The sequence below is a fragment of the Nicotiana tomentosiformis genome, chromosome 5 (assembly GCF_000390325.3).
Source record: "Nicotiana tomentosiformis chromosome 5, ASM39032v3, whole genome shotgun sequence".
In the NCBI taxonomy this organism is placed as follows: Eukaryota; Viridiplantae; Streptophyta; class Magnoliopsida; order Solanales; family Solanaceae; genus Nicotiana; species Nicotiana tomentosiformis.
In genome coordinates, this window is record NC_090816.1 from 123592071 (window position 1) to 123662979 (window position 70909).

General features: G+C 36.0%; 8 protein-coding genes across 8 annotated transcripts; all 8 read left to right on the forward strand.

Annotated features, from left to right (window-relative positions):
* The first annotated feature begins 7974 nt into the window (after positions 1 to 7974).
* Positions 7975 to 17652, forward strand: LOC104113313 (acyl-CoA-binding domain-containing protein 4). The gene is made up of 14 exons (XM_070175284.1): positions 7975 to 8114; positions 9352 to 9479; positions 9709 to 9786; positions 9915 to 9995; positions 10193 to 10259; positions 10345 to 10406; positions 10609 to 10748; positions 10817 to 10943; positions 11087 to 11201; positions 11314 to 11402; positions 15854 to 15937; positions 16228 to 16548; positions 16631 to 16690; positions 17197 to 17652. The coding sequence occupies exons 2-14, from the start codon at positions 9384 to 9386 to the stop codon at positions 17359 to 17361; spliced, it is 1485 nt and encodes a 494-aa protein (XP_070031385.1). The 5' UTR covers positions 7975 to 8114; positions 9352 to 9383; the 3' UTR covers positions 17362 to 17652.
* Positions 17653 to 23620: 5968 nt separating this feature from the next.
* LOC138891639 (5-epi-aristolochene synthase) lies at positions 23621 to 26223 on the forward strand. The gene is made up of 7 exons (XM_070175286.1): positions 23621 to 23794; positions 23922 to 24186; positions 24274 to 24649; positions 24726 to 24944; positions 25076 to 25214; positions 25370 to 25615; positions 25720 to 26223. Exons 1-7 carry the CDS (start codon positions 23684 to 23686, stop codon positions 26014 to 26016), a joined length of 1653 nt encoding a protein of 550 aa, XP_070031387.1. The 5' UTR covers positions 23621 to 23683; the 3' UTR covers positions 26017 to 26223.
* A 5295-nt stretch (positions 26224 to 31518) lies between these two features.
* LOC138891640 (5-epi-aristolochene synthase) lies at positions 31519 to 34121 on the forward strand. The gene is made up of 7 exons (XM_070175287.1): positions 31519 to 31692; positions 31820 to 32084; positions 32172 to 32547; positions 32624 to 32842; positions 32974 to 33112; positions 33268 to 33513; positions 33618 to 34121. Exons 1-7 carry the CDS (start codon positions 31582 to 31584, stop codon positions 33912 to 33914), a joined length of 1653 nt encoding a protein of 550 aa, XP_070031388.1. The 5' UTR covers positions 31519 to 31581; the 3' UTR covers positions 33915 to 34121.
* A 5203-nt stretch (positions 34122 to 39324) lies between these two features.
* LOC138891641 (5-epi-aristolochene synthase) lies at positions 39325 to 41927 on the forward strand. The gene is made up of 7 exons (XM_070175288.1): positions 39325 to 39498; positions 39626 to 39890; positions 39978 to 40353; positions 40430 to 40648; positions 40780 to 40918; positions 41074 to 41319; positions 41424 to 41927. Exons 1-7 carry the CDS (start codon positions 39388 to 39390, stop codon positions 41718 to 41720), a joined length of 1653 nt encoding a protein of 550 aa, XP_070031389.1. The 5' UTR covers positions 39325 to 39387; the 3' UTR covers positions 41721 to 41927.
* Positions 41928 to 47151: 5224 nt separating this feature from the next.
* Positions 47152 to 49756, forward strand: LOC138891642 (5-epi-aristolochene synthase-like). Its single transcript, XM_070175289.1, is given in 8 exon segments — positions 47152 to 47326; positions 47454 to 47718; positions 47806 to 48181; positions 48258 to 48476; positions 48608 to 48695; positions 48697 to 48747; positions 48903 to 49148; positions 49253 to 49756. Coding segments are annotated over 8 exon segments (1653 nt in total). The 5' UTR covers positions 47152 to 47215; the 3' UTR covers positions 49550 to 49756.
* A 2842-nt stretch (positions 49757 to 52598) lies between these two features.
* On the forward strand, positions 52599 to 55201 carry LOC138891643 (5-epi-aristolochene synthase). The gene is made up of 7 exons (XM_070175290.1): positions 52599 to 52772; positions 52900 to 53164; positions 53252 to 53627; positions 53704 to 53922; positions 54054 to 54192; positions 54348 to 54593; positions 54698 to 55201. Exons 1-7 carry the CDS (start codon positions 52662 to 52664, stop codon positions 54992 to 54994), a joined length of 1653 nt encoding a protein of 550 aa, XP_070031391.1. The 5' UTR covers positions 52599 to 52661; the 3' UTR covers positions 54995 to 55201.
* A 5200-nt stretch (positions 55202 to 60401) lies between these two features.
* LOC138891644 (5-epi-aristolochene synthase) lies at positions 60402 to 63004 on the forward strand. Its single transcript, XM_070175291.1, has 7 exons — positions 60402 to 60575; positions 60703 to 60967; positions 61055 to 61430; positions 61507 to 61725; positions 61857 to 61995; positions 62151 to 62396; positions 62501 to 63004. Exons 1-7 carry the CDS (start codon positions 60465 to 60467, stop codon positions 62795 to 62797), a joined length of 1653 nt encoding a protein of 550 aa, XP_070031392.1. The 5' UTR covers positions 60402 to 60464; the 3' UTR covers positions 62798 to 63004.
* A 5202-nt stretch (positions 63005 to 68206) lies between these two features.
* Positions 68207 to 70809, forward strand: LOC138891646 (5-epi-aristolochene synthase). Its single transcript, XM_070175293.1, has 7 exons — positions 68207 to 68380; positions 68508 to 68772; positions 68860 to 69235; positions 69312 to 69530; positions 69662 to 69800; positions 69956 to 70201; positions 70306 to 70809. The coding sequence occupies exons 1-7, from the start codon at positions 68270 to 68272 to the stop codon at positions 70600 to 70602; spliced, it is 1653 nt and encodes a 550-aa protein (XP_070031394.1). The 5' UTR covers positions 68207 to 68269; the 3' UTR covers positions 70603 to 70809.
* The last annotated feature ends 100 nt before the right edge of the window (positions 70810 to 70909 follow it).

A 70909-nucleotide genomic window follows, 5' to 3' on the forward strand; every position in this document is an offset into this window, starting at 1 on the left:
GTCTCAACTAGGTACCTGTCCTAAAACAAAACTCGGCCCATGAGTCGACCACTATTAAGTCAAATGCACATGATGCAAATAAAGCGCAACCTACTAGGGGTATTCATTGCTTGTGGCTTGTTCTTCTAAATTTGTAAATCCTAAAGGAGATGGTATCTAGACCTGGCTTACTCAGGCGGACAACCCGAGCCGAGGAGCGTCAAGCATCACCAGTAGTAGAACAGCACTGGCTAGCTAACGGCTCTCCCGCCTAAACATGTGTGACTAAATCCTTCACCAGAAGCTGGTAGGCTAACTGGCTTTATCTCAAGACAGAAACTTTGTGATGCTGGTAGGCAAACACAACATAACTAATTATCAGAAGACTCAGTGGGATGCGAGAGAGGATACAATCTATATGTACAGTTCAACAATATCAAGGCAGTAAAAAGTGGACAAGGAGCACATTAGTCGCAAATAAATCACAATATATACAAAAATTAATAAAGCCAAATAAGGTCAATGTACAAGCTCGAATTCTTGAAGTCCCCAGCAGAGTCGCCAGAGCTGTCACACCCCTTTTCTACCCCCACAAGATGGTAAAATGTGTTATTGATTGTGGATGGTGGGTTAAAGAGTTTCTCCAATTTGAATAGGGATTATTTTATTTACAGAGTCGCCACTTGGAATTGCTTTTTTGGGTGTTCCAAGTCACCTTTTGTTTGAATCCCTAGTCAAAGGAAGGTTTGACTCTATTATTATCGGTCTGCAAAACAAAGTCCGGGTAAGGAATTCCGTTGATCGGGGAGAAGGTGTAAGGCATTCCCCGAGTCCCGTGGTTTTAGCACGGTCGCTTCATTGACTACAACTTGGCTTAATTATCTGATTTAATACATATTTGAGACCTATTGCATTTTTACCTTTTAAAGCCGCTTTTAATAATTTAACTCAATCGCTTTTATTTTTAGTATTTGTGATGTGGAAAAAGGATAAAATTGATTACTAAAATTATTAACACGGTTCATTACTACTAAGTTATGAGATGTGAATGCCACATATTAAATTATCAATATTCTAACATTAAATACCCAATAATCAAACCAAAGAAGCTAAAATGTCAACTAATCCTCTAAACAAAGACGATGGCCGAGAAAAGTCATAATTACATTTCAACACCATATGAAAATTAGCAAGAAATTACAACGTAAAGATATCGCATGAATTCTTCTCAAATACGTACAACCCATTTATCAGCCTTGACAAAGTTAGGCCCAAAACCACACGTAGCAAGTCATATTGACCCATTTGACTTAGTGAGATTTCTTACAGCTTTCTTCTCCAAGTTTTCACAAAATAAACTAATGATAAAAAATAGTATTTAACTCCATGACACATGTTCAAAATAGAAATACTGCAAATGCAAGTGACATGGACATAAACTACAAATAATGAAGCAAATATCTAGAATATGAATTAGCGAATTAAGACGACAAACAAAGGCATGCTAATACAAGATATCAATTAAGTGACAAAACTTTTACTTAAACCAACAAAAGCAAAAATGAAAGAATTAATTAAAGGGGGAAGGAGACCTTATGTGAACCTTTTCAAATATGTGTATTGATATAAAACTCCAAATGTATACAACAAAGTGGGACTCCGATTGTCAAACTCGCTCGGAGAAACGGACAACAACAAAACCTCGGACTGGAGCTTTCGAACCTCAAGTGACTCGAACATCGACTTCAAACAAGGAGCCCGAACTCGCCGGTAGCCTCTATTTTGACATAGGAATAGTGGCTGTTTCGGGGTGGGTTGGTGCTGGATTTTTTGGCTGAAAAAATGGCTTTTTCTTGCTGATTTTCGTCACCCTTTTTTGGCTATTTTTGCAGCGAATTTTGCTGGAAAAGGGCTATTTTTCAGGTATTTTTGGAGTGATTTTAGGCTATTTTTTCGGACTTTTTGCAGCTGTCTTTGAGATGGTTTAAGGGCTGGTTTATGGACGGTTTTCAATTTTTTTTTTTTGGGCTGTTTTTAACAGCGTTTTTGGCTATTTTTGCAGAGAATTTTTGCTGAAAAAAGGGCTATTTTTCAGGTATTTTTGGAGTGATTTTCGGCTCTTTTCTTTTTTCATTTTCGGACTGAAATCTGGTCTATTTAAGGTTGTTTGGACATATTGTGGGGGGGACAAGCACGGGGGCACAAGGTCTGGTGGGGAGGGGACAAACGTGGGGGGACAAGGTCTGGTGGGGGGACAAGGTCTGGTGGGGGAGGGGACAAACGTGGGGGACAAGGTCTGGTGGGGGAGGGGACAAACGTGGGGGACAAGGTCTGGTGGGGGAGGGGACAAGCGTGGGGGACAAGGTCTGGTGGGGGAGGGGACAAGCGTGGGGGGACAAGGTCTGGTGGGGACCCGCGCAAAAGACGGGAGCGGAAAATATTCAAACACGGTAAAAAATTAGGTGCTCACAATTACTAGATAATCCTTAACTAGGTAACATACTTTACTTTCCCTCAGGAATTTATGCTATCGTGTGAAGGACTATCTAACAATCCTCTAGTGGTTTGCGCTCGTCAACGGTCAAGTAACCTTTGCTCATAGCAAACTTAACTTCCGGTGGGAATTTGTTATAGAACAAAATATTATCTAACCGTCCCCGAGTGGATCTTTGCTTGTGTGCCTTGCTATTAAAGGTCTTATTGATGTTGTCTTTATAGTATGCTTTCTGTTACTACCTTATTAAAAACCTTGCCAGAAAAACCCAATTGGGACAAAAATCGAATGAAGGGAAAAAGAGTGCAACACATACTTTCCGTTCGGATAATGTTTATCAGCAATAATATCTTTTGAGGTGCATCACGTTCCAGTTGATGGGCAATTTTTCACCATTTTGGTTCTCCAATTCATATGAACCTTTTCTGGTGACAATTAAAACCCAGTAGGGGTCTTCCTACATTGGGCCTAACTTTCATGCGTTGGTCTCCCATGTGTTTTGAGTTACTTTTCTTAGGAGAAGGTCTCCTACTTTGAAATAATGGAGGTTGGCTTTTCGATTATAATACCGCTCCATTTTCTGCTTTTAGGTTGCCATTCTTATATAAGCCAAGTCCCTGCGCTCATCTAGTAGCTCCAAGTTGACTGACATTGCTTTGTTGTTTGATTCTTCTTCTGCTTGGAAATATCTCAAGGTGGATTCCCTTACTTCTACTGGGATTAAAGCTTCTGCACCGTACACAAGGGAAAAGGGCGTTTCTCCTGTGCTCGATTTGGCTGTTGTTCGGTATGCCCATAGAACTCCAGATAATTCCTCGGGCCAATTACCTTTTGCTGCCTCCAACCTTTTCTTGAGGTTTTTAATAATTACTTTGTTCGTTGACTCCGCTTGACCGTTTGAGCTCGGATGATAGGGTGTAGATGTGATCCTTTTTATTTTAAATCTTCGAGGAACTTTGTAACTATTGCACTGATAAATTGAGGACCATTATCTCATGCTATCTCTTTTTGTATTCCGAACATGCAAATTATATTTTCCCTCAAGACATCCACTACTTCACACTCGCCGTTCTGATAAGGACTTGCTTTCACCCACTTAGAAAAATAGTCAGTCAAAATTAAAAGAAATCTTACCTTTCCGGGAGCCGGCGGTAGTGGTCCGACGATGTACATCCCCTATTTCATGAACGCCCATGGGTACATAATCGAATGTAAGGGTTCTGCCGGTCGATACACCAGCGGTGCGTAATGTTGGCACTTATCACATTTTTGTACTAAGTCTTTGGCATGTTGTTCTATGCGAGGCCAATAATATCATTCCCTTACCAACTTTAACACTAAGGAACCTGTGCCCAAATGGTTGTCGCATATCCCTTCGTGAACCTCTTTCATGACATAGTTAGCTTCGGATGCCCCTAGGCATCGGGCCAGCAGGACTTGAAAATTTTTTCTATACAATTGACCTCTCTTAAAGCTATATTGCGTTGCTTTGGCTCACAACGCACGAGATTCTTTGGGGTCTTTGGGTAGCTTTCCATGCTCGAGATAATCGATCATTTCATTTCTCTAGTCCCAGACCAAATTAGTCTCATTTGTCTCATAGTAACCATCTGTATCCAGGATTGAGTTCATCAGTTGTACTACCATCCCGGATTTCGATCCCTTTATTCCCGTTGATGATCCAAGGTTAGCCAACGCGTTTGCTTCTGCGTTTTCTTCCTTCGGGATATGAGTAATCGACCACTCCCGAAATAACGCCAACAAAGCATATATCTTTACCACATATTGTTGTATGCGCTCCTATTTGGTTTCAAAGATCCCGTAGACTTGATTTACCACCAGTTATGAGTCGCATTTGATTTCGATGACCTCAGAGTCAAGTATTTGGGCCAATTCGAGCCCTGCAATCAAAGCTTCATACTCTGCTTAATTGTTAGTTAAATAGACCATTGTACTGGATTGTCTTAGGGTTTTCCCCGAAGGTGTGATTAAGACTATACCAAGACTAGACCCTTTTATGTTGGAAGCTTCATACGTAAGTAAGGTCCAAACCCCTAATGTTGATTCTGACACCATTATTGCCTCCTTGGTTGCTAGAGGCAGTAATCCTGGACTGAAATCGGCCACGAAGTCAGCCAAGACTTGCGACTTAATTTCAGTCCTTGGTTTTATATTTTGTGTTGAACTCACTCATTTCGTTGGCCCATTTGGACAATCTACCCAAAAGCTCAAGTTTATGGAAGATATTCCGCAAAGGGAAAGTGTAAACCACGACTTTTGGGTGGCATTGGAAGTAGGGCCTCAACTTCCGAGCGACGACTGTGAGAGCTAAGGACAATTTTTCCAAATATGGGTAATGATTTTATGCTCCCATTAAAATTTTACTAACATAATAAGTGGGAGATTACATACCTTTGTCCTCACGGACTAAAATCGCACTTACCGCGACTTCCGAGACCGCGAGGTAGACTAACAACATTTCACCTTCTTTTGGTTTTGAAAGCAATGAAGGACTTGGCAAGTACTTTTTCAAATCCCTCAAAGTCTGCTGGCACTCCGGGGTCCATTCGAAATTATTTTTCTTTTTGAGCAGTGCAAACAAACGATGACAATTTTTTGATGACCGGGAAATAAACTTGCTCAAAACTGCCAATCTCCTGTGAGCCTATGGACTTCCTTCACATTTGACAGTTGGTCCGGGATGTCTTCTATGGCCTTAATCTTATCGGGGTTTACCTCAATTCCCCTTTTACTATACCATAAATCTCAAAAACTTATCAGAGCTGACCTCGAACACGCATTTCTCGGTGTTAAATTTCATATTATGCTTCCTTAAAATGTCAAAAGTTTCTTACATATGCTTAAGGTGATCACATGCATTCAAAGACTTAACGAGCATATCGTCTATATAAAATTCCATAGTTTTCCCTATTTTATTTTCAGACATCTTGTTCACGAGCCGTTGATTATTGGCTTTGGCTTTTTTCAACCCGAACGACATTATATTGTAGCAATATGTACCTAAATTTGTTATAAATGAAGTTTTTTCCTGATCCTTCCGAGTTCATCTTAATTTGGTTGTACCCGGAATAAGCATGGAGGAAACTCATTAACTCGTTCTCGGCTGTGGCATCAATCATTTTATCAATGTTTAGCAGTGGGAACGAGTCCTTAGGGCATGCCTTCTTAAGATCTTTATAATCTACACACATGCAAAAATTATTCTTCTTCTTAGGAACTACTACTACATTGGCTAACCAGTCTGGATATTTTACCTCTCGGATAACTAATATTAAGTAAGTGGGTTACCTCTTCTTTGACGAATTTATTCCTGGCTTCGATAATAGGGCGTTTCTTTTGTCTTACCGGAGGTATGGTGGGATCCAAGCTTAACTTGTGTACGACTACCTCTGTCGGGATACCTGTCATATCCTCATGCGACCATGCAAAACAATCGGCATTAGATTTAAGGAATTTAATAAAGTCAGACTTGAGCTCCGGGTGTAGTCCTGTCCCCAAGTGGAACTTCCTTTCTAGGAATTCTTCGAACAATGCAACTTGCTCAATCTCTTATGTTGTGGATTTCGTTGCATTCATCTCTTATGGAACCTGAAAATATCTCGACACCTGATAATATTCCGACGCCTATGCCCTCGGGCTAACTTCATCTAGTTCGGGAGCAAGTGCTGGTTCCTGTAATTGCTATGTCGCACATTCCTTTCCTTTGCCACTGGAGACCGAAATTGCATTCATCTCCCTTGACGCCGGTTGGTCACCCTTTATCTGCTTAATTCCTTCAGGTGTTGGAAACTTCAACAATTGATGATATGTTGATGATACAACTTTCATCTCGTGCAACCATGGCCTTCCCACCATCTACCACTTCGAAGAGAGTTATTTTCATTACTTCTTCGGCATTTGTGAGAAATAAAATTTCTCATTGGGTTGTCACGCTCGTGAGGTTGAATCCGACGAGGAGCTTTGTGGCCGGAATAATGCTTCCGATGAGTTTAGCGTGCTCTAATACTCTCCATTGTATGATATTAGCTGAACTTCCTGGATCCACTAGAACACGTTTAATCTTAACATCTAGCACATTTAAAGAAATTACGAGTGCGACATTATATATTAGCAGCAATCCATCAGCGTCTTCCTCCGTAAGAGTGATATCGTCTTCCCCAAGCCTTTTGCTATGAGTTATTAATACTTTCGTCTTTTTTGCTGCCGAAAAGGTAACCCCGTTGATCTCATTTTCTCTAAAGATCATATTGTTCGTTTGGCACGGGGGATCTTCTCCTTATTTCGAGGGTTCCGCATCATCCCAGTTACGACCATAATTGTTCTTAGCTAGGTTACTTAAGAATTTTCCGAGGTGACCATTCTTCAATAATGTTGCCACTTCTTCCCTGAGGTGTCGACAACCCCCTGTCCGGTGGCCATTCGTCCCATGGTATTCACACGATAAGTTGGGATCCCTTTGGCTGGGATAACATCTCATTGGTTTTGGGAATCGTGCTTCTTTGATGTTTTTCATAGCTGACACTAACTCCACTGTACTAATGTTGAAGTTGTATTCCAATAACTTGGGGTAAGAAGGATCCCATGATCCTCACGCTTCTTTATCTTGCAGTGATTTATTATTTCGATCGCGATCAATCCTTCTGTCCACGACGAACTTGTCCACTGTCCGGAAGCCTCTGCTGTGACTTTCGGTCTGTTCGTAGGGCAAAACTGGCCCCTCGAAGTCCGTCCGTCCATGTCGTAATCATCTTTTGATTTTTCTTTGTTCTTCTCCCATCCTTTGGCCGACGATGGAAAACCAACCTGATCATCTTCGATCTTTATCTTTGACTCGTACCAGTTGTGGATATCTGCCCAAGTCGTTGCTTGAAACTCAAGTAGGCTTTCCTTTAGTTTCCGGGAAACGTCTGAACTTCTCGTATTCAATCCCTTGGTGAATGCTTCAGCAACCCATTCATCCGGGATAGTTGGGAGCAACATTCTCTCCTTCTGGAAACGGGTAACGAATTCTCGTAGTAACTCGGGCTCTTCTTGCGCAATCCTGAATATGTTAGCCTTTCGGGCCTGCACTTTTTTGGCCCCGGCATGAGCCTTGATGAAAGAGTCCGCGAGCATCTCAAAGGAGTCTATGGAATGCTCGTTTAACAGTGAATACCGCATCAAGGCTCCCCTCATGAGAGTTTCTCCAAATTTCTTCAGCAAAACAGATTCAATTTCGTGAGGATCTTAATCATTTCCCTTCACCGCCATTGTGTAAGTGGTAACGTGCTCCTAAGAGTCTGAAGTTCCGTCATACTTGGCACATCGGACATTTTGAACCGCTTCGGGATTAATTCTGGTGCCGCACATGACTTGTATGACAATTGAGTATACTTCTTTGAGTTTGGCCTTTCACATAATATTTTATGTGAACAACAAGTTAGATTTATTTTATTAAAATTGTTTTAGTACGTTTTTATACTCCATCTAATTTTAGTAACCAAATAAAAAGGAACTTGAGACCATCCCAAGATCTCATTCCGTTACCTTTAGTCCGTTCACTCCCATTGTTCCTCCGGAGATCGGACGATTCCCGCCGTCCGATCTCAGCTCATTTTCAGATCCGTATCCGCAATTTGCTGTAAGTTTCTTTTATTCTGTTTAAATCATTTTTCTGTCCAATTATGTTGATTTGTCAATGAATTTTATATGTGAAAAATTACTGTATTCATATAATTCTGATATGCTTGACGATTTTCCCAAATGGATTGATGCGAAAATCAGCATTTTTGATAACCCTTTTTTTTTTTTTTGTTGTATTTTTTTTTGGTAAAATTGTGTATTTTTTCAATGCAATTTATGATAGAAAATAATCGAAATGAGAGATTACTAAATTGTAGATTTGACCTAAATGATCTGCTGCATGTAATTGTTAGTTGAGATTCACACATGTATAGGTTTTTAGAGTATACAAGATTTGTGGCGGAATTATTCAGTTAGCTAAGAGACATTTGTGGGTTCTTTTTTCCAGCAATACTGATGAAGCTGAGATTAATTAAATTGTCATTTATAAAGTTATGTTGCTTGGTTCATATAATTCTCTTTGTTTTGTTTGATCTTGCTAAAAATCCAGTCTTTTGATTGTTTTCAGTTGCCAGCATTATTTTTTTGGTTGTTAATTCCAGTGATTTGGTACATTTTATAGCATTAAGTTTGACAGATCTTAATATCTCACCTAGTTTTGATTGATCTTTAACTGATTCTTTTCTTTAGAAACGGAATATCATGCTTTGATTAACTTGTGTATGCACCTGACTGTGTTTTTATGATGTAAGCTATTGACGTAAATTCTCATTTCAAGTTGAGTTTTCCTAGCATCTGATTTTCAGTTCTTGTTTTGCACTGTATTGGGGAATTTTGTTTTGAAGTGTTATTTTAAGATTTATTTAAAATATAGTACATTATGCGTTGAAATATATTTATATATACACAATAATTAGTAAGTTTTGAAAACTTAACAACTTAAATTTTAGGTTACTATTTGTGTTACTTTCTACTCAATTAAGCAAACATTGTTCATTAGAAAAAATCCAATTTTTAACCAAATTCAGTTCCATAATTGGTTGTAAAAATTGATGGATAACTGGTTAGCGGGATTTCCTATAAGCTGCTCCCGCTCAAGCAAAGGGTTGGCTCAGCTCTTGATAAACAGCCCACCCTTTACCCCAAAAATTCTCACTCTCTTTATGAGGAACAGAATTCATTATTCTTTACTATCATCAAACTCTGGTTCTATATTTCGATTTCATAACGCGTAATGTATGATGTTATGTGCTCTGCTATACCTGTAACTGATTTCTTTGGTGCTGTCCAAACAGACAAGTTTGCTTGAGATCAAAATTAAGCTGCTATGGGATCTGATGGTCAAAATTGGTATTTCGATTTAACCTATGACCAATGGACTCCTCTGTCTGTGTCTGGTCCGAGACCAGCTGCACGCTACAAGGTTTCCCTACTTCTATGTTTTATATTAACCTACATGATCACATTGTGCAAGATCTTGTATTGGTTATGCCATTTTTGACTTCTTTGTTTCTTCCATTGAAGCTTTATAACAGTGTTGTCATGCATATTCTGATTCTTTTCTTTATCCCAATATGGTACTTTTATTTCGTGGGTCTTCTGATTATATCTTGGGCTGTTACTTCTTATACGACTTTCTTATTGCACTGTAGCATGCAGCTGCTACAGTTGATGGAAAATTATACATCATTGGTGGAAGTCGTAATGGACGATACCTGTCTGACATTCAGGTATTTGGTCGATCTTATGATCAATTTTTCTTGTTTGACAATTCCAAGTATTTTTCCAGTTTTATAACAGTTTTTGATTTCACGTACACTGATGTTCTTTTCTTTCTTTATTTAATTCCATTCCAAAGGTTTTTGATCTAAAGAGTTTGACATGGTCCGTTATAAAGTTGAATTCTGGAGTTCTTCCAGCTACCTCTGGCCACAATATGGTGAGAATTGACCTAATATTATTATGTTTCACCTGTTAATTGCTTTATTTGCTGTATCTGCTTTTTTTTTTTCTCCTTCAATTTTATATGTTTGTTTAGTCAGGTAATTTCCATTTCACTCGCTCTAGCTAATAACCAATGATGTATGATTTCTCTTCTCTTCTTGTTCCGGTGCTGCTCTTTGACATTGTTGGCAGATTAAGTGGGAAAATAAACTTCTATTTCTTGCTGGTCACTCAAAGGATGTTTCTGATACAGTAACAGGTTTGTTGTCCTTTGGAGCCTTTTAAAACTAGGAACCGATGCTTATTCATCTTAAATTCAAATCTTCTTGGTGTATCTTTTGCAGTTCGGTTCATCGATCTTCAATCATATGAATGTGGTGTCATAGAGACCTTTGGAAAACTTCCGGTAAGTAACCATCCTCCTCTAAGGTTTCACTCTTTCCCTTTCATAGCCTTCTTTTTGGGCAATTCTAGAACTTTTTGGAACTACACGAGTCTCGCTCTCACTTCATGGTGTATCTGCTGGTCACCTTACTACTGATTGCCGTTATGTTGCTTCTTTCTAGTTGAGAGCTGTAATGTTGCTTCTTGTCTATTGTGTCTTCCAGGTAGCCCGAGGTGGGCAATCTGTTACCATTTTTGGATCTAAACTCATAATGTTTGGTGGAGAAGACCGGAATAGGTTTCTGCTAAATGATGTTAATGTTCTTGATCTAGAGACAATGACTTGGAGTACTGTTGAGACCACGTAAGTATCTGACTAAATTTATTTCTTCACTAATTATGTGTCTGCATTAATTCATTGTGCTTTGATAGGCAGACATCCCCAGCTCCCAGATTCGATCATACAGCTGCACTCCATGCCGATCGCTACCTTCTGATTCTGGGTGGATGTTCTCATTCAGTATTTTTCAACGATCTTCATGTCCTTGACTTGGAAACGGTATAGTTTACCTGTTTGGATGCAGCCATTTTAGTACTCACGATGCAGCCATTTTGTCCTTTGAATGATCTCCAATAAAAGTACTATTAATAATTGTAGTCAGTTGGATTGTAAAATTAAGAAAACCTCCTCTTCATTGGCAGATGGAATGGTCGCGACCACAACTTCAGGGGGATCTGGTTAGTCCAAGAGCTGGTCATGCTGGTGTTACTCTAGGTGACAACTGGTATATCGTTGGTGGTGGAGATAACAGAAGCGGTAAGTAAAACATTTAAGCAGCCTCTTCAATCATACCCTCTGTGCATTCTGACTTATGATGCACAGATCTTTTTATTTCTATTTTTATGTTTAAATGTTATTCTTTTTGCAGGTGTGCCAGAAACTCTTGTGTTAAATATGTCGAAGCTTGTAGTTTCAGTATTAGCAACTGTAAAGGGGAGAGATCCGCTCACAAGTGAGGTTATCATCTGCTAACTATCTCCCCCAGCGTTATATTTTCTGCAATGGACCTTCTTCCTGGAAATTAGATATCCCCTTTTTTAAGGAAGAATATCTTTCCCTTAACGCAGTGGTATCTGTTGGACTGACATCATGTTGGTATATCTAAGGTTTCTTTACTGAAAACTTCTAGTAACCTTAGATATGGCAATTTTGGGGGGGGGTTGCGGGGCGGGTACAGCCTTAACCCACATAAAGTTCAACCCGCCCTGCCCCGCATAGCAAAATATTACCTCGCGAATCGGCCTCCGAACGACTCGAATCTAGCCACAAACAACTTAATACAATCAATACAATCTATATGATTTTCATTTTAACGAGTAGTTTCTCTTTGAATTTTTTTTCCAAAAAAATTAACGATAACCTATGACCTTCTTTTCTCTTTTTCTCGGTAGTTCCAGCTATGTCAATAATGTATTCCATGTGCTACTGTATGTCTACTCCTAATCTTGTTAGAAAATATCTTTTAGCATATTACTCCATAACAAAGTAGTAATTTGATTAGTGAGTTAGTTATAATAATCAATTTTAAATATATCTTCTTAAAACTAGTATGCTACATTAGATAAATTTGTCGAAGAGCGCTAGTCAGATATGGTCCTTATAGAACAGTTTAAGAAAATTAAGGAAAACAAAAAAGAAGAAAAAGAGCTTGAATTATTGGTAATATCTGAATATGTTCAGATTTATAGCTAGAATATATTGTATGACCCACACCTTTAAGTTTAAAGGAGCAAGAAAAGAGGAGATTAATGAACTAACAAAATTTAAAATAAAAATAAAATATAAAGACGAGCAAGGGAAAATTTATAAAACAGATTACAATTGAGAAAGCAGATAACATCTTTACGAAAACATTTGAATCTTCTTCGACGAAAAGCATCAAATGCGCGATGCAGGTATTAAACAAATGCATAACCCGCAACCGTAGTTAAATTAAAAAAAATACTTGAACCAGTCCCGCCCCCGCCCTGCACCGCATAAACTTAAACCCGCCCCGTCCCGCTTCGTTTGCCATCCCTAAGTAACCTGCCACGCCTCGCACCTGGGCCTGGACGTAATACGGTACCCGGTGCCTGACTACATGCGACCGAGTGAACCAACTGACTAGCTGAATCAACATCTGATATCATAACATACTGAATGCGGAAGATAAGCTAACACATGCTGATATGCTGAAAGTCTGAATGATATAAATTAAAATGCGAAAGCACTAATATAAGTTTGAAAACATATTTGTAGCCAACATTGCTTAACATGAAAAGCCTGTGACTGTCTAATTATTACTCTAGTCTATGAAGTAGTGTTATCAAAGGCGAAAAGCGCAAAAAAACTTTAAGGTCCATTGGGGCTTTAGGCGCAAAGCGCAAATAAAACGTGGGCTTTAATGAAAAAAGGCGCAACGGGAGAAAAAGTAAAAATATGCATGTAGTCCAAGACTAATCATTATATGCATGAATAACAAATATATGGGCAAAAAAATTGAAAAACAATTCACGATAAAGTGAAATATCAATTGTTTAAGGTCGCATGTTCAGGATTACACTCATTGACAATGAAAAGTATGCCTTAGAGTTTTGATGCGACACTAAAGCACCCACAAAGCGAGGCGAAGCACTCAATGTGTTTTGAGTCTCGCTTCAGGGCTTAAGCGCGCCTTTGACAACACTGTTATGAAGCCTCTGATGAAGTATTGAAAACACTGACCTGTTTGTAAATACGTAAAGACTGTAAAGTAATGATAATGCCCCGAAAGAACTGGGGCCCACCAAATAGCTGGTAGGAGAATCCTAGCGCTCTGAATCGTCAACCTGTAAATCATTACCTGTATCGTGAGATGCAAGTCCCGGGTGAAAGGGACGTCAGTACATTTGAATTGCACTAGTATGTAAAACAGCTGAAAGAGAACTGTAAATGCTGAAACTGAAACTGAGCTGATAACTGAGAACTGATAACCGATAGCTGAAATGATATTTGTTGAAACTGAAACTGAAATGATAACACTGATGAAATGGCAACTATAACTGATAATTGATAACTGAACAAAGGAAGTAAGGATATGGATACTCCCTCTTCTGAATGATGAACTACTTGTTTATCTAAATAAACTACGGCCTCAGGCACAATATATATATGCACAAGCTACTGCCTCGGGCCCAAGTATACGTATACATAACTACGGCCTCAGGCCCAAAGATGCATAAAGCATAAACTAAGACCTGAGGCCCAAACATGCATAAACTACGGCCTCAGGCCCAAATACAAGTGTTCAACATTCAGGGATTTAAAATTAGGATCTGAGTGTAATACATGATATTGAAATACTGAATCATACCGAGTTACATGATACTGGAATGCGGAATAGAACTAGACTGAAATATGTATTCATGAACTGATTATGAGAACTGAAGCTTCAACTGTTTATGACATGATGAGTAATCTAGACCGAGACTCATGGGCATCAAACACAACTCTATATTGATTACGCACTGAGCTCACAACGCTAGGAATAAAAGTCATGAACGAATTACGAAGCTAGAGAATAGAAGCCCTGCAACTATTCAAGGAACTAAGCTTTTCTAAGGCAATTAGTAATGTTGTAGAAGAAACGTTGTGTAGGGAGAATCCTTAACAGTCCCACACATAGAGAGTTAGCCTCACACACCTTAACTTCTCGCTCTTGAGCGTAATACAACATTCGCCAACTGTTTCAATTTTAATCTATAGCAATACAAGTCAAAAGGATCCCATATTAGCAATAATACTCATGTTTTGGTCACTTGGTGGGCATAAAGCTCCATAGCCCTTATTAATAGTGTTTCTACGGCCAACAACCCATTCTCTTGCTCTATGTTGATAATTCTAAAATCTCAAATTGTTATTATCAATATCATTCTTCATCACCCATAATATAGACAACACCCTTAATCAATATTCAGCAATCAACAACCCAAACCAATAATCGTTCATGCTTTTCTATCAAACCCATCAACTCATATCTCATGAACTTAGAGTCTACAATCACGAATCCAATGCTATAATCATTTAGAGGTGAAGATATTACTTTTTTTGACGTTCAATCCTCGTGAATTCGATTTCTAGGGTTTCTTTTCCCACCAATGATGTCTCAATCGAATATCTAATGATTTGGAGGGTTTACCCATGTTAATAAGGTGTTTGAGAATTAAAATTAACTTAGAATCATCATTGGAACTTACCTTGGATGTTGGAGGGACCTTGGAGGAAGTTATGTTCTTGAGAGCTTCCCTTTCTAGATCAAGTTTTCGTGTTTTGGGGTGTGGAGGACGAAGTAGGGCTTTTAAAACGACCCCCGGGGTACGCTCCCACGCAGCTGAAGGCCCAAACGCGTAGCAAGGGCAGTAGTAGCATTGCCACAAGTGCGCTGCCGCGGGTGCGCACCTTGGCGCGCATACTGCGCATTGTTCAGTAAAACGCGCATAACTTTTTGCACAAACATCCGTTAGGACTCCACAATATATCATTGGAAAGGTATTTCAAAGAGCTACAACTTTGATGTTTTAAGTTTTCCCAACTTCTCAGCATATTTTTACTAAATCCTGCTAGAAGACAGACCTTACATAAACTTAGTCGATTTTATCGAATCTTATGCACCTCACTCTCCGTCTTGATTCCAAAACAACTATTTCCACCCATACTCATCCCGATAGGATTTCACATGTCTAAACTATCAAATTAATACTCATTTAACACATCCACACCTAGTCCGAATTTACGGAGTGTTACATAACCTATCCAAAAAAAGACCTTTTAGTAAGCTATGGGACTATGTCCTTCACTCCTTGGTTAGAATTGTGTCGGGACACAGTTGAGCAGGTATTTGTAATATGTCGACACTGATGAACCAGCTCTACTCTTTCTATTTCAGTGGAGGAAATTATTCTTTCAACAAACTGAAGGAAAAAAATCTGAAATTGTGCCATGAAAAATAGTTAATGCGGAAAGAGAAAAATAATATTGATATGGGGAAATTTTTCACTTTACTTTGCTTCCCAGAATCAAATTGATTTTTCTACCAGAGAATCAAGGCTGTTCCTTCAATTGAAGTTAACTGTACAAATATGTTTAAAATCTCTTTTGTAATCTTAAAAAAATTTAAAGAGAGTGTGGTTGTAGTACACTTATCTAGAACTTGTAGATTTTGAGGAAACACTTGCTTAATTCTTGTAAACTCCATAACCCATAAGGGAAAAAATATTCTGGTAAACTCCATTAGCTTAAGATACTCTGTTCAATATGTTTATTTAGTAGCCATTGCCTAAGACAATATGATTTCCCAGTATTCATAAACTTCGTTGAGGTTGTGTATTTCTTTTTCTAAATTGGTCTTTAGGTTTTGTTGACGATTCTGTCTGATATGGCATTTGAAACAGGGACTGAGTGTGTCTTCAGCATTACTTGATGGTGAGAAATTCTTGGTTGCTTTTGGTGGCTACAATGGGAAGTACAATAACGAGGTATCTGCTAAATCCTTGATATTCGCTTTTCTTCAACAGCCTTAGAGTTTCTTGTGGGGAGATAAATGGATTACAGAAGCATTGGGTCATGTCTTCCTCTTTTGCTTCTCCATACATTTGATAAGCACCAAATCCAATTCATTGTCTCATATAACTATTACTTGACTGGGAAGGAGGGATTATTCATCATATGTTCGTTAGTTCTAGTCTGAGAGGAAATGGTATTAAGACTAAACGGTTTTGTGCTACGAAGCCTTCTTTCCTAAATTACTGCATTTCATTTGGCCTAGGTATATGTTATGAGGCCTAAACCAAGGGATGTATTACATCCCAAGATACTTCAGTCACCAGCGGCCGAAGCAGCAGCAGCTTCTGTTAGAGCTGCATATGCCTTAACTAAACCTGAAAAGTTGGATTTATCTGAAAGAGAAGATTCCAATTTTAAGGAAGTCCATGTTGATAACACTCAGCAAAAGCTTTCAGCCCAAATTAGTGCAATTGGACAACAAAAAAAGGCGTTGGAGTCATTGCTTGCAGACGTCCAAGCAGAAAATGCTAATCTCAAGGCCAAGATTGAAGAAGTCAATAACACTCATGCTGACTTGTCCAAGGTACTCTCATTAGAGTGATATGCTCTATAGGAATTGATAATCACGTACTTATCAATTCTTTACGTTCATTGCTTCATTACAGGAGCTTCAGTCAGTTCAAGGTCAACTTATATCTGAGAGATCAACATGTGCTAAACTGGAGGTTATACTTCTGACACTTCTTTCCTTTCTGAACTTAAAGTCTAATTCTCCCCTCCGTATCCTCTATTAGTGTTGTCAAAGGCTCATTTAAGGCGCGCTTAAGCCCTGAAGCTTACACAAGCTCAGGGAGGGCGCTTCGCGTCACTTAAGCTGCGCTTCAGTGTAGGCAAGGCACCAAGATATGCCCCTTATTGCCCATGAGTTCTATCTTGAATAGAGCAATGCTAGACTACAAATATAATCGGCAAATAAGTATATTAGCTGTTAAGAAAACAATATAAATGAATTTGTTACTTTTCTCTTGAATTACATGTATATTTTTATTTTTTTTCTTGCATTGCGCCTTTTTAAACTAAAGCCCACACTTAAATTGCGCTTTGAGCTTAAAGCCCCAATTGACCTAGAGTGCTTTTTAGAGCTTTTCACCTTTGACAATACTGTCCTATATCAGAGCAATCAAATCAAATATGTCTCAATTCAAAACATGAGCTTTTATATCATCCTCAGGCACAAATAGCGGAGCTACAAAAGATGCTCGAATCCATGCAGTCTATAGAGGAGGAAGTTCAAGCTCTACGAAAAGAGAAATCTGAATTGGAACGTGACATGGAGCGTGCTGCATCTGTCCAGAAACAGGGCTCGGGCGGTGCTTGGAAGTGGATTACTGGATGAGCATGAAAATCAATTTGCGCATTTGCAACCTCAGTTTTTTTCCCCATTACTGCCAGCTTGCAAAAGAAATTCTTGTAATGCTGTTTTGTTAGAGGACGTGCGACTTTGGAATTTTTGTTGAACATATATGGTTGTGTGTGAAGATTAGGAAATGATTGAAAAAACACATGTAGCATTCTTTTCACTTGCTTTCTTTATGTCATCTGTGGCACTTGCATTTTGTAATCGCAATTTTTAATTGTAGCAAATTCATTGTTTTTCAGTGTCATATATACCTCATTCATTTGTAAACTCTGTATGCTGTTCAGTATTATAAAGTTAGTAACATTGACCTCGGATTCTTAAGGACGTATAACAGTATTTTTACAAAATTGGTCAAGAATAGGAATTTCCAAATTGCTGTACAAGCCCATCATCTAGCTTTACCAATTAGATGTAAAAAGAAAGTTTTAAAAGACAGTAAACTACTTATATATTACCAAAGTAAACTACTTATATATTACCAAAGCTTTACGAATTAGATGTAAAAAGACGTAATCTACTTATATATTACCAAAGTAACTTGAAAGTTTTATATTTCAATTAGAACTATAGTAGGATAAAACTGTCTATTTAAAATCAGTATTTTAAAAGGTGTGGGTGAAAGATGAGGCGTTTTATCTAACACGAAGCGAGGTGTAAGCCCCATGGGTGTTTTATTTTTATATTTTATAAATTTATAAAATCATTATATAAATCAGAAAAATACACTAAAATTGTGAAAAGTTAAAGAAAATTATAGAATTAATATATATATATATATATATATATAAAAATGTGTGTGTGTGTGTATGTATGCGCATGCGCGCGCGACCATGCAACTTTTTTTACTTGAAAAAATAAAAGGCATAAAGATACATTATACCTATGTCATCAAAACAATATAAAAACTAGAGCGATACCAAAAGAAATTTTAAATTCAAAAACTAACTTGAAATTAATATATTTAAAATTTCATTTTTTTTTGTGTGGAGAAAACAAAGCATAACACTTTGCTTTGTAACACTTTGCCTAGGTGAATGTCAGGGCTTATGCTCCACGATACTTATGCCCTGCCAGTACACCTCGCGGTGGGACTCGCTCAAAAAACGTCTTTGTTGTGAGAAATTGCAATTTTGGACCTTTACAATTTCGACAAAACCTTGGTTCGTGAAAACTGTTTGATTAACTTTTAGACCATCCAGTCAATTTAACTCTAAACTGACCTAAATAAATACTACGTACACTAGTCTTTAAGTTCATCAAAGTGGACTCTGCATTAATAATTGAAATTTATGCCGCAACAATGACATTAGGTTTTATAAATAAAGTAATAGGAATTTGATAGTTCCAGGAAACAACTCTACAGTACTCCCTTATTTTGTGCCTTTTTAAATAATATTATTCAGTTGACGAAACAAATAAATAAAATATTTGGGAAACTGGATCAATAGACCCCAGACGCCAACAATGAATCAAAAGGCTGCTAGCTAGTGTAAAGTCTAGTAAGGCAACTGGGAAATTAAATGATTAGGTGCTTTTGATCAATTACATTAACTAGTCTCTCACCACTATATATACTTGTCCCTTCTCTTCCATTTAAGTAGAGTTCCTTTCTTTCTTCCTTAAAACTTAAAAGAACAAGTAAAAATACACTCATCTTTAATTAGCAATGGCCTCAGCAGCAGTTGCAAACTATGAAGAAGAGATTGTTCGCCCCGTCGCCGACTTCTCCCCTAGTCTCTGGGGTGATCAGTTCCTTTCATTCTCCATTGATAATCAGGTAATTTAACTAATACTAGTATTCTTTATTTATATTTATAGTTTGTTCTCCATTGATAATCAGGTAGTTTATTTATGTTGAACAACATTAATTTTGCTAATTTCAGTTTAATGTACATTACATATAGGTTGCGGAAAAGTATATATAAGTGCGGAGTATAGTATGAGTACAACCGACCCCATGTACCCAGTAAGTGTCGAGCCTAACCTCGACGAAGTAGTGACGAGGCTAAGACATGTCACTTACATTAACCTATACGCAATAATAATAATAACAACAATAATAGAAATAAATCAGGTAACTCATTTTAATAGTTGAATCCAACTCGGCAGTCATAACCAATTATTATTTCAATCAATTTCCGTTGCGGCGTGCAACCCGTCCCAACAATATAATTCCTCAATAAATTTTCGTTGCGGCGTGCAACCCGCTCCATCAATATAAACTTAAAATACAATCCGTTTCGGCGTGCAACCCGATCCCCCAATATATTCAGTTTTATTTCCTCAATCAATTTCCGTTGCGGTGGCAACCCTCTCCAACAATACAAACTAAAAATATAATCCGTTGCGGCGTGCAACCCGATCCCCTAATATATTAATTTTTATTTTCGTTGCGGCGTGCAACCCGCTCCAATAATATAATTTAACAACTCTTAAATATAATAAAATACTCCAATAAATACCACATTCAGTAAGAAGTTATTAGGCAACAATGCACACAATATTTATAGATTATTTAGGGACAAGTAATGACAAGTAGCAATTAATTGTGAAAATCAAGGAGAAAATAGACAATTTAATTTCTAATATACTACATCTAAGTAGAAATTTAATCACATAGGTCAAATAAACATGTAACGATTATAACATGGATTCAAGGCATAATATTGAGCAAGCAATATGAGAGAAATAATTAATATAATAATTAATTCATGATTTAAAATAATCTATGATTTTCAAATAATTAGGCAACCAATTAATTTGACGACGTATAGACACTCGTCACCTCGCCTATACGTCGTTCACATGAATTTCACATAACCAATAATTCAAGGGTTCTATTCCCTCAAGCGAAGGTTAACCACGACACTTACCTCGCTTTGCAAACAAATTCAAGATTGCAAAAAACCTTTGCCTCGCGAATTCGTGTCCGAAATCCTAAAATCTAGTCATAAACATTTCAATATACTCAATACAAATCGTAGGAATCAATACCGTACGAAATTAAAAAAATTTCCGGATTAAAATCTAAAATTCATCTAAAATATCAACAGTGGGACCCACGTCTCGAATCCTAGAAAAACTACGAAATTCGAACACCCGTTCCGATACGAGTTCAACCATATAAAAATTATCGAATTCCGACATCAGATTGATCTTCAAATCTTAATTTTATATTTTTGGAAGATTTTATAAAAATCTGATTTTTCTTCCATAAATTCACGGATTCATGATGTAAATGAATGGAATCATGAAATATAATTAATATAGGAAAAGGAACACTTACCCCAATGAATTGTTTGAAAAACCTACGAAACATCGTCACATACCGAGCTCCCAAAGTCCAAATGTGAAATAATACCCAAACCCTCGGTTTTATAATACACAATGAGACCCCTCATTGTGCTGACCGCACATCCCGGGTTCTGCGGCCGCGATCAAAATTGTGCGGCCGCACTTCAATAGTGACTGCACTACCAGGTTTCATTAAAGACATAACTTTCCCTACAAATCTCCAAATGATTAACGCTATAAATTTCTGAAAACTAGATTCAAAGGGTTACAACTTTCATTTTTGAATCATCTCCAAATTCCTTATCGATTAAAATATATAAGACTCCGAAGTCAGAACATCGATGCTGCAACACTCCCTTAGAGTGCGGCCGCGAGTAAAATTGTGCGGCCGTGGGAAGAATTGTGCGGCCGCAGGCAGAATTGTGCGGTCCGCACTTCTGCTCTGCGGTCCGCACTTTTTCCATTGCCTCATCACTCAAAAGTGTGCCCCCGCACTTCCAAAAGTTCCAGAACAACAGTAGAGTGCCGAAATGCCCGGACTCGCTCAAAACTCACCCCGAAACTCTCTGATCCACTCGAGATCCCGTTCAACTATACCAACAAGTCCCGTAACATAATGTGGACGTACTTGAGATTTCAAATCAAGTCAAGCAACATCGAAATTATAATTCACACCTCGATTCAGACTTATGAGTTTCAAACTTTTCAATTTACAAAACTCGTGCCGAAACATATTAAATTAATCTAGAATGATTTCAAATTTGGCACACAAGTCATAAATGACATAACTGAGCTATTCAAATTTTCAGAATCTCAATCCGAGTCCGATATCAATAAATTCAATTTCGCGGTCAAACTTTGAAAATCTTTAGCCTTGAGATTTCTAATTTTCGTCAAATGGCCATAACTTGAGCTAGCGAACTCCAAATTAAATTTCGGGCATACGCCCAAGTCCCAAATCACGATACGGACCTACCAGAACTGTCAAAACACTGATTCGGACCCGTTTGCTAAAAATATTGACAAAAGTCAACTCAGTTGAGTTTTAAAGTTCTATTTCACATTTTAATCTATTTTTCATAAATACTTTTCGGAAAATTATACGGACTGCGCACGCAAGTCGAGGAACAATGAATCTATTTGAGGTCTAAGAATACATAAATAACTATTAAATTTAAAGATGACCTTTTGGGTCATCACAAGAAGTCTCTCCCTCGTGTAATAAAAAGAGCAATAGTTTTCATAAGACTCGTTTCTATGCCTCAAAGCCACCAAAGCATGTGGACAAGGAGGTTCATCAAGCTGGAATTGTCCACAACTACATTTCCTGTTTTGAAAACAAACAATGATGAAGAATTAAAAGATAGAATATTTATGCTTATGGTGAAGTTTCATTAAATATTTATTATCGTTAATTAGTAGCTTTATGATTCAATATTCGTTTTCATTTTTAAATGTGGCACCGCTTATGAAAAATCTTGCGTACGCCACTGCTAAAAATAGAAGCCCGCGGAAATAAGGAGTCTATTTTAAATGATTGTATAATTTTTGTAGGGAAAACATGTTTATGGCGGGTAATTTTCAAAACTGGGATAATTTAGATAAATAGGTTTCATATAGTGTATAGGAAGTAAACAAAATCCCTTTTACAAAATTGGTCAAGAATAGGTATTTCCAAATTGGTGTACCAATTAGATGTAAAAAGAAAGCTTTAAAAGACGGTAAACTACTTATATATTACCAAAGCTTTACGAATTAGATGTAAAAAGACGTAAACTACTTATATATATTACCAAAGTAACTTGAAAGTTTAAAATTTCAATTAGAACTATTGTAGGGTAAAACTGTCTATTTAAAATCAGTATTTAAAAAGGCATGAGCGAAAGATGAGGCGTTTTATCTAACACGAAGCGAGGTGTAAGCCCCATGGGTGTTTTATTTTTATATTTTATAAATTTATAAAATCATTATATAAATCAGAAAAATACACTAAAATTGTGAAAAGTTAAAGAAAATTATAGAATTAATATATATATATATATATATATATATATATATAAATGTGTGTGTGTGTGTGTGTATGCGCATGCGCGCGCGACCATGCAACTTTTTTTACTTATATATATATAAATGTGTGTGTGTGTGTGTATGCGCATGCGCGCGCGACCATGCAACTTTTTTTACTTGAAAAAATAAAAGGCGTAAAGATACATTATACCTATGTCATCAAAACAATATAAAAACTAGAGCGATACCAAAAGAAATTTTAAATTCAAAAACTAACTTGAAATTAATATATTTAAAATTTCATTTTTTTTTGTGTGGAGAAAACAAAGCATAACACTTTGCTTTGTAACACTTTGCCTAGGTGAATGTCAGGGCTTATGCTCCACGATACTTATGCCCTGCCAGTACACCTCGCGGTGGGACTCGCTCAAAAAACGTCTTTGTTGTGAGAAATTGCAATTTTGGACCTTTACAATTTCGACAAAACCTTGGTTCGTGAAAACTGTTTGATTAACTTTTAGACCATCCAGTCAATTTAACTCTAAACTGACCTAAATAAATACTACGTACACTAGTCTTTAAGTTCATCAAAGTGGACTCTGCATTAATAATTGAAATTTATGCCGCAACAATGACATTAGGTTTTATAAATAAAGTAATAGGAATTTGATAGTTCCAGGAAACAACTCTACAGTACTCCCTTATTTTGTGCCTTTTTAAATAATATTATTCAGTTGACGAAACAAATAAATAAAATATTTGGGAAACTGGATCAATAGACCCCAGACGCCAACAATGAATCAAAAGGCTGCTAGCTAGTGTAAAGTCTAGTAAGGCAACTGGGAAATTAAATGATTAGGTGCTTTTGATCAATTACATTAACTAGTCTCTCACCACTATATATACTTGTCCCTTCTCTTCCATTTAAGTAGAGTTCCTTTCTTTCTTCCTTAAAACTTAAAAGAACAAGTAAAAATACACTCATCTTTAATTAGCAATGGCCTCAGCAGCAGTTGCAAACTATGAAGAAGAGATTGTTCGCCCCGTCGCCGACTTCTCCCCTAGTCTCTGGGGTGATCAGTTCCTTTCATTCTCCATTGATAATCAGGTAATTTAACTAATACTAGTATTCTTTATTTATATTTATAGTTTGTTCTCCATTGATAATCAGGTAGTTTATTTATGTTGAACAACATTAATTTTGCTAATTTCAGTTTAATGTACATTACATATAGGTTGCGGAAAAGTATATATATGCTCAAGAGATTGAAGCATTGAAGGAACAAACGAGGAGTATGCTGTTAGCAACCGGAAGGAAATTGGCCGATACATTGAATTTGATTGACATTATTGAACGCCTTGGTATATCCTACCACTTTGAGAAAGAAATTGATGAGATTTTGGATCAGATTTACAACCAAAACTCAAACTGCAATGATTTGTGCACCTCTGCACTTCAATTTCGATTGCTCAGGCAACACGGTTTCAACATCTCTCCTGGTAAGTTCATCATGAAGTTGTTAAAATTATTATCCATTTATTGGAAGAAGGCTAATTCATCTTGAGTTTTCTTTCTTGAAATACCAGAAATTTTCAGCAAATTCCAAGATGAAAATGGCAAATTCAAGGAGTCTCTTGCTAGTGATGTCTTAGGATTATTAAACTTGTATGAAGCTTCACATGTAAGGACTCATGCTGACGATATCTTAGAAGACGCACTTGCTTTCTCCACTATCCATCTTGAATCTGCAGCTCCACATTTGAAATCTCCACTTAGGGAGCAAGTGACACATGCCCTTGAGCAATGTTTGCACAAGGGTGTTCCTAGAGTCGAGACCCGATTCTTCATCTCATCAATCTATGACAAGGAACAATCGAAGAATAATGTGTTACTTCGATTTGCCAAATTGGATTTCAACTTGCTCCAGATGTTGCACAAACAAGAACTTGCTCAAGTATCAAGGTGCGATATATAAAAACGATGAATCCTTTTTGATTCATCATATCTCAAGTACTCATGTTAATTTCTTATGCTGCAGGTGGTGGAAAGATTTGGATTTTGTAACAACACTTCCATATGCTAGAGATCGAGTAGTTGAATGCTACTTTTGGGCATTAGGAGTTTATTTTGAGCCTCAATACTCTCAAGCTCGCGTCATGCTCGTTAAGACCATATCAATGATTTCGATTGTCGATGACACCTTTGATGCTTACGGTACAGTTAAAGAACTTGAGGCATACACAGATGCCATACAAAGGTATGAACTTCATCAATTCACTTATTCCTTGATAGTGAATGTCGTCGTGAAAAGATTAAGACGAATTTCTACTCATTATAGTTGTGCTCTTTCAAAATGCATGAATTCACCTTAATTTTGTCATCCTGCAGATGGGATATCAACGAAATTGATCGGCTTCCTGATTACATGAAAATCAGTTATAAAGCTATTCTAGATCTCTACAAGGATTATGAAAAGGAATTGTCTAGTGCCGGAAGATCTCATATTGTCTGCCATGCAATAGAAAGAGTATGTTCGAGCAACTTAACTATCGAAATACATTTTTTCCTTAATCCATTTCTCACTTTGGTTTACCTTGTGTTCGTCTTTTAGTGATTAGAAACTTGATACAGTTCAATCAATATTTTCTAACACTTGAACACATATATGTTTTGTATTCACAGATGAAAGAAGTAGTAAGAAATTATAATGTCGAGTCAACATGGTTTATTGAAGGATATATGCCACCTGTTTCTGAATACCTAAGCAATGCACTAGCAACTACCACATATTACTACCTCGCGACAACATCGTATTTGGGCATGAAGTCTGCCACGGAGCAAGATTTTGAGTGGTTGTCAAAGAATCCAAAAATTCTTGAAGCTAGTGTAATTATATGTCGAGTTATCGATGACACAGCCACGTACGAGGTATGATTTGCATCTCAAGAAATTATATCATTATATGGGATTTGGACAAACAAAGTACAATTAAGGCAATATAAAAGCTAACCTTTAATTTATCTGCTTTCTAGGTTGAGAAAAGCAGGGGACAAATTGCAACTGGAATTGAGTGCTGCATGAGAGATTATGGTATATCAACAAAAGAGGCAATGGCTAAATTTCAAAATATGGCTGAGACAGCATGGAAAGATATTAATGAAGGACTTCTTAGGCCCACTCCCGTCTCTACAGAATTTTTAACTCCTATTCTCAATCTTGCTCGTATTGTTGAGGTTACATATATACACAATCTAGATGGATACACTCATCCGGAGAAAGTCTTAAAACCTCACATTATTAACCTACTTGTGGACTCCATCAAAATTTGAGCTGCCATTTGTTGCTCATCTCAAGGAAACTTCATTCTTCTTTGTTGTATAATTACGTTGTTAGGGAGCTGTTGTGCAGTGCACTTCCTAAACTAGGACCTTCTTAAGATCCTTGTAATCACAATATTTTGTTCTCGATATTCATACCTGAATATACTTGTTTAACACTTCAAATGATAGAAATTAAAGTTCATCCGATTTCACTTCTGTGCTATCAGCATATATACATTTTTTCATTCCGTCCATTTTCTCCTCTTTGTAATTTCATGTATATATCTAGGATGTAATAATAACTCTAAACAACAGTTTTATTTGGGATTTTTATCAAGCCATACACTATATGAAACCTTTTTACCCTCCCTACTCAAGTTTCAACGTAATTACACGGGGATATACAATTTACCAATTATATATATAAAACAAAGGGCAGCCCGGTGCACTAAGCTCCTGCTATGCGCGAAGTCACATTATTTCATCAAGAGTTCTCAGTAAAAAAAATTTCTTTAAACTACATCAATTCTTATTTTCTTTTTGGACCATTCCTACGAGATCTCTTGTTATGCCCTTCTTGTCCGCAGTTGCCACATGAAACATTATACTTCTTTGCCTTTATTTCATCATATGGTTTGTATCTTTATTTTTGAGGTCTCCCTGGTTGCCTTTTTCCTGTAGGTGGCAGGACAACTTCTTCTGCTATATGTTGTGGCACATCCCATTTGCTTTGATCAGGTAGAGGGTCCACTCGTATTTCATAAGTATGCAGAAGTGTCACGACCCAAAATTCCCACCTTTGGGACCGTGATGTCGCCTAATATTTTACTTGCTAGGCAAGCCAACGTTAGAATATAATTAGCCATTTTAACACAATTTTGAATTAATTAATAACAAAGAAAAAAATGCGAAAATAAAGTCTGAAATATAGCGAATAATCCATAATAATCGCGATGTCTAAATACCATCCCAGAACTGGAGTCACAAGTGCACGGGCTTCTAGAATAATACAAACAATGGTGTAAATAAAAATAAAGATGTATCGAAGAAAACACGCGGCCAAAATAAAGTAGAAGGGGACTTCAGAGTTGCGAACGCTGGGCAGCTATATACCTCAAGTCTCCGCTGGTAGCTGAATCCGAGCACAATCTACAGTACGTTGTTGGGACCAACTCCGGAATATGCACAAGAAGTGCGGAGTATAGTATGAGTACAACCGACCCCATATACCCAGTAAGTGTCGAGCCTAACCTCGACGAAGTAGTGACGAGGCTAAGACATGTCACTTACATTAACCTGTACGCAATAATAATAATAACAACAATAATAGAAATAAATCAGGTAACTCATTTTAATAGTTGAATCCAACTCGGCAGTCATAACCAATTATTATTTCAATCAATTTCCGTTGCGGCGTGCAACCCGTCCCAACAATATAATTCCTCAATAAATTTTCGTTGCGGCGTGCAACCCGCTCCATCAATATAAACTTAAAATACAATCCGTTTCGGCGTGCAACCCGATCCCTCAATATATTCAGTTTTATTTCCTCAATCAATTTCCGTTGCGGTGCGCAACCCGCTCCAACAATACAAACTAAAAATATAATCCGTTGCGGCGTGCAACCCGATCCCCCAATATATTAATTTTCATTTCCGTTGCGGCGTGCAACCCGCTCCAATAATATAATTTAACAACTCTTAAATATAATAAAATACTCCAATAAATACCACATTCAGTAAGAAGTTATTAGGCAACAATGCACACAATATTTATAGATTATTTAGGGACAAGTAATGACAAGTAGCAATTAATTGTGAAAATCAAGGAGAAAATAGACAATTTAATTTCTAATATACTACATCTAAGTAGAAATTTAATCACATAGGTCAAATAAACATGTAACGATTATAACATGGATTCAAGGCATAATATTGAGCAAGCAATATGAGAGAAATAATTAATATAATAATTAATTCATGATTTAAAATAATCTATGATTTTCAAATAATTAGGCAACCAATTAATTTGACGACGTATAGACACTCGTCACCTCGCCTATACGTCGTTCACATGAATTTCACATAACCAATAATTCAAGGGTTCTATTCCCTCAAGCGAAGGTTAACCACGACACTTACCTCGCTTTGCAAACAAATTCAAGATTGCAAAAAACCTTTGCCTCGCGAATTTGTGTCCGAAATCCTAAAATCTAGTCATAAACATTTCAATATACTCAATACAAATCGTAGGAATCAATACCGTACGAAATTAAAAAAATTTCCGGATTAAAATCTAAAATTCATCTAAAATATCAACAGTGGGACCCACGTCTCGAATCCTAGAAAAACTACGAAATTCGAACACCCGTTCCGATACGAGTTCAACCATATAAAAATTATCGAATTCCGACATCAGATTGATCTTCAAATCTTAATTTTATATTTTTGGAAGATTTTATAAAAATCTGATTTTTCTTCCATAAATTCACGGATTCATGATGTAAATGAATGGAATCATGAAATATAATTAATATAGGAAAAGGAACACTTACCCCAATGAATTGTTTGAAAAACCTACGAAACATCGTCACATACCGAGCTCCCAAAGTCCAAATGTGAAATAATACCCAAACCCTCGGTTTTATAATACACAATGAGACCCCTCATTGTGCTGACCGCACATCCCGGGTTCTGCGGCCGCGATCAAAATTGTGCGGCCGCACTTCAATAGTGACTGCACTACCAGGTTTCATTAAAGACATAACTTTCCCTACAAATCTCCAAATGATTAACGCTATAAATTTCTGAAAACTAGATTCAAAGGGTTACAACTTTCATTTTTGAATCATCTCCAAATTCCTTATCGATTAAAATATATAAGACTCCGAAGTCAGAACATCGATGCTGCAACACTCCCTTAGAGTGCGGCCGCGAGTAAAATTGTGCGGCCGTGGGAAGAATTGTGCGGCCGCAGGCAGAATTGTGCGGTCCGCACTTCTGCTCTGCGGTCCGCACTTTTTCCATTGCCTCATCACTCAAAAGTGTGCCCCCGCACTTCCAAAAGTTCCAGAACAACAGTAGAGTGCCGAAATGCCCGGACTCGCTCAAAACTCACCCCGAAACTCTCTGATCCACTCGAGATCCCGTTCAACTATACCAACAAGTCCCGTAACATAATGTGGACGTACTTGAGATTTCAAATCAAGTCAAGCAACATCGAAATTATAATTCACACCTCGATTCAGACTTATGAGTTTCAAACTTTTCAATTTACAAAACTCGTGCCGAAACATATTAAATTAATCTAGAATGATTTCAAATTTGGCACACAAGTCATAAATGACATAACTGAGCTATTCAAATTTTCAGAATCTCAATCCGAGTCCGATATCAATAAATTCAATTTCGCGGTCAAACTTTGAAAATCTTTAGCCTTGAGATTTCTAATTTTCGTCAAATGGCCATAACTTGAGCTAGCGAACTCCAAATTAAATTTCGGGCATACGCCCAAGTCCCAAATCACGATACGGACCTACCAGAACTGTCAAAACACTGATTCGGACCCGTTTGCTAAAAATATTGACAAAAGTCAACTCAGTTGAGTTTTAAAGTTCTATTTCACATTTTAATCTATTTTTCATAAATACTTTTCGGAAAATTATACGGACTGCGCACGCAAGTCGAGGAACAATGAATCTATTTGAGGTCTAAGAATACATAAATAACTATTAAATTTAAAGATGACCTTTTGGGTCATCACAAGAAGTCTCTCCCTCGTGTAATAAAAAGAGCAATAGTTTTCATAAGACTCGTTTCTATGCCTCAAAGCCACCAAAGCATGTGGACAAGGAGGTTCATCAAGCTGGAATTGTCCACAACTACATTTCCTGTTTTGAAAACAAACAATGATGAAGAATTAAAAGATAGAATATTTATGCTTATGGTGAAGTTTCATTAAATATTTATTATCGTTAATTAGTAGCTTTATGATTCAATATTCGTTTTCATTTTTAAATGTGGCACCGCTTATGAAAAATCTTGCGTACGCCACTGCTAAAAATAGAAGCCCGCGGAAATAAGGAGTCTATTTTAAATGATTGTATAATTTTTGTAGGGAAAACATGTTTATGGCGGGTAATTTTCAAAACTGGGATAATTTAGATAAATAGGTTTCATATAGTGTATAGGAAGTAAACAAAATCCCTTTTACAAAATTGGTCAAGAATAGGTATTTCCAAATTGGTGTACCAATTAGATGTAAAAAGAAAGCTTTAAAAGACGGTAAACTACTTATATATTACCAAAGCTTTACGAATTAGATGTAAAAAGACGTAAACTACTTATATATATTACCAAAGTAACTTGAAAGTTTAAAATTTCAATTAGAACTATTGTAGGGTAAAACTGTCTATTTAAAATCAGTATTTAAAAAGGCATGAGCGAAAGATGAGGCGTTTTATCTAACACGAAGCGAGGTGTAAGCCCCATGGGTGTTTTATTTTTATATTTTATAAATTTATAAAATCATTATATAAATCAGAAAAATACACTAAAATTGTGAAAAGTTAAAGAAAATTATAGAATTAATATATATATATATATATATATATATATATATATATATATAAATGTGTGTGTGTGTGTGTGTATGCGCATGCGCGCGCGACCATGCAACTTTTTTTACTTATATATATATAAATGTGTGTGTGTGTGTGTATGCGCATGCGCGCGCGACCATGCAACTTTTTTTACTTGAAAAAATAAAAGGCGTAAAGATACATTATACCTATGTCATCAAAACAATATAAAAACTAGAGCGATACCAAAAGAAATTTTAAATTCAAAAACTAACTTGAAATTAATATATTTAAAATTTCATTTTTTTTTGTGTGGAGAAAACAAAGCATAACACTTTGCTTTGTAACACTTTGCCTAGGTGAATGTCAGGGCTTATGCTCCACGATACTTATGCCCTGCCAGTACACCTCGCGGTGGGACTCGCTCAAAAAACGTCTTTGTTGTGAGAAATTGCAATTTTGGACCTTTACAATTTCGACAAAACCTTGGTTCGTGAAAACTGTTTGATTAACTTTTAGACCATCCAGTCAATTTAACTCTAAACTGACCTAAATAAATACTACGTACACTAGTCTTTAAGTTCATCAAAGTGGACTCTGCATTAATAATTGAAATTTATGCCGCAACAATGACATTAGGTTTTATAAATAAAGTAATAGGAATTTGATAGTTCCAGGAAACAACTCTACAGTACTCCCTTATTTTGTGCCTTTTTAAATAATATTATTCAGTTGACGAAACAAATAAATAAAATATTTGGGAAACTGGATCAATAGACCCCAGACGCCAACAATGAATCAAAAGGCTGCTAGCTAGTGTAAAGTCTAGTAAGGCAACTGGGAAATTAAATGATTAGGTGCTTTTGATCAATTACATTAACTAGTCTCTCACCACTATATATACTTGTCCCTTCTCTTCCATTTAAGTAGAGTTCCTTTCTTTCTTCCTTAAAACTTAAAAGAACAAGTAAAAATACACTCATCTTTAATTAGCAATGGCCTCAGCAGCAGTTGCAAACTATGAAGAAGAGATTGTTCGCCCCGTCGCCGACTTCTCCCCTAGTCTCTGGGGTGATCAGTTCCTTTCATTCTCCATTGATAATCAGGTAATTTAACTAATACTAGTATTCTTTATTTATATTTATAGTTTGTTCTCCATTGATAATCAGGTAGTTTATTTATGTTGAACAACATTAATTTTGCTAATTTCAGTTTAATGTACATTACATATAGGTTGCGGAAAAGTATATATATGCTCAAGAGATTGAAGCATTGAAGGAACAAACGAGGAGTATGCTGTTAGCAACCGGAAGGAAATTGGCCGATACATTGAATTTGATTGACATTATTGAACGCCTTGGTATATCCTACCACTTTGAGAAAGAAATTGATGAGATTTTGGATCAGATTTACAACCAAAACTCAAACTGCAATGATTTGTGCACCTCTGCACTTCAATTTCGATTGCTCAGGCAACACGGTTTCAACATCTCTCCTGGTAAGTTCATCATGAAGTTGTTAAAATTATTATCCATTTATTGGAAGAAGGCTAATTCATCTTGAGTTTTCTTTCTTGAAATACCAGAAATTTTCAGCAAATTCCAAGATGAAAATGGCAAATTCAAGGAGTCTCTTGCTAGTGATGTCTTAGGATTATTAAACTTGTATGAAGCTTCACATGTAAGGACTCATGCTGACGATATCTTAGAAGACGCACTTGCTTTCTCCACTATCCATCTTGAATCTGCAGCTCCACATTTGAAATCTCCACTTAGGGAGCAAGTGACACATGCCCTTGAGCAATGTTTGCACAAGGGTGTTCCTAGAGTCGAGACCCGATTCTTCATCTCATCAATCTATGACAAGGAACAATCGAAGAATAATGTGTTACTTCGATTTGCCAAATTGGATTTCAACTTGCTCCAGATGTTGCACAAACAAGAACTTGCTCAAGTATCAAGGTGCGATATATAAAAACGATGAATCCTTTTTGATTCATCATATCTCAAGTACTCATGTTAATTTCTTATGCTGCAGGTGGTGGAAAGATTTGGATTTTGTAACAACACTTCCATATGCTAGAGATCGAGTAGTTGAATGCTACTTTTGGGCATTAGGAGTTTATTTTGAGCCTCAATACTCTCAAGCTCGCGTCATGCTCGTTAAGACCATATCAATGATTTCGATTGTCGATGACACCTTTGATGCTTACGGTACAGTTAAAGAACTTGAGGCATACACAGATGCCATACAAAGGTATGAACTTCATCAATTCACTTATTCCTTGATAGTGAATGTCGTCGTGAAAAGATTAAGACGAATTTCTACTCATTATAGTTGTGCTCTTTCAAAATGCATGAATTCACCTTAATTTTGTCATCCTGCAGATGGGATATCAACGAAATTGATCGGCTTCCTGATTACATGAAAATCAGTTATAAAGCTATTCTAGATCTCTACAAGGATTATGAAAAGGAATTGTCTAGTGCCGGAAGATCTCATATTGTCTGCCATGCAATAGAAAGAGTATGTTCGAGCAACTTAACTATCGAAATACATTTTTTCCTTAATCCATTTCTCACTTTGGTTTACCTTGTGTTCGTCTTTTAGTGATTAGAAACTTGATACAGTTCAATCAATATTTTCTAACACTTGAACACATATATGTTTTGTATTCACAGATGAAAGAAGTAGTAAGAAATTATAATGTCGAGTCAACATGGTTTATTGAAGGATATATGCCACCTGTTTCTGAATACCTAAGCAATGCACTAGCAACTACCACATATTACTACCTCGCGACAACATCGTATTTGGGCATGAAGTCTGCCACGGAGCAAGATTTTGAGTGGTTGTCAAAGAATCCAAAAATTCTTGAAGCTAGTGTAATTATATGTCGAGTTATCGATGACACAGCCACGTACGAGGTATGATTTGCATCTCAAGAAATTATATCATTATATGGGATTTGGACAAACAAAGTACAATTAAGGCAATATAAAAGCTAACCTTTAATTTATCTGCTTTCTAGGTTGAGAAAAGCAGGGGACAAATTGCAACTGGAATTGAGTGCTGCATGAGAGATTATGGTATATCAACAAAAGAGGCAATGGCTAAATTTCAAAATATGGCTGAGACAGCATGGAAAGATATTAATGAAGGACTTCTTAGGCCCACTCCCGTCTCTACAGAATTTTTAACTCCTATTCTCAATCTTGCTCGTATTGTTGAGGTTACATATATACACAATCTAGATGGATACACTCATCCGGAGAAAGTCTTAAAACCTCACATTATTAACCTACTTGTGGACTCCATCAAAATTTGAGCTGCCATTTGTTGCTCATCTCAAGGAAACTTCATTCTTCTTTGTTGTATAATTACGTTGTTAGGGAGCTGTTGTGCAGTGCACTTCCTAAACTAGGACCTTCTTAAGATCCTTGTAATCACAATATTTTGTTCTCGATATTCATACCTGAATATACTTGTTTAACACTTCAAATGATAGAAATTAAAGTTCATCCGATTTCACTTCTGTGCTATCAGCATATATACATTTTTTCATTCCGTCCATTTTCTCCTCTTTGTAATTTCATGTATATATCTAGGATGTAATAATAACTCTAAACAACAGTTTTATTTGGGATTTTTATCAAGCCATACACTATATGAAACCTTTTTACCCTCCCTACTCAAGTTTCAACGTAATTACACGGGGATATACAATTTACCAATTATATATATAAAACAAAGGGCAGCCCGGTGCACTAAGCTCCTGCTATGCGCGAAGTCACATTATTTCATCAAGAGTTCTCAGTAAAAAAAATTTCTTTAAACTACATCAATTCTTATTTTCTTTTTGGACCATTCCTACGAGATCTCTTGTTATGCCCTTCTTGTCCGCAGTTGCCACATGAAACATTATACTTCTTTGCCTTTATTTCATCATATGGTTTGTATCTTTATTTTTGAGGTCTCCCTGGTTGCCTTTTTCCTGTAGGTGGCAGGACAACTTCTTCTGCTATATGTTGTGGCACATCCCATTTGCTTTGATCAGGTAGAGGGTCCACTCGTATTTCATAAGTATGCAGAAGTGTCACGACCCAAAATTCCCACCTTTGGGACCGTGATGTCGCCTAATATTTTACTTGCTAGGCAAGCCAACGTTAGAATATAATTAGCCATTTTAACACAATTTTGAATTAATTAATAACAAAGAAAAAAATGCGAAAATAAAGTCTGAAATATAGCGAATAATCCATAATAATCGCGATGTCTAAATACCATCCCAGAACTGGAGTCACAAGTGCACGGGCTTCTAGAATAATACAAACAATGGTGTAAATAAAAATAAAGATGTATCGAAGAAAACACGCGGCCAAAATAAAGTAGAAGGGGACTTCAGAGTTGCGAACGCTGGGCAGCTATATACCTCAAGTCTCCGCTGGTAGCTGAATCCGAGCACAATCTACAGTACGTTGTTGGGACCAACTCCGGAATATGCACAAGAAGTGCGGAGTATAGTATGAGTACAACCGACCCCATATACCCAGTAAGTGTCGAGCCTAACCTCGACGAAGTAGTGACGAGGCTAAGACATGTCACTTACATTAACCTGTACGCAATAATAATAATAACAACAATAATAGAAATAAATCAGGTAACTCATTTTAATAGTTGAATCCAACTCGGCAGTCATAACCAATTATTATTTCAATCAATTTCCGTTGCGGCGTGCAACCCGTCCCAACAATATAATTCCTCAATAAATTTTCGTTGCGGCGTGCAACCCGCTCCATCAATATAAACTTAAAATACAATCCGTTTCGGCGTGCAACCCGATCCCTCAATATATTCAGTTTTATTTCCTCAATCAATTTCCGTTGCGGTGCGCAACCCGCTCCAACAATACAAACTAAAAATATAATCCGTTGCGGCGTGCAACCCGATCCCCCAATATATTAATTTTCATTTCCGTTGCGGCGTGCAACCCGCTCCAATAATATAATTTAACAACTCTTAAATATAATAAAATACTCCAATAAATACCACATTCAGTAAGAAGTTATTAGGCAACAATGCACACAATATTTATAGATTATTTAGGGACAAGTAATGACAAGTAGCAATTAATTGTGAAAATCAAGGAGAAAATAGGCAATTTAATTTCTAATATACTACATCTAAGTAGAAATTTAATCACATAGGTCAAATAAACATGTAACGATTATAACATGGATTCAAGGCATAATATTGAGCAAGCAATATGAGAGAAATAATTAATATAATAATTAATTCATGATTTAAAACAATCTATGATTTTCAAATAATTAGGCAACCAATTAATTTGACGACGTATAGACACTCGTCACCTCGCCTATACGTCGTTCACATGAATTTCACATAACTAATAATTCAAGGGTTCTATTCCCTCAAGCGAAGGTTAACCACGACACTTACCTCGCTTTGCAAACAAATTCAAGATTGCAAAAAACCTTTGCCTCGCGAATTCGTGTCCGAAATCCTAAAATCTAGTCATAAACATTTCAATATACTCAATACAAATCGTAGGAATCAATACCGTACGAAATTAAAAAAATTTCCGGATTAAAATCAAAAATTCATCTAAAATATCAACAGTGGGACCCACGTCTCGAATCCTAGAAAAACTACGAAATCCGAACACCCGTTCCGATACGAGTTCAACCATATAAAAATTATCGAATTCCGACATCAGATTGATCTTCAAATCTTAATTTTATATTTTTGGAAGATTTTATAAAAATCTGATTTTTCTTCCATAAATTCACGGATTCATGATGTAAATGAACGGAATCATGAAATATAATTAATATAGGAAAAGGAACACTTACCCCAATGATTTTTTTGAAAAACCTACGAAACATCGTCACAAACCGAGCTCCCAAAGTCAAAATGTGAAATAATACCCAAACCCTCGGTTTTATAATACACAATGAGACCCCTCATTGTGCTGACCGCACATCCCGGGTTCTGCGGCCGCGATCAAAATTGTGCGGCCGCACTTCAATAGTGACTGCACTACCAGGCTTCATTAAAAAAATAACTTTCCCTACAAATCTCCAAATGATTAACGCTATAAATTTCTGAAAACTAGATTCAAAGGGCTACAACTTTCATTTTTGAATCATCTCCAAATTCCTTATCGATTAAAATATATAAGATTCCGAAGTCAGAACATCTAGGCTGCAACACTCCCTTAGAGTGCGGCCGCGAGCAAAATTGTGCGGCCGCGGGCAGAATTGTGCGGTCCGCACTTCTGCTCTGCGGTCCGCACTTTTTTCATTGCCTCATCACTCAAAAGTGTGCCCCCGCACTTCCAAAAGTTCCAGAACAACAGTAGAGTGCCGAAATGCCCGGACTCGCTCAAAACTCACCCCGAAACTCTCCGATCCACTCGAGATCCCGTTCAACTATACCAACAAGTCCCGTAACATAATGTGGACGTACTTGAGATTTCAAATCAAGTCAAACAACATCGAAATTATAATTCACACCTCGATTCAGACTTATGAGTTTCAAACTTTTCAATTTACAAAACTCGTGCCGAAACATATTAAATTAATCTAGAATGATTTCAAATTTGGCACACAAGTCATAAATGACATAACTGAGCTATTCGAATTTTCAGAATCTCAATCCGAGTCCGATATCAACAAATTCAATTCCGCGGTCAAACTTTGAAAATCTTTAGCCTTGAAATTTCTAATTTTCGTCAAATGGCCATAACTTGAGCTAGCGAACTCCAAATTAAATTTCGGGCATACGCCCAAGTCCCAAATCACGATACGGACCTACCTGAACTGTCAAAACACTGATTCGGACCTGTTTGCTAAAAATGTTGACAAAAGTCAACTCAGTTGAGTTTTAAAGTTCTATTTCACATTTTAATCTATTTTTCATAAATACTTTTCGGAAAATTATACGGACTGCGCACACAAGTCGAGGAACAATGAATCTATTTGAGGTCTAAGAATACAGAAATAACTATTAAATTTAAAGATGACCTTTTGGGTCATCACAAGAAGTCTCTCCCTCGTGTAATAAAAAGAGCAATAGTTTTCATAAGATTCGTTTCTATGCCTCAAAGCCACCAAAGCATGTGGACAAGGAGGTTCATCAAGCTGGAATTGTCCACAACTACATTTCCTGTTTTGAAAACAAACAATGATGAAGAATTAAAAGATAGAATATTTATGCTTATGGTGAAGTTTCATTAAATATTTATTATCGTTAATTAGTAGCTTTATGATTCAATATTCGTTTTCATTTTTAAATGTGGCACCGCTTATGAAAAATCTTGCGTACGCCACTGCTAAAAATAGAAGCCCGCGGAAATAAGGAGTCTATTTTAAATGATTGTATAATTTTTGTAGGGAAAACATGTTTATGGCGGGTAATTTTCAAAACTGGGATAATTTAGATAAATAGGTTTCATATAGTGTATAGGAAGTAAACAAAATCCCTTTTACAAAATTGGTCAAGAATAGGTATTTCCAAATTGGTGTACCAATTAGATGTAAAAAGAAAGCTTTAAAAGACAGTAAACTACTTATATATTACCAAAGCTTTACGAATTAGATGTAAAAAGACGTAAACTACTTATATATATTACCAAAGTAACTTGAAAGTTTAAAATTTCAATTAGAATTATAGTAGGGTAAAACTGTCTATTTAAAATCAGTATTTAAAAAGGCATGAGCGAAAGATGAGGCGTTTTATCTAACACGAAGCGAGGTGTAAGCCCCATGGGTGTTTTATTTTTATATTTTATAAATTTATAAAATCATTATATAAATCAGAAAAATACACTAAAATTGTGAAAAGTTAAAGAAAATTATAGAATTAATATATATATATATATATATATATATATATATATATAAATGTGTGTGTGTGTGTATGTATGCGCATGCGCGCGCGACCATGCAACTTTTTTTACTTGAAAAAATAAAAGGCATAAAGATACATTATACCTATGTCATCAAAACAATATAAAAACTAGAGCGATACCAAAAGAAATTTTAAATTCAAAAACTAACTTGAAATTAATATATTTAAAATTTCATTTTTTTTTGTGTGGAGAAAACAAAGCATAACACTTTGCTTTGTAACACTTTGCCTAGGTGAATGTCAGGGCTTATGCTCCACGATACTTATGCCCTGCCAGTACACCTCGCGGTGGGACTCGCTCAAAAAACGTCTTTGTTGTGAGAAATTGCAATTTTGGACCTTTACAATTTCGACAAAACCTTGGTTCGTGAAAACTGTTTGATTAACTTTTAGACCATCCAGTCAATTTAACTCTAAACTGACCTAAATAAATACTACGTACACTAGTCTTTAAGTTCATCAAAGTGGACTCTGCATTAATAATTGAAATTTATGCCGCAACAATGACATTAGGTTTTATAAATAAAGTAATAGGAATTTGATAGTTCCAGGAAACAACTCTACAGTACTCCCTTATTTTGTGCCTTTTTAAATAATATTATTCAGTTGACGAAACAAATAAATAAAATATTTGGGAAACTGGATCAATAGACCCCAGACGCCAACAATGAATCAAAAGGCTGCTAGCTAGTGTAAAGTCTAGTAAGGCAACTGGGAAATTAAATGATTAGGTGCTTTTGATCAATTACATTAACTAGTCTCTCACCACTATATATACTTGTCCCTTCTCTTCCATTTAAGTAGAGTTCCTTTCTTTCTTCCTTAAAACTTAAAAGAACAAGTAAAAATACACTCATCTTTAATTAGCAATGGCCTCAGCAGCAGTTGCAAACTATGAAGAAGAGATTGTTCGCCCCGTCGCCGACTTCTCCCCTAGTCTCTGGGGTGATCAGTTCCTTTCATTCTCCATTGATAATCAGGTAATTTAACTAATACTAGTATTCTTTATTTATATTTATAGTTTGTTCTCCATTGATAATCAGGTAGTTTATTTATGTTGAACAACATTAATTTTGCTAATTTCAGTTTAATGTACATTACATATAGGTTGCGGAAAAGTATATATATGCTCAAGAGATTGAAGCATTGAAGGAACAAACGAGGAGTATGCTGTTAGCAACCGGAAGGAAATTGGCCGATACATTGAATTTGATTGACATTATTGAACGCCTTGGTATATCCTACCACTTTGAGAAAGAAATTGATGAGATTTTGGATCAGATTTACAACCAAAACTCAAACTGCAATGATTTGTGCACCTCTGCACTTCAATTTCGATTGCTCAGGCAACACGGTTTCAACATCTCTCCTGGTAAGTTCATCATGAAGTTGTTAAAATTATTATCCATTTATTGGAAGAAGGCTAATTCATCTTGAGTTTTCTTTCTTGAAATACCAGAAATTTTCAGCAAATTCCAAGATGAAAATGGCAAATTCAAGGAGTCTCTTGCTAGTGATGTCTTAGGATTATTAAACTTGTATGAAGCTTCACATGTAAGGACTCATGCTGACGATATCTTAGAAGACGCACTTGCTTTCTCCACTATCCATCTTGAATCTGCAGCTCCACATTTGAAATCTCCACTTAGGGAGCAAGTGACACATGCCCTTGAGCAATGTTTGCACAAGGGTGTTCCTAGAGTCGAGACCCGATTCTTCATCTCATCAATCTATGACAAGGAACAATCGAAGAATAATGTGTTACTTCGATTTGCCAAATTGGATTTCAACTTGCTCCAGATGTTGCACAAACAAGAACTTGCTCAAGTATCAAGGTGCGATATATAAAAACGATGAACCCTTTTTGATTCATCATATCTCAAGTACTCATGTTAATTTCTTATGCTGCAGGTGGTGGAAAGATTTGGATTTTGTAACAACACTTCCATATGCTAGAGATCGAGTAGTTGAATGCTACTTTTGGGCATTAGGAGTTTATTTTGAGCCTCAATACTCTCAAGCTCGCGTCATGCTCGTTAAGACCATATCAATGATTTCGATTGTCGATGACACCTTTGATGCTTACGGTACAGTTAAAGAACTTGAGGCATACACAGATGCCATACAAAGGTATGAACTTCATCAATTCACTTATTCCTTGATAGTGAATGTCGTCGTGAAAAGATTAAGACGAATTTCTACTCATTATAGTTGTGCTCTTTCAAAATGCATGAATTCACCTTAATTTTGTCATCCTGCAGATGGGATATCAACGAAATTGATCGGCTTCCTGATTACATGAAAATCAGTTATAAAGCTATTCTAGATCTCTACAAGGATTATGAAAAGGAATTGTCTAGTGCCGGAAGATCTCATATTGTCTGCCATGCAATAGAAAGAGTATGTTCGAGCAACTTAACTATCGAAATACATTTTTTCCTTAATCCATTTCTCACTTTGGTTTACCTTGTGTTCGTCTTTTAGTGATTAGAAACTTGATACAGTTCAATCAATATTTTCTAACACTTGAACACATATATGTTTTGTATTCACAGATGAAAGAAGTAGTAAGAAATTATAATGTCGAGTCAACATGGTTTATTGAAGGATATATGCCACCTGTTTCTGAATACCTAAGCAATGCACTAGCAACTACCACATATTACTACCTCGCGACAACATCGTATTTGGGCATGAAGTCTGCCACGGAGCAAGATTTTGAGTGGTTGTCAAAGAATCCAAAAATTCTTGAAGCTAGTGTAATTATATGTCGAGTTATCGATGACACAGCCACGTACGAGGTATGATTTGCATCTCAAGAAATTATATCATTATATGGGATTTGGACAAACAAAGTACAATTAAGGCAATATAAAAGCTAACCTTTAATTTATCTGCTTTCTAGGTTGAGAAAAGCAGGGGACAAATTGCAACTGGAATTGAGTGCTGCATGAGAGATTATGGTATATCAACAAAAGAGGCAATGGCTAAATTTCAAAATATGGCTGAGACAGCATGGAAAGATATTAATGAAGGACTTCTTAGGCCCACTCCCGTCTCTACAGAATTTTTAACTCCTATTCTCAATCTTGCTCGTATTGTTGAGGTTACATATATACACAATCTAGATGGATACACTCATCCGGAGAAAGTCTTAAAACCTCACATTATTAACCTACTTGTGGACTCCATCAAAATTTGAGCTGCCATTTGTTGCTCATCTCAAGGAAACTTCATTCTTCTTTGTTGTATAATTACGTTGTTAGAGAGCTGTTGTGCAGTGCACTTCCTAAACTAGGACCTTCTTAAGATCCTTGTAATCACAATATTTTGTTCTCGATATTCATACCTGAATATACTTGTTTAACACTTCAAATGATAGAAATTAAAGTTCATCCGATTTCACTTCTGTGCTATCAGCATATATACAATTTTTCATTCCGTCCATTTTCTCCTCTTTGTAATTTCATGTATATATCTAGGATGTAATAATAACTCTAAACAACAGTTTTATTTGGGATTTTTATCAAGCCATACACTATATGAAACCTTTTTACCCTCCCTACTCAAGTTTCAACGTAATTACACGGGGATATACAATTTACCAATTATATATATAAAACAAAGGGCAGCCCGGTGCACTAAGCTCCTGCTATGCGCGAAGTCAGATTATTTCATCAAGAGTTCTCAGTAAAAAAAATTTCTTTAAACTACATCAATTCTTATTTTCTTTTTGGACCATTCCTACGAGATCTCTTGTTATGCCCTTCTTGTCCGCAGTTGCCACATGAAACATTATACTTCTTTGCCTTTATTTCATCATATGGTTTGTATCTTTATTTTTGAGGTCTCCCTGGTTGCCTTTTTCCTGTAGGTGGCAGGACAACTTCTTCTGCTATATGTTGTGGCACATCCCATTTGCTTTGATCAGGTAGAGGGTCCACTCGTATTTCATAAGTATGCAGAAGTGTCACGATCCAAAATTTCCACCTTTGGGACCGTGATGGCGCCTAATATTTTACTTGCTAGGCAAGCCAATGTTAGAATATAATTAGCCATTTTAACACAATTTTGAATTAATTAATAACAAAGAAAAAAATGCGAAAATAAAGTCTGAAATATAGCGAATAATCCATAATAATCGCGATGTCTAAATACCATCCCAGAACTGGAGTCACAAGTGCACGGGCTTCTAGAATAATACAAACAAGGGTGTAAATAAAAATAAAGATGTATCGAAGAAAACACGCGGCCAAAATAAAGTAGAAGGGGACTTCAGAGTTGCGAACGCTGGGCAGCTATATACCTCAAGTCTCCGCTGGTAGCTGAATCCGAGCACAATCTACAGTACGTTGTTGGGACCAACTCCGGAATATGCACAAAAAGTACGGAGTATAGTATGAGTACAACCGACCCCATATACCCAGTAAGTGTCGAGCCTAACCTCGACGAAGTAGTGACGAGGCTAAGACATGTCACTTACATTAACCTGTACGCAATAATAATAATAACAACAATAATAGAAATAAATCAGGTAACTCATTTTAATAGTTGAATCCAACTCGGCAGTCATAACCAATTATTATTTCAATCAATTTCCGTTGCGGCGTGCAACCCATCCCAACAATATAATTCCTCAATAAATTTTCGTTGCGGCGTGCAACCCACTCCATCAATATAAACTTAAAATACAATCCGTTTCGGCGTGCAACCCGATCCCTCAATATATTCAGTTTTATTTCCTCAATCAATTTCCGTTGCGGTGTGCAACCCGCTCCAACAATACAAACTAAAAATATAATCCGTTGCGGCGTGCAACCCGATCCCCCAATATATTAATTTTCATTTCCGTTGCGGCGTGCAACCCGCTCCAATAATATAATTTAACAACTCTTAAATATAATAAAATACTCCAATAAATACCACATTCAGTAAGAAGTTATTAGGCAACAATGCACACAATATTTATAGATTATTTAGGGACAAGTAATGACAAGTAGCAATTAATTGTGAAAATCAAGGAGAAAATAGGCAATTTAATTTCTAATATACTACATCTAAGTAGAAATTTAATCACATAGGTCAAATAAACATGTAACGATTTTAACATGGATTCAAGGCATAATATTGAGCAAGGAATATGAGAGAAATAATTAATATAATAATTAATTCATGATTTAAAACAATCTATGATTTTCAAATAATTAGGCAACCAATTAATTTGACGACGTATAGACACTCGTCACCTCGCCTATACGTCGTTCACATGAATTTCACATAACTAATAATTCAAGGGTTCTATTCCCTCAAGCGAAGGTTAACCACGACACTTACCTCGCTTTGCAAACAAATTCAAGATTGCAAAAAACCTTTGCCTCGCGAATTCGTGTCCGAAATCCTAAAATCTAGTCATAAACATTTCAATATACTCAATACAAATCGTAGGAATCAATACCGTACGAAATTAAAAAAATTTCCGGATTAAAATCAAAAATTCATCTAAAATATCAACAGTGGGACCCACGTCTCGAATCCTAGAAAAACTACGAAATCCGAACACCCGTTCCGATACGAGTTCAACCATATAAAAATTATCGAATTCCGACATCAGATTGATCTTCAAATCTTAATTTTATATTTTTGGAAGATTTTATAAAAATCTGATTTTTCTTCCATAAATTCACGGATTCATGATGTAAATGAATGGAATCATGAAATATAATTAATATAGGAAAAGGAACACTTACCCCAATGAATTTTTTGAAAAACCTACGAAACATCGTCACAAACCGAGCTCCCAAAGTCCAAATGTGAAATAATACCCAAACCCTCGGTTTTATAATACACAATGAGACCCCTCATTGTGCTGACCGCACATCCCGGGTTCTGCGGCCGCGATCAAAATTGTGCGGCCGCACTTCAATAGTGACTGCACTACCAGGCTTCATTAAAGACATAACTTTCCCTACAAATCTCCAAATGATTAACGCTATAAATTTCTGAAAACTAGATTCAAAGGGCTACAACTTTTATTTTTGAATCATCTCCAAATTCCTTATCGATTAAAATATATAAGATTCCGAAGTCAGAACATCTAGGCTGCAACACTCCCTTAGAGTGCGGCCGCGAGCAAAATTGTGCGGCCGCGGGAAGAATTGTGCGGCCGCGGGCAGAATTGTGCGGTCCGCACTTCTGCTCTGTGGTCCGCACTTTTTTCATTGCCTCATCACTCAAAAGTGTGCCCCCGCACTTCCAAAAGTTCCAGAACAACAGTAGAGTGCCGAAATGCCCGGACTCGCTCAAAACTCACCCCGAAACTCCCCGATCCACTCGAGATCCCGTTCAACTATACCAACAAGTCCCGTAACATAATGTGGACGTACTTGAGATTTCAAATCAAGTCAAACAACATCGAAATTATAATTCACACCTCGATTCAGACTTATGAGTTTCAAACTTTTCAATTTACAAAACTCGTGCCGAAACATATTAAATTAATCTAGAATGATTTCAAATTTGGCACACAAGTCATAAATGACATAACTGAGCTATTCGAATTTTCAGAATCTCAATCCGAGTCCGATATCAACAAATTCAATTCCGCGGTCAAACTTTGAAAATCTTTAGCCTTGAGATTTCTAATTTTCGTCAAATGGCCATAACTTGAGCTAGCGAACTCCAAATTAAATTTCGGGCATACGCCCAAGTCCCAAATCACGATACGGACCTACCTGAACTGTCAAAACACTGATTCGGACCTGTTTGCTAAAAATGTTGACAAAAGTCAACTCAGTTGAGTTTTAAAGTTCTATTTCACATTTTAATCTATTTTTCATAAATACTTTTCGGAAAATTATACGGACTGCGCACACAAGTCGAGGAACAATGAATCTATTTGAGGTCTAAGAATACAGAAATAACTATTAAATTTAAAGATGACCTTTTGGGTCATCACAAGAAGTCTCTCCCTCGTGTAATAAAAAGAGCAATAGTTTTCATAAGATTCGTTTCTATGCCTCAAAGCCACCAAAGCATGTGGACAAGGAGGTTCATCAAGCTGGAATTGTCCACAACTACATTTCCTGTTTTGAAAACAAACAATGATGAAGAATTAAAAGATAGAATATTTATGCTTATGGTGAAGTTTCATTAAATATTTATTATCGTTAATTAGTAGCTTTATGATTCAATATTCGTTTTCATTTTTAAATGTGGCACCGCTTATGAAAAATCTTGCGTACGCCACTGCTAAAAATAGAAGCCCGCGGAAATAAGGAGTCTATTTTAAATGATTGTATAATTTTTGTAGGGAAAACATGTTTATGGCGGGTAATTTTCAAAACTGGGATAATTTAGATAAATAGGTTTCATATAGTGTATAGGAAGTAAACAAAATCCCTTTTACAAAATTGGTCAAGAATAGGTATTTCCAAATTGGTGTACCAATTAGATGTAAAAAGAAAGCTTTAAAAGACAGTAAACTACTTATATATTACCAAAGCTTTACGAATTAGATGTAAAAAGACGTAAACTACTTATATATATTACCAAAGTAACTTGAAAGTTTAAAATTTCAATTAGAATTATAGTAGGGTAAAACTGTCTATTTAAAATCAGTATTTAAAAAGGCATGAGCGAAAGATGAGGCGTTTTATCTAACACGAAGCGAGGTGTAAGCCCCATGGGTGTTTTATTTTTATATTTTATAAATTTATAAAATCATTATATAAATCAGAAAAATACACTAAAATTGTGAAAAGTTAAAGAAAATTATAGAATTAATATATATATATATATATATATATATATATATATATATAAATGTGTGTGTGTGTGTATGTATGCGCATGCGCGCGCGACCATGCAACTTTTTTTACTTGAAAAAGTAAAAGGCATAAAGATACATTATACCTATGTCATCAAAACAATATAAAAACTAGAGCGATACCAAAAGAAATTTTAAATTCAAAAACTAACTTGAAATTAATATATTTAAAATTTCATTTTTTTTTGTGTGGAGAAAACAAAGCATAACACTTTGCTTTGTAACACTTTGCCTAGGTGAATGTCAGGGCTTATGCTCCACGATACTTATGCCCTGCCAGTACACCTCGCGGTGGGACTCGCTCAAAAAACGTCTTTGTTGTGAGAAATTGCAATTTTGGACCTTTACAATTTCGACAAAACCTTGGTTCGTGAAAACTGTTTGATTAACTTTTAGACCATCCAGTCAATTTAACTCTAAACTGACCTAAATAAATACTACGTACACTAGTCTTTAAGTTCATCAAAGTGGACTCTGCATTAATAATTGAAATTTATGCCGCAACAATGACATTAGGTTTTATAAATAAAGTAATAGGAATTTGATAGTTCCAGGAAACAACTCTACAGTACTCCCTTATTTTGTGCCTTTTTAAATAATATTATTCAGTTGACGAAACAAATAAATAAAATATTTGGGAAACTGGATCAATAGACCCCAGACGCCAACAATGAATCAAAAGGCTGCTAGCTAGTGTAAAGTCTAGTAAGGCAACTGGGAAATTAAATGATTAGGTGCTTTTGATCAATTACATTAACTAGTCTCTCACCACTATATATACTTGTCCCTTCTCTTCCATTTAAGTAGAGTTCCTTTCTTTCTTCCTTAAAACTTAAAAGAACAAGTAAAAATACACTCATCTTTAATTAGCAATGGCCTCAGCAGCAGTTGCAAACTATGAAGAAGAGATTGTTCGCCCCGTCGCCGACTTCTCCCCTAGTCTCTGGGGTGATCAGTTCCTTTCATTCTCCATTGATAATCAGGTAATTTAACTAATACTAGTATTCTTTATTTATATTTATAGTTTGTTCTCCATTGATAATCAGGTAGTTTATTTATGTTGAACAACATTAATTTTGCTAATTTCAGTTTAATGTACATTACATATAGGTTGCGGAAAAGTATATATATGCTCAAGAGATTGAAGCATTGAAGGAACAAACGAGGAGTATGCTGTTAGCAACCGGAAGGAAATTGGCCGATACATTGAATTTGATTGACATTATTGAACGCCTTGGTATATCCTACCACTTTGAGAAAGAAATTGATGAGATTTTGGATCAGATTTACAACCAAAACTCAAACTGCAATGATTTGTGCACCTCTGCACTTCAATTTCGATTGCTCAGGCAACACGGTTTCAACATCTCTCCTGGTAAGTTCATCATGAAGTTGTTAAAATTATTATCCATTTATTGGAAGAAGGCTAATTCATCTTGAGTTTTCTTTCTTGAAATACCAGAAATTTTCAGCAAATTCCAAGATGAAAATGGCAAATTCAAGGAGTCTCTTGCTAGTGATGTCTTAGGATTATTAAACTTGTATGAAGCTTCACATGTAAGGACTCATGCTGACGATATCTTAGAAGACGCACTTGCTTTCTCCACTATCCATCTTGAATCTGCAGCTCCACATTTGAAATCTCCACTTAGGGAGCAAGTGACACATGCCCTTGAGCAATGTTTGCACAAGGGTGTTCCTAGAGTCGAGACCCGATTCTTCATCTCATCAATCTATGACAAGGAACAATCGAAGAATAATGTGTTACTTCGATTTGCCAAATTGGATTTCAACTTGCTCCAGATGTTGCACAAACAAGAACTTGCTCAAGTATCAAGGTGCGATATATAAAAACGATGAACCCTTTTTGATTCATCATATCTCAAGTACTCATGTTAATTTCTTATGCTGCAGGTGGTGGAAAGATTTGGATTTTGTAACAACACTTCCATATGCTAGAGATCGAGTAGTTGAATGCTACTTTTGGGCATTAGGAGTTTATTTTGAGCCTCAATACTCTCAAGCTCGCGTCATGCTCGTTAAGACCATATCAATGATTTCGATTGTCGATGACACCTTTGATGCTTACGGTACAGTTAAAGAACTTGAGGCATACACAGATGCCATACAAAGGTATGAACTTCATCAATTCACTTATTCCTTGATAGTGAATGTCGTCGTGAAAAGATTAAGACGAATTTCTACTCATTATAGTTGTGCTCTTTCAAAATGCATGAATTCACCTTAATTTTGTCATCCTGCAGATGGGATATCAACGAAATTGATCGGCTTCCTGATTACATGAAAATCAGTTATAAAGCTATTCTAGATCTCTACAAGGATTATGAAAAGGGAATTGTCTAGTGCCGGAAGATCTCATATTGTCTGCCATGCAATAGAAAGAGTATGTTCGAGCAACTTAACTATCGAAATACATTTTTTCCTTAATCCATTTCTCACTTTGGTTTACCTTGTGTTCGTCTTTTAGTGATTAGAAACTTGATACAGTTCAATCAATATTTTCTAACACTTGAACACATATATGTTTTGTATTCACAGATGAAAGAAGTAGTAAGAAATTATAATGTCGAGTCAACATGGTTTATTGAAGGATATATGCCACCTGTTTCTGAATACCTAAGCAATGCACTAGCAACTACCACATATTACTACCTCGCGACAACATCGTATTTGGGCATGAAGTCTGCCACGGAGCAAGATTTTGAGTGGTTGTCAAAGAATCCAAAAATTCTTGAAGCTAGTGTAATTATATGTCGAGTTATCGATGACACAGCCACGTACGAGGTATGATTTGCATCTCAAGAAATTATATCATTATATGGGATTTGGACAAACAAAGTACAATTAAGGCAATATAAAAGCTAACCTTTAATTTATCTGCTTTCTAGGTTGAGAAAAGCAGGGGACAAATTGCAACTGGAATTGAGTGCTGCATGAGAGATTATGGTATATCAACAAAAGAGGCAATGGCTAAATTTCAAAATATGGCTGAGACAGCATGGAAAGATATTAATGAAGGACTTCTTAGGCCCACTCCCGTCTCTACAGAATTTTTAACTCCTATTCTCAATCTTGCTCGTATTGTTGAGGTTACATATATACACAATCTAGATGGATACACTCATCCGGAGAAAGTCTTAAAACCTCACATTATTAACCTACTTGTGGACTCCATCAAAATTTGAGCTGCCATTTGTTGCTCATCTCAAGGAAACTTCATTCTTCTTTGTTGTATAATTACGTTGTTAGGGAGCTGTTGTGCAGTGCACTTCCTAAACTAGGACCTTCTTAAGATCCTTGTAATCACAATATTTTGTTCTCGATATTCATACCTGAATATACTTGTTTAACACTTCAAATGATAGAAATTAAAGTTCATCCGATTTCACTTCTGTGCTATCAGCATATATACATTTTTTCATTCCGTCCATTTTCTCCTCTTTGTAATTTCATGTATATATCTAGGATGTAATAATAACTCTAAACAACAGTTTTATTTGGGATTTTTATCAAGCCATACACTATATGAAACCTTTTTACCCTCTCTACTCAAGTTTCAACGTAATTACACGGGGATATACAATTTACCAATTATATATATAAAACAAAGGGCAGCCCGGTGCACTAAGCTCCTGCTATGCGCGAAGTCACATTATTTCATCAAGAGTTCTCAGTAAAAAAAATTTCTTTAAACTACATCAATTCTTATTTTCTTTTTGGACCATTCCTACGAGATCTCTTGTTATGCCCTTCTTGTCCGCAGTTGCCACATGAAACATTATACTTCTTTGCCTTTATTTCATCATATGGTTTGTATCTTTATTTTTGAGGTCTCCCTGGTTGCCTTTTTCCTGTAGGTGGCAGGACAACTTCTTCTGCTATATGTTGTGGCACATCCCATTTGCTTTGATCAGGTAGAGGGTCCACTCGTATTTCATAAGTATGCAGAAGTGTCACGACCCAAAATTCCCACCTTTGGGACCGTGATGGCGCCTAATATTTTACTTGCTAGGCAAGCCAACGTTAGAATATAATTAGCCATTTTAACACAATTTTGAATTAATTAATAACAAAGAAAAAAATGCGAAAATAAAGTCTGAAATATAGCGAATAATCCATAATAATCGCGATGTCTAAATACCATCCCAGAACTGGAGTCACAAGTGCACGAGCTTCTAGAATAATACAAACAAGGGTGTAAATAAAAATAAAGATGTATCGAAGAAAACACGCGGCCAAAATAAAGTAGAAGGGGACTTCAGAGTTGCGAACGCTGGGCAGCTATATACCTCAAGTCTCCGCTGGTAGCTGAATCCGAGCACAATCTACAGTACGTTGTTGGGACCAACTCCGGAATATGCACAAGAAGTACGGAGTATAGTATGAGTACAACCGACCCCATGTACCCAGTAAGTGTCGAGCCTAACCTCGACGAAGTAGTGACGAGGCTAAGACATGTCACTTACATTAACCTGTACGCAATAATAATAATAACAACAATAATAGAAATAAATCAGGTAACTCATTTTAATAGTTGAATCCAACTCGGCAGTCATAACCAATTATTATTTCAATCAATTTCCGTTGCGGCGTGCAACCCGTCCCAACAATATAATTCCTCAATAAATTTTCGTTGCGGCGTGCAACCCGCTCCATCAATTCATCAAGCTGGAATTGTCCACAACTACATTTCCTGTTTTGAAAACAAACAATGATGAAGAATTAAAAGATAGAATATTTATGCTTATGGTGAAGTTTCATTAAATATTTATTATCGTTAATTAGTAGCTTTATGATTCAATATTCGTTTTCATTTTTAAATGTGGCACCGCTTATGAAAAATCTTGCGTACGCCACTGCTAAAAATAGAAGCCCGCGGAAATAAGGAGTCTATTTTAAATGATTGTATAATTTTTGTAGGAAAAACATGTTTATGGCAGGTAATTTTCAAAACTGGGATAATTTAGATAAATAGGTTTCATATAGTGTATAGGAAGTAAACAAAATCCCTTTTACAAAATTGGTCAAGAATAGGTATTTCCAAATTGGTGTACCAATTAGATGTAAAAAGAAAGCTTTAAAAGACAGTAAACTACTTATATATTACCAAAGCTTTACGAATTAGATGTAAAAAGACGTAAACTACTTATATATATTACCAAAGTAACTTGAAAGTTTAAAATTTCAATTAGAATTATAGTAGGGTAAAACTGTCTATTTAAAATCAGTATTTAAAAAGGCATGAGCGAAAGATGAGGCGTTTTATCTAACACGAAGCGAGGTGTAAGCCCCATGGGTGTTTTATTTTTATATTTTATAAATTTATAAAATCATTATATAAATCAGAAAAATACACTAAAATTGTGAAAAGTTAAAGAAAATTATAGAATTAATATATATATATATATATATATATATATAAATGTGTGTGTGTGTGTATGTATGCGCATGCGCGCGCGACCATGCAACTTTTTTTACTTGAAAAAATAAAAGGCATAAAGATACATTATACCTATGTCATCAAAACAATATAAAAACTAGAGCGATACCAAAAGAAATTTTAAATTCAAAAACTAACTTGAAATTAATATATTTAAAATTTCATTTTTTTTTGTGTGGAGAAAACAAAACATAACACTTTGCTTTGTAACACTTTGCCTAGGTGAATGTCAGGGCTTATGCTCCACGATACTTATGCCCTGCCAGTACACCTCGCGGTGGGACTCGCTCAAAAAACGTCTTTGTTGTGAGAAATTTCAATTTTGGACCTCTACAATTTCGACAAAACCTTGTTCGTGAAAACTGTTTGATTAACTTTTAGACCATCCAGTCAATTTAACTCTAAACTGACCTAAATAAATACTACGTACACTAGTCTTTAAGTTCATCAAAGTGGACTCTGCATTAATAATTGAAATTTATGCCGCAACAATGACATTAGGTTTTATAAATAAAGTAATAGGAATTTGATAGTTCCAGGAAACAACTCTACAGTACTCCCTTATTTTGTGCCTTTTTAAATAATATTATTCAGTTGACGAAACAAATAAATAAAATATTTGGGAAACTGGATCAATAGACCCCAGACGCCAACAATGAATCAAAAGGCTGCTAGCTAGTGTAAAGTCTAGTAAGGCAACTGGGAAATTAAATGATTAGGTGCTTTTGATCAATTACATTAACTAGTCTCTCACCACTATATATACTTGTCCCTTCTCTTCCATTTAAGTAGAGTTCCTTTCTTTCTTCCTTAAAACTTAAAAGAACAAGTAAAAATACACTCATCTTTAATTAGCAATGGCCTCAGCAGCAGTTGCAAACTATGAAGAAGAGATTGTTCGCCCCGTCGCCGACTTCTCCCCTAGTCTCTGGGGTGATCAGTTCCTTTCATTCTCCATTGATAATCAGGTAATTTAACTAATACTAGTATTCTTTATTTATATTTATAGTTTGTTCTCCATTGATAATCAGGTAGTTTATTTATGTTGAACAACATTAATTTTGCTAATTTCAGTTTAATGTACATTACATATAGGTTGCGGAAAAGTATATATATGCTCAAGAGATTGAAGCATTGAAGGAACAAACGAGGAGTATGCTGTTAGCAACCGGAAGGAAATTGGCCGATACATTGAATTTGATTGACATTATTGAACGCCTTGGTATATCCTACCACTTTGAGAAAGAAATTGATGAGATTTTGGATCAGATTTACAACCAAAACTCAAACTGCAATGATTTGTGCACCTCTGCACTTCAATTTCGATTGCTCAGGCAACACGGTTTCAACATCTCTCCTGGTAAGTTCATCATGAAGTTGTTAAAATTATTATCCATTTATTGGAAGAAGGCTAATTCATCTTGAGTTTTCTTTCTTGAAATACCAGAAATTTTCAGCAAATTCCAAGATGAAAATGGCAAATTCAAGGAGTCTCTTGCTAGTGATGTCTTAGGATTATTAAACTTGTATGAAGCTTCACATGTAAGGACTCATGCTGACGATATCTTAGAAGACGCACTTGCTTTCTCCACTATCCATCTTGAATCTGCAGCTCCACATTTGAAATCTCCACTTAGGGAGCAAGTGACACATGCCCTTGAGCAATGTTTGCACAAGGGTGTTCCTAGAGTCGAGACCCGATTCTTCATCTCATCAATCTATGACAAGGAACAATCGAAGAATAATGTGTTACTTCGATTTGCCAAATTGGATTTCAACTTGCTCCAGATGTTGCACAAACAAGAACTTGCTCAAGTATCAAGGTGCGATATATAAAAACGATGAATCCTTTTTGATTCATCATATCTCAAGTACTCATGTTAATTTCTTATGCTGCAGGTGGTGGAAAGATTTGGATTTTGTAACAACACTTCCATATGCTAGAGATCGAGTAGTTGAATGCTACTTTTGGGCATTAGGAGTTTATTTTGAGCCTCAATACTCTCAAGCTCGCGTCATGCTCGTTAAGACCATATCAATGATTTCGATTGTCGATGACACCTTTGATGCTTACGGTACAGTTAAAGAACTTGAGGCATACACAGATGCCATACAAAGGTATGAACTTCATCAATTCACTTATTCCTTGATAGTGAATGTCGTCGTGAAAAGATTAAGACGAATTTCTACTCATTATAGTTGTGCTCTTTCAAAATGCATGAATTCACCTTAATTTTGTCATCCTGCAGATGGGATATCAACGAAATTGATCGGCTTCCTGATTACATGAAAATCAGTTATAAAGCTATTCTAGATCTCTACAAGGATTATGAAAAGGAATTGTCTAGTGCCGGAAGATCTCATATTGTCTGCCATGCAATAGAAAGAGTATGTTCGAGCAACTTAACTATCGAAATACATTTTTTCCTTAATCCATTTCTCACTTTGGTTTACCTTGTGTTCGTCTTTTAGTGATTAGAAACTTGATACAGTTCAATCAATATTTTCTAACACTTGAACACATATATGTTTTGTATTCACAGATGAAAGAAGTAGTAAGAAATTATAATGTCGAGTCAACATGGTTTATTGAAGGATATATGCCACCTGTTTCTGAATACCTAAGCAATGCACTAGCAACTACCACATATTACTACCTCGCGACAACATCGTATTTGGGCATGAAGTCTGCCACGGAGCAAGATTTTGAGTGGTTGTCAAAGAATCCAAAAATTCTTGAAGCTAGTGTAATTATATGTCGAGTTATCGATGACACAGCCACGTACGAGGTATGATTTGCATCTCAAGAAATTATATCATTATATGGGATTTGGACAAACAAAGTACAATTAAGGCAATATAAAAGCTAACCTTTAATTTATCTGCTTTCTAGGTTGAGAAAAGCAGGGGACAAATTGCAACTGGAATTGAGTGCTGCATGAGAGATTATGGTATATCAACAAAAGAGGCAATGGCTAAATTTCAAAATATGGCTGAGACAGCATGGAAAGATATTAATGAAGGACTTCTTAGGCCCACTCCCGTCTCTACAGAATTTTTAACTCCTATTCTCAATCTTGCTCGTATTGTTGAGGTTACATATATACACAATCTAGATGGATACACTCATCCGGAGAAAGTCTTAAAACCTCACATTATTAACCTACTTGTGGACTCCATCAAAATTTGAGCTGCCATTTGTTGCTCATCTCAAGGAAACTTCATTCTTCTTTGTTGTATAATTACGTTGTTAGGGAGCTGTTGTGCAGTGCACTTCCTAAACTAGGACCTTCTTAAGATCCTTGTAATCACAATATTTTGTTCTCGATATTCATACCTGAATATACTTGTTTAACACTTCAAATGATAGAAATTAAAGTTCATCCGATTTCACTTCTGTGCTATCAGCATATATACATTTTTTCATTCCGTCCATTTTCTCCTCTTTGTAATTTCATGTATATATCTAGGATGTAATAATAACTCTAAACAACAGTTTTATTTGGGATTTTTATCAAGCCATACACTATATGAAACCTTTTTACCCTCCCTACTCAAGTTTCAACGTAATTACACGGGGATATACAATTTACCAATTATATATATAAAACAAAGGGCAGCCCGGTGCACTAAGCTCCTGCTATGCGCGAAGTCACATTATTTCATCAAGAGTTCTCAGTAAAAAAAATTTCTTTAAACTACATCAATTCTTATTTTCTTTTTGGACCATTCCTACGAGATCTCTTGTTATGCCCTTCTTGTCCGCAGTTGCCACATGAAACATTATACTTCTTTGCCTTTATTTCATCATATGGTTTGTATCTTTATTTTTGAGGTCTCCCTGGTTGCCTTTTTCCTGTAGGTGGCAGGACAACTTCTTCTGCTATATGTTGTGGCACATCCCATTTGCTTTGATCAGGTAGAGGGTCCACTCGTATTTCATAAGTATGCAGAAGTGTCACGACCCAAAATTCCCACCTTTGGGACCGTGATGGCGCCTAATATTTTACTTGCTAGGCAAGCCAACGTTAGAATATAATTAGCCATTTTAACACAATTTTGAATTAATTAATAACAAAGAAAAAAATGCGAAAATAAAGTCTGAAATATAGCGAATAATCCATAATAATCGCGATGTCTAAATACCATCCCAGAACTGGAGTCACAAGTGCACGGGCTTCTAGAATAATACAAACAATGGTGTAAATAAAAATAAAGATGTATCGAAGAAAACAAGCGGCCAAAATAAAGTAGAAGGGGAATTCAGAGTTGCGAACGCTGGGCAACTATATACCTCAAGTCTCCGCTGGTAGCTGAATCCGAGCACAATCTACAGTACGTTGTTGGGACCAACTCCGGAATATGCACAAGAAGTGCGGAGTATAGTATGAGTACAACCGACCCCATGTACCCAGTAAGTGTCGAGCCTAACCTCGACGAAGTAGTGACGAGGCTAAGACATGTCACTTACATTAACCTGTACGCAATAATAATAATAACAACAATAATAGAAATAAATCAGGTAACTCATTTTAATAGTTGAATCCAACTCGGCAGTCATAACCAATTATTATTTCAATCAATTTCCGTTGCGGCGTGCAACCCGTCCCAACAATATAATTCCTCAATAAATTTTCGTTGCGGCGTGCAACCCGCTCCATCAATATAAACTTAAAATACAATCCGTTTCGGCGTGCAACCCGATCCCCCAATATATTCAGTTTTATTTCCTCAATCAATTTCCGTTGCGGTGTGTAACCCGCTCCAAAAATACAAACTAAAAATATAATCCGTTGCGGCGTGCAACCCGATCCCCCAATATATTAATTTTCATTTCCGTTGCGGCGTGCAACCCGCTCCAATAATATAATTTAACAACTCTTAAATATAATAAAATACTCCAATAAATACCACATTCAGTAAGAAGTTATTAGGCAACAATGCACACAATATTTATAGATTATTTAGGGACAAGTAATGACAAGTAGCAATTAATTGTGAAAATCAAGGAGAAAATAGGCAATTTAATTTCTAATATACTACATCTAAGTAGAAATTTAATCACATAGGTCAAATAAACATGTAACGATTATAACATGGATTCAAGGCATAATATTGAGCAAGGAATATGAGAGAAATAATTAATATAATAATTAATTCATGATTTAAAACAATCTATGATTTTCAAATAATTAGGCAACCAATTAGTTTGACGACGTATAGACACTCGTCACCTCGCCTATACGTCGTTCACATGAATTTCACATAACCAATAATTCAAGGGTTCTATTCCCTCAAGCGAAGGTTAACCACGACACTTACCTCGCTTTGCAAACAAATTCAAGATTGCAAAAAACCTTTGCCTCGCGAATTCGTGTCCGAAATCCTAAAATCTAGTCATAAACATTTCAATATACTCAATACAAATCGTAGGAATCAATACCGTACGAAATTAAAAATTTTCCGGATTAAAGTCCAAAATTCATCTAAAATATCAACAGTGGGACCCACGTCTCGAATCCTAGAAAAACTACGAAATCCGAACACCCGTTCCGATACGAGTTCAACCATATAAAAATTATCGAATTCCGACATCAGATTGATCTTCAAATCTTAATTTTATATTTTTGGAAGATTTTATAAAAATCTGATTTTTCTTCCATAAATTCACGGATTCATGATGTAAATGAATGGAATCATGAAATATAATTAATATAGGAAAAGGAACACTTACCCCAATGAATTTTTTGAAAAACCTACGAAACATCGTCACAAACCGAGCTCCCAAAGTCCAAATGTGAAATAATACCCAAACCCTCGGTTTTATAATACACAATGAGACCCCTCATTGTGCTGACCGCACATCCCGGGTTCTGCGGCCGCGATCAAAATTGTGCGGCCGCACTTCAATAGTGACTGCACTACCAGGCTTCATTAAAGACATAACTTTCCCTACAAATCTCCAAATGATTAACGCTATAAATTTCTGAAAACTAGATTCAAAGGGCTACAACTTTCATTTTTGAATCATCTCCAAATTCCTTATCGATTAAAATATATAAGATTCCGAAGTCAGAACATCTAGGCTGCAACACTCCCTTAGAGTGCGGCCGCGAGCAAAATTGTGCGGCCGCGGGAAGAATTGTGCGGCCGCGGGCAGAATTGTGCGCTCCGCACTTCTGCTCTGCGGTCCGCACTTTTTCCATTGCCTCATCACTCAAAAGTGTGCCCCCGCACTTCCAAAAGTTCCAGAACAACAGTAGAGTGCCGAAATGCCCGGACTCGCTCAAAACTCACCCCGAAACTCTCTGATCCACTCGAGATCCCATTCAACTATACCAACAAGTCCTGTAACATAATGTGGACGTACTTGAGATTTCAAATCAAGTCAAACAACATCGAAATTATAATTCACACCTCGATTCAGACTTATGAGTTTCAAACTTTTCAATTTACAAAACTCGTGCCGAAACATATTAAATTAATCTAGAATGATTTCAAATTTGGCACACAAGTCATAAATGACATAACTGAGCTATTCGAATTTTCAGAATCTCAATCCGAGTCCGATATCAACAAATTCAATTCCGCGGTCAAACTTTGAAAATCTTTAGCCTTGAGATTTCTAATTTTCGTCAAATGGCCATAACTTGAGCTAGCGAACTCCAAATTAAATTTCGGGCATACGCCCAAGTCCCAAATCACGATACGGACCTACCAGAACTGTCAAAACACTGATTTGGACCTGTTTGCTAAAAATGTTGACAAAAGTCAACTCAGTTGAGTTTTAAAGTTCTATTTCACATTTTAATCTATTTTTCATAAATACTTTTCGGAAAATTATACGGACTGCGCACGCAAGTCGAGAAACAATGTATCTATTTGAGGTCTAAGAATACAGAAATAACTATTAAATTTAAAGATGACCTTTTGGGTCATCACAAGAAGTCTCTCCCTCGTGTAATAAAAAGAGCAATAGTTTTCATAAGACTCGTTTCTATGACTCAAAGCCACCAAAGCATGTGGACAAGGAGGTTCATCAAGCTGGAATTGTCCACAACTACATTTCCTGTTTTGAAAACAAACAATGATGAAGAATTAAAAGATAGAATATATATGCTTATGGTGAAGTTTCATTAAATATTTATTATCGTTAATTAGTCGCTTTATGATTCAATATTCGTTTTCATTTTTAAATGTGGCACCGCTTATGAAAAATCTTGCGTACGCCACTGCTAAAAATAGAAGCCCGCGGAAATAAGGAGTCTATTTTAAATGATTGTATAATTTTTGTAGGGAAAACATGTTTATGGCGGGTAATTTTCAAAACTGGGATAATTTAGATAAATAGGTTTCATATAGTGTATAGGAAGTAAACAAAATCCCTTTTACAAAATTGGTCAAGAATAGGTATTTCCAAATTGGTGTACCAATTAGATGTAAAAAGAAAGCTTTAAAAGACAGTAAACTACTTATATATTACCAAAGCTTTACGAATTAGATGTAAAAAGACGTAAACTACTTATATATATTACCAAAGTAACTTGAAAGTTTAAAATTTCAATTAGAACTATAGTAGGGTAAAACTGTCTATTTAAAATCAGTATTTAAAAAGGCATGAGCGAAAGATGAGGCGTTTTATCTAACACGAAGCGAGGTGTAAGCCCCGTGGGTGTTTTATTTTTATATTTTATAAATTTATAAAATCATTATATAAATCAGAAAAATACACTAAAATTGTGAAAAGTTAAAGAAAATTATAGAATTAATATATATATATATATATGTGTGTGTGTGTGTGTGTATGCGCATGCGCGCGCGACCATGCAACTTTTTTTACTTGAAAAAATAAAAGGCGTAAAGATACATTATACCTATGTCATCAAAACAATATAAAAACTAGAGCGATACCAAAAGAAATTTTAAATTCAAAAACTAACTTGAAATTAATATATTTAAAATTTCATTTTTTTTTGTGTGGAGAAAACAAAGCATAACACTTTGCTTTGTAACACTTTGCCTAGGTGAATGTCAGGGCTTATGCTCCACGATACTTATGCCCTGCCAGTACACCTCGCGGTGGGACTCGCTCAAAAAACGTCTTTGTTGTGAGAAATTGCAATTTTGGACCTTTACAATTTCGACAAAACCTTGGTTCGTGAAAACTGTTTGATTAACTTTTAGACCATCCAGTCAATTTAACTCTAAACTGACCTAAATAAATACTACGTACACTAGTCTTTAAGTTCATCAAAGTGGACTCTGCATTAATAATTGAAATTTATGCCGCAACAATGACATTAGGTTTTATAAATAAAGTAATAGGAATTTGATAGTTCCAGGAAACAACTCTACAGTACTCCCTTATTTTGTGCCTTTTTAAATAATATTATTCAGTTGACGAAACAAATAAATAAAATATTTGGGAAACTGGATCAATAGACCCCAGACGCCAACAATGAATCAAAAGGCTGCTAGCTAGTGTAAAGTCTAGTAAGGCAACTGGGAAATTAAATGATTAGGTGCTTTTGATCAATTACATTAACTAGTCTCTCACCACTATATATACTTGTCCCTTCTCTTCCATTTAAGTAGAGTTCCTTTCTTTCTTCCTTAAAACTTAAAAGAACAAGTAAAAATACACTCATCTTTAATTAGCAATGGCCTCAGCAGCAGTTGCAAACTATGAAGAAGAGATTGTTCGCCCCGTCGCCGACTTCTCCCCTAGTCTCTGGGGTGATCAGTTCCTTTCATTCTCCATTGATAATCAGGTAATTTAACTAATACTAGTATTCTTTATTTATATTTATAGTTTGTTCTCCATTGATAATCAGGTAGTTTATTTATGTTGAACAACATTAATTTTGCTAATTTCAGTTTAATGTACATTACATATAGGTTGCGGAAAAGTATATATATGCTCAAGAGATTGAAGCATTGAAGGAACAAACGAGGAGTATGCTGTTAGCAACCGGAAGGAAATTGGCCGATACATTGAATTTGATTGACATTATTGAACGCCTTGGTATATCCTACCACTTTGAGAAAGAAATTGATGAGATTTTGGATCAGATTTACAACCAAAACTCAAACTGCAATGATTTGTGCACCTCTGCACTTCAATTTCGATTGCTCAGGCAACACGGTTTCAACATCTCTCCTGGTAAGTTCATCATGAAGTTGTTAAAATTATTATCCATTTATTGGAAGAAGGCTAATTCATCTTGAGTTTTCTTTCTTGAAATACCAGAAATTTTCAGCAAATTCCAAGATGAAAATGGCAAATTCAAGGAGTCTCTTGCTAGTGATGTCTTAGGATTATTAAACTTGTATGAAGCTTCACATGTAAGGACTCATGCTGACGATATCTTAGAAGACGCACTTGCTTTCTCCACTATCCATCTTGAATCTGCAGCTCCACATTTGAAATCTCCACTTAGGGAGCAAGTGACACATGCCCTTGAGCAATGTTTGCACAAGGGTGTTCCTAGAGTCGAGACCCGATTCTTCATCTCATCAATCTATGACAAGGAACAATCGAAGAATAATGTGTTACTTCGATTTGCCAAATTGGATTTCAACTTGCTCCAGATGTTGCACAAACAAGAACTTGCTCAAGTATCAAGGTGCGATATATAAAAACGATGAACCCTTTTTGATTCATCATATCTCAAGTACTCATGTTAATTTCTTATGCTGCAGGTGGTGGAAAGATTTGGATTTTGTAACAACACTTCCATATGCTAGAGATCGAGTAGTTGAATGCTACTTTTGGGCATTAGGAGTTTATTTTGAGCCTCAATACTCTCAAGCTCGCGTCATGCTCGTTAAGACCATATCAATGATTTCGATTGTCGATGACACCTTTGATGCTTACGGTACAGTTAAAGAACTTGAGGCATACACAGATGCCATACAAAGGTATGAACTTCATCAATTCACTTATTCCTTGATAGTGAATGTCGTCGTGAAAAGATTAAGACGAATTTCTACTCATTATAGTTGTGCTCTTTCAAAATGCATGAATTCACCTTAATTTTGTCATCCTGCAGATGGGATATCAACGAAATTGATCGGCTTCCTGATTACATGAAAATCAGTTATAAAGCTATTCTAGATCTCTACAAGGATTATGAAAAGGAATTGTCTAGTGCCGGAAGATCTCATATTGTCTGCCATGCAATAGAAAGAGTATGTTCGAGCAACTTAACTATCGAAATACATTTTTTCCTTAATCCATTTCTCACTTTGGTTTACCTTGTGTTCGTCTTTTAGTGATTAGAAACTTGATACAGTTCAATCAATATTTTCTAACACTTGAACACATATATGTTTTGTATTCACAGATGAAAGAAGTAGTAAGAAATTATAATGTCGAGTCAACATGGTTTATTGAAGGATATATGCCACCTGTTTCTGAATACCTAAGCAATGCACTAGCAACTACCACATATTACTACCTCGCGACAACATCGTATTTGGGCATGAAGTCTGCCACGGAGCAAGATTTTGAGTGGTTGTCAAAGAATCCAAAAATTCTTGAAGCTAGTGTAATTATATGTCGAGTTATCGATGACACAGCCACGTACGAGGTATGATTTGCATCTCAAGAAATTATATCATTATATGGGATTTGGACAAACAAAGTACAATTAAGGCAATATAAAAGCTAACCTTTAATTTATCTGCTTTCTAGGTTGAGAAAAGCAGGGGACAAATTGCAACTGGAATTGAGTGCTGCATGAGAGATTATGGTATATCAACAAAAGAGGCAATGGCTAAATTTCAAAATATGGCTGAGACAGCATGGAAAGATATTAATGAAGGACTTCTTAGGCCCACTCCCGTCTCTACAGAATTTTTAACTCCTATTCTCAATCTTGCTCGTATTGTTGAGGTTACATATATACACAATCTAGATGGATACACTCATCCGGAGAAAGTCTTAAAACCTCACATTATTAACCTACTTGTGGACTCCATCAAAATTTGAGCTGCCATTTGTTGCTCATCTCAAGGAAACTTCATTCTTCTTTGTTGTATAATTACGTTGTTAGGGAGCTGTTGTGCAGTGCACTTCCTAAACTAGGACCTTCTTAAGATCCTTGTAATCACAATATTTTGTTCTCGATATTCATACCTGAATATACTTGTTTAACACTTCAAATGATAGAAATTAAAGTTCATCCGATTTCACTTCTGTGCTATCAGCATATATACATTTTTTCATTCCGTCCATTTTCTCCTCTTTGTAATTTCATGTATATATCTAGGATGTAATAATAACTCTAAACAACAGTTTTATTTGGGATTTTTATCAAGCCATACACTATATGAAACCTTTTTACCCTCCCTACTCAAGTTTCAACGTAATTACACGGGGATATACAATTTACCAATTATATATATAAAACAAAGGGCAGCCCGGTGCACTAAGCTCCTGCTATGCGCGAAGTCACATTATTTCATCAAGAGTTCTCAGTAAAAAAAATTTCTTTAAACTACATCAATTCTTATTTTCTTTTTGGACCATTCCTACGAGATCTCTTGTTATGCCCTTCTTGTCCGCAGTTGCCACATGAAACATTATACTTCTTTGCCTTTATTTCATCATATGGTTTGTATCTTTATTTTTGAGGTCTCCCTGGTTGCCTTTTTCCTGTAGGTGGCAGGACAACTTCTTCTGCTATATGTTGTGGCACATCCCATTTGCTTTGATCAGGTAGAGGGTCCACTCGTATTTCATAAGTATGCAGAAGTGTCACGACCCAAAATTCCCACCTTTGGGACCGTGATGGCGCCTAATATTTTACTTGCTAGGCAAGCCAACGTTAGAATATAATTAGCCATTTTAACACAATTTTGAATTAATTAATAACAAAGAAAAAAATGCGAAAATAAAGTCTGAAATATAGCGAATAATCCATAATAATCGCGATGTCTAAATACCATCCCAGAACTGGAGTCACAAGTGCACGGGCTTCTAGAATAATACAAACAATGGTGTAAATAAAAATAAAGATGTATCGAAGAAAACACGCGGCCAAAATAAAGTAGAAGGGGAATTCAGAGTTGCGAACGCTGGGCAACTATATACCTCAAGTCTCCGCTGGTAGCTGAATCCGAGCACAATCTACAGTACGTTGTTGGGACCAACTCCGGAATATGCACAAGAAGTGCGGAGTATAGTATGAGTACAACCGACCCCATGTACCCAGTAAGTGTCGAGCCTAACCTCGACGAAGTAGTGACGAGGCTAAGACATGTCACTTACATTAACCTGTACGCAATAATAATAATAACAACAATAATAGAAATAAATCAGGTAACTCATTTTAATAGTTGAATCCAACTCGGCAGTCATAACCAATTATTATTTCAATCAATTTCCGTTGCGGCGTGCAACCCGTCCCAACAATATAATTCCTCAATAAATTTTCGTTGCGGCGTGCAACCCGCTCCATCAATATAAACTTAAAATACAATCCGTTTCGGCGTGCAACCCGATCCCCCAATATATTCAGTTTTATTTCCTCAATCAATTTCCGTTGCGGTGTGTAACCCGCTCCAACAATACAAACTAAAAATATAATCCGTTGCGGCGTGCAACCCGATCCCCCAATATATTAATTTTCATTTCCGTTGCGGCGTGCAACCCGCTCCAATAATATAATTTAACAACTCTTAAATATAATAAAATACTCCAATAAATACCACATTCAGTAAGAAGTTATTAGGCAACAATGCACACAATATTTATAGATTATTTAGGGACAAGTAATGACAAGTAGCAATTAATTGTGAAAATCAAGGAGAAAATAGGCAATTTAATTTCTAATATACTACATCTAAGTAGAAATTTAATCACATAGGTCAAATAAACATGTAACGATTATAACATGGATTCAAGGCATAATATTGAGCAAGGAATATGAGAGAAATAATTAATATAATAATTAATTCATGATTTAAAACAATCTATGATTTTCAAATAATTAGGCAACCAATTAATTTGACGACGTATAGACACTCGTCACCTCGCCTATACGTCGTTCACATGAATTTCACATAACCAATAATTCAAGGGTTCTATTCCCTCAAGCGAAGGTTAACCACGACACTTACCTCGCTTTGCAAACAAATTCAAGATTGCAAAAAACCTTTGCCTCGCGAATTCGTGTCCGAAATCCTAAAATCTAGTCATAAACATTTCAATATACTCAATACAAATCGTAGGAATCAATACCGTACGAAATTAAAAAATTTTCCGGATTAAAGTCCAAAATTCATCTAAAATATCAACAGTGGGACCCACGTCTCGAATCCTAGAAAAACTACGAAATCCGAACACCCGTTCCGATACGAGTTCAACCATATAAAAATTATCGAATTCCGACATCAGATTGATCTTCAAATCTTAATTTTATATTTTTGGAAGATTTTATAAAAATCTGATTTTTCTTCCATAAATTCACGGATTCATGATGTAAATGAATGGAATCATGAAATATAATTAATATAGGAAAAGGAACACTTACCCCAATGAATTTTTTGAAAAACCTACGAAACATCGTCACAAACCGAGCTCCCAAAGTCCAAATGTGAAATAATACCCAAACCCTCGGTTTTATAATACACAATGAGACCCCTCATTGTGCTGACCGCACATCCCGGGTTCTGCGGCCGCGATCAAAATTGTGCGGCCGCACTTCAATAGTGACTGCACTACCAGGCTTCATTAAAGACATAACTTTCCCTACAAATCTCCAAATGATTAACGCTATAAATTTCTGAAAACTAGATTCAAAGGGCTACAACTTTCATTTTTGAATCATCTCCAAATTCCTTATCGATTAAAATATATAAGATTCCGAAGTCAGAACATCTAGGCTGCAACACTCCCTTAGAGTGCGGCCGCGAGCAAAATTGTGCGGCCGCGGGAAGAATTGTGCGGCCGCGGGCAGAATTGTGCGCTCCGCACTTCTGCTCTGCGGTCCGCACTTTTTCCATTGCCTCATCACTCAAAAGTGTGCCCCCGCACTTCCAAAAGTTCCAGAACAACAGTAGAGTGCCGAAATGCCCGGACTCGCTCAAAACTCACCCCGAAACTCTCTGATCCACTCGAGATCCCATTCAACTATACCAACAAGTCCTGTAACATAATGTGGACGTACTTGAGATTTCAAATCAAGTCAAACAACATCGAAATTATAATTCACACCTCGATTCAGACTTATGAGTTTCAAACTTTTCAATTTACAAAACTCGTGCCGAAACATATTAAATTAATCTAGAATGATTTCAAATTTGGCACACAAGTCATAAATGACATAACTGAGCTATTCGAATTTTCAGAATCTCAATCCGAGTCCGATATCAACAAATTCAATTTCGCGGTCAAACTTTGAAAATCTTTAGCCTTGAGATTTCTAATTTTCGTCAAATGGCCATAACTTGAGCTAGCGAACTCCAAATTAAATTTCGGGCATACGCCCAAGTCCCAAATCACGATACGGACCTACCAGAACTGTCAAAACACTGATTTGGACCTGTTTGCTAAAAATGTTGACAAAAGTCAACTCAGTTGAGTTTTAAAGTTCTATTTCACATTTTAATCTATTTTTCATAAATACTTTTCGGAAAATTATACGGACTGCGCACGCAAGTCGAGAAACAATGTATCTATTTGAGGTCTAAGAATACAGAAATAACTATTAAATTTAAAGATGACCTTTTGGGTCATCACAAGAAGTCTCTCCCTCGTGTAATAAAAAGAGCAATAGTTTTCATAAGACTCGTTTCTATGACTCAAAGCCACCAAAGCATGTGGACAAGGAGGTTCATCAAGCTGGAATTGTCCACAACTACATTTCCTGTTTTGAAAACAAACAATGATGAAGAATTAAAAGATAGAATATATATGCTTATGGTGAAGTTTCATTAAATATTTATTATCGTTAATTAGTAGCTTTATGATTCAATATTCGTTTTCATTTTTAAATGTGGCACCGCTTATGAAAAATCTTGCGTACGCCACTGCTAAAAATAGAAGCCCGCGGAAATAAGGAGTCTATTTTAAATGATTGTATAATTTTTGTAGGGAAAACATGTTTATGGCGGGTAATTTTCAAAACTGGGATAATTTAGATAAATAGGTTTCATATAGTGTATAGGAAGTAAACAAAATCCCTTTTACAAAATTGGTCAAGAATAGGTATTTCCAAATTGGTGTACCAATTAGATGTAAAAAGAAAGCTTTAAAAGACAGTAAACTACTTATATATTACCAAAGCTTTACGAATTAGATGTAAAAAGACGTAAACTACTTATATATATTACCAAAGTAACTTGAAAGTTTAAAATTTCAATTAGAACTATAGTAGGGTAAAACTGTCTATTTAAAATCAGTATTTAAAAAGGCATGAGCGAAAGATGAGGCGTTTTATCTAACACGAAGCGAGGTGTAAGCCCCGTGGGTGTTTTATTTTTATATTTTATAAATTTATAAAATCATTATATAAATCAGAAAAATACACTAAAATTGTGAAAAGTTAAAGAAAATTATAGAATTAATATATATATATATAATATGTGTGTGTGTGTGTGTGTATGCGCATGCGCGCGCGACCATGCAACTTTTTTTACTTGAAAAAATAAAAGGCGTAAAGATACATTATACCTATGTCATCAAAACAATATAAAAACTAGAGCGATACCAAAAGAAATTTTAAATTCAAAAACTAACTTGAAATTAATATATTTAAAATTTCATTTTTTTTTGTGTGGAGAAAACAAAGCATAACACTTTGCTTTGTAACACTTTGCCTAGGTGAATGTCAGGGCTTATGCTCCACGATACTTATGCCCTGCCAGTACACCTCGCGGTGGGACTCGCTCAAAAAACGTCTTTGTTGTGAGAAATTGCAATTTTGGACCTTTACAATTTCGACAAAACCTTGGTTCGTGAAAACTGTTTGATTAACTTTTAGACCATCCAGTCAATTTAACTCTAAACTGACCTAAATAAATACTACGTACACTAGTCTTTAAGTTCATCAAAGTGGACTCTGCATTAATAATTGAAATTTATGCCGCAACAATGACATTAGGTTTTATAAATAAAGTAATAGGAATTTGATAGTTCCAGGAAACAACTCTACAGTACTCCCTTATTTTGTGCCTTTTTAAATAATATTATTCAGTTGACGAAACAAATAAATAAAATATTTGGGAAACTGGATCAATAGACCCCAGACGCCAACAATGAATCAAAAGGCTGCTAGCTAGTGTAAAGTCTAGTAAGGCAACTGGGAAATTAAATGATTAGGTGCTTTTGATCAATTACATTAACTAGTCTCTCACCACTATATATACTTGTCCCTTCTCTTCCATTTAAGTAGAGTTCCTTTCTTTCTTCCTTAAAACTTAAAAGAACAAGTAAAAATACACTCATCTTTAATTAGCAATGGCCTCAGCAGCAGTTGCAAACTATGAAGAAGAGATTGTTCGCCCCGTCGCCGACTTCTCCCCTAGTCTCTGGGGTGATCAGTTCCTTTCATTCTCCATTGATAATCAGGTAATTTAACTAATACTAGTATTCTTTATTTATATTTATAGTTTGTTCTCCATTGATAATCAGGTAGTTTATTTATGTTGAACAACATTAATTTTGCTAATTTCAGTTTAATGTACATTACATATAGGTTGCGGAAAAGTATATATATGCTCAAGAGATTGAAGCATTGAAGGAACAAACGAGGAGTATGCTGTTAGCAACCGGAAGGAAATTGGCCGATACATTGAATTTGATTGACATTATTGAACGCCTTGGTATATCCTACCACTTTGAGAAAGAAATTGATGAGATTTTGGATCAGATTTACAACCAAAACTCAAACTGCAATGATTTGTGCACCTCTGCACTTCAATTTCGATTGCTCAGGCAACACGGTTTCAACATCTCTCCTGGTAAGTTCATCATGAAGTTGTTAAAATTATTATCCATTTATTGGAAGAAGGCTAATTCATCTTGAGTTTTCTTTCTTGAAATACCAGAAATTTTCAGCAAATTCCAAGATGAAAATGGCAAATTCAAGGAGTCTCTTGCTAGTGATGTCTTAGGATTATTAAACTTGTATGAAGCTTCACATGTAAGGACTCATGCTGACGATATCTTAGAAGACGCACTTGCTTTCTCCACTATCCATCTTGAATCTGCAGCTCCACATTTGAAATCTCCACTTAGGGAGCAAGTGACACATGCCCTTGAGCAATGTTTGCACAAGGGTGTTCCTAGAGTCGAGACCCGATTCTTCATCTCATCAATCTATGACAAGGAACAATCGAAGAATAATGTGTTACTTCGATTTGCCAAATTGGATTTCAACTTGCTCCAGATGTTGCACAAACAAGAACTTGCTCAAGTATCAAGGTGCGATATATAAAAACGATGAACCCTTTTTGATTCATCATATCTCAAGTACTCATGTTAATTTCTTATGCTGCAGGTGGTGGAAAGATTTGGATTTTGTAACAACACTTCCATATGCTAGAGATCGAGTAGTTGAATGCTACTTTTGGGCATTAGGAGTTTATTTTGAGCCTCAATACTCTCAAGCTCGCGTCATGCTCGTTAAGACCATATCAATGATTTCGATTGTCGATGACACCTTTGATGCTTACGGTACAGTTAAAGAACTTGAGGCATACACAGATGCCATACAAAGGTATGAACTTCATCAATTCACTTATTCCTTGATAGTGAATGTCGTCGTGAAAAGATTAAGACGAATTTCTACTCATTATAGTTGTGCTCTTTCAAAATGCATGAATTCACCTTAATTTTGTCATCCTGCAGATGGGATATCAACGAAATTGATCGGCTTCCTGATTACATGAAAATCAGTTATAAAGCTATTCTAGATCTCTACAAGGATTATGAAAAGGAATTGTCTAGTGCCGGAAGATCTCATATTGTCTGCCATGCAATAGAAAGAGTATGTTCGAGCAACTTAACTATCGAAATACATTTTTTCCTTAATCCATTTCTCACTTTGGTTTACCTTGTGTTCGTCTTTTAGTGATTAGAAACTTGATACAGTTCAATCAATATTTTCTAACACTTGAACACATATATGTTTTGTATTCACAGATGAAAGAAGTAGTAAGAAATTATAATGTCGAGTCAACATGGTTTATTGAAGGATATATGCCACCTGTTTCTGAATACCTAAGCAATGCACTAGCAACTACCACATATTACTACCTCGCGACAACATCGTATTTGGGCATGAAGTCTGCCACGGAGCAAGATTTTGAGTGGTTGTCAAAGAATCCAAAAATTCTTGAAGCTAGTGTAATTATATGTCGAGTTATCGATGACACAGCCACGTACGAGGTATGATTTGCATCTCAAGAAATTATATCATTATATGGGATTTGGACAAACAAAGTACAATTAAGGCAATATAAAAGCTAACCTTTAATTTATCTGCTTTCTAGGTTGAGAAAAGCAGGGGACAAATTGCAACTGGAATTGAGTGCTGCATGAGAGATTATGGTATATCAACAAAAGAGGCAATGGCTAAATTTCAAAATATGGCTGAGACAGCATGGAAAGATATTAATGAAGGACTTCTTAGGCCCACTCCCGTCTCTACAGAATTTTTAACTCCTATTCTCAATCTTGCTCGTATTGTTGAGGTTACATATATACACAATCTAGATGGATACACTCATCCGGAGAAAGTCTTAAAACCTCACATTATTAACCTACTTGTGGACTCCATCAAAATTTGAGCTGCCATTTGTTGCTCATCTCAAGGAAACTTCATTCTTCTTTGTTGTATAATTACGTTGTTAGGGAGCTGTTGTGCAGTGCACTTCCTAAACTAGGACCTTCTTAAGATCCTTGTAATCACAATATTTTGTTCTCGATATTCATACCTGAATATACTTGTTTAACACTTCAAATGATAGAAATTAAAGTTCATCCGATTTCACTTCTGTGCTATCAGCATATATACATTTTTTCATTCCGTCCATTTTCTCCTCTTTGTAATTTCATGTATATATCTAGGATGTAATAATAACTCTAAACAACAGT

Bases quoted from the DNA above. Each gene is read 5' to 3' on its own strand.
- LOC138891640 (XM_070175287.1), top strand. From the start codon at position 31,582: ATGGCCTCAGCAGCAGTTGCAAACTATGAAGAAGAGATTGTTCGCCCC. The intron at 32,085-32,171 runs GTAAGTTCATCA...TTGAAATACCAG, and splicing joins CGGTTTCAACATCTCTCCTG to AAATTTTCAGCAAATTCCAA. The intron at 33,514-33,617 runs GTATGATTTGCA...TCTGCTTTCTAG, and splicing joins ATGACACAGCCACGTACGAG to GTTGAGAAAAGCAGGGGACA.
- LOC138891639 (XM_070175286.1), top strand. From the start codon at position 23,684: ATGGCCTCAGCAGCAGTTGCAAACTATGAAGAAGAGATTGTTCGCCCC. The intron at 23,795-23,921 runs GTAATTTAACTA...CATTACATATAG, and splicing joins CATTCTCCATTGATAATCAG to GTTGCGGAAAAGTATATATA. The intron at 24,187-24,273 runs GTAAGTTCATCA...TTGAAATACCAG, and splicing joins CGGTTTCAACATCTCTCCTG to AAATTTTCAGCAAATTCCAA.
- LOC104113313 (XM_070175284.1), top strand. From the start codon at position 9,384: ATGGGATCTGATGGTCAAAATTGGTATTTCGATTTAACCTATGACCAA. The intron at 9,480-9,708 runs GTTTCCCTACTT...ATTGCACTGTAG, and splicing joins GACCAGCTGCACGCTACAAG to CATGCAGCTGCTACAGTTGA. The intron at 11,202-11,313 runs GTAAGTAAAACA...TTCTTTTTGCAG, and splicing joins TGGTGGAGATAACAGAAGCG to GTGTGCCAGAAACTCTTGTG.
- LOC138891646 (XM_070175293.1), top strand. From the start codon at position 68,270: ATGGCCTCAGCAGCAGTTGCAAACTATGAAGAAGAGATTGTTCGCCCC. The intron at 69,531-69,661 runs GTATGAACTTCA...GTCATCCTGCAG, and splicing joins TACACAGATGCCATACAAAG to ATGGGATATCAACGAAATTG. The intron at 69,801-69,955 runs GTATGTTCGAGC...TTGTATTCACAG, and splicing joins TCTGCCATGCAATAGAAAGA to ATGAAAGAAGTAGTAAGAAA.
- LOC138891644 (XM_070175291.1), top strand. From the start codon at position 60,465: ATGGCCTCAGCAGCAGTTGCAAACTATGAAGAAGAGATTGTTCGCCCC. The intron at 61,431-61,506 runs GTGCGATATATA...CTTATGCTGCAG, and splicing joins GAACTTGCTCAAGTATCAAG to GTGGTGGAAAGATTTGGATT. The intron at 62,397-62,500 runs GTATGATTTGCA...TCTGCTTTCTAG, and splicing joins ATGACACAGCCACGTACGAG to GTTGAGAAAAGCAGGGGACA.
- LOC138891641 (XM_070175288.1), top strand. From the start codon at position 39,388: ATGGCCTCAGCAGCAGTTGCAAACTATGAAGAAGAGATTGTTCGCCCC. The intron at 39,891-39,977 runs GTAAGTTCATCA...TTGAAATACCAG, and splicing joins CGGTTTCAACATCTCTCCTG to AAATTTTCAGCAAATTCCAA. The intron at 40,354-40,429 runs GTGCGATATATA...CTTATGCTGCAG, and splicing joins GAACTTGCTCAAGTATCAAG to GTGGTGGAAAGATTTGGATT.
- LOC138891643 (XM_070175290.1), top strand. From the start codon at position 52,662: ATGGCCTCAGCAGCAGTTGCAAACTATGAAGAAGAGATTGTTCGCCCC. The intron at 52,773-52,899 runs GTAATTTAACTA...CATTACATATAG, and splicing joins CATTCTCCATTGATAATCAG to GTTGCGGAAAAGTATATATA. The intron at 53,923-54,053 runs GTATGAACTTCA...GTCATCCTGCAG, and splicing joins TACACAGATGCCATACAAAG to ATGGGATATCAACGAAATTG.